Source organism: Gobio gobio (genome assembly GCF_949357685.1).
Source record: "Gobio gobio genome assembly, chromosome: 6".
Taxonomy (NCBI): Eukaryota; Metazoa; Chordata; class Actinopteri; order Cypriniformes; family Gobionidae; genus Gobio; species Gobio gobio.
The window spans coordinates 50937009-50994750 of NC_137102.1; the positions used below are offsets into that span (position 1 = coordinate 50937009).

Sequence of the window (57742 nt, forward strand, 5' to 3'; positions counted from 1 at the left end):
ATGGACGGACGGAGGGATGGATTGATTGATTGATGGAAAAAAATGTTGGATGGATTGATTGATTGATGGAAAAGATTGTTGGATGGATTGATGATAGATCGAACGGCTGGATAGATGGATGGATGGATGGATGGATGGATGGATGGATGGAAAAAATGATGGATGATGGAAAAAAATGATGGATGGATGGATGGAAAAAATGTTGGATGGATGGATGGATATTAAGTATGATGGATGGATGGATGGATGGATGGATATTAAGTATAATGGATGGATTGATGGATGGAATGACTGGATGGATGGATGGAAAAAAATGTTGGATGGATTGATGGATAGATCGAACGACTGTATAGATGGATGGATGGATGGATGGATGGATGGATGGATGGATGGATGGAGGGATTGATTGATGGAAAATAATGTTGGATGGATTGATGATGGATCGAACGACTGAATAGATGGATGGATAGAAAAAATGATGGATGGATGGATGGATGGATGGAAAAAAATGATGAATGGATGGATGGAAAAAATGTTGGATGGATGGATGGATGGATATTAAGTATGATGGATGGATTGATGGATGGAATGACTGGATGGAAAAAAAAAATGTTGGACGGATTGATGGATAGATCGAACAACTGTATGGATGGATGGAAAAAATGATGGCTGGATGGAAAAAATGATGGCTGGATGGAAAAAATGTTTGATGGATTGACGGATGGATATTAAGTATGATGGATGGATGGATAGAAACACATGTGGATAGATAGATAGATAGATAGATAGATAGATAGATAGATAGATAGATAGATAGATAGATAGATAGATAGATAGATAGATAGATAGATAGATAGATAGATAGATAGATAGATAGATAGATAGATAGATAGATAGATAGATAGATAGATAGATAGATATAGATAGATAGATAGATAGATAGATAGATAGATAGATAGATATGAATAAAATAGGAAAATCACGTTTCTACTCTTGCATGGATATATTTAGGCACATTTGAGGCTCTTTGACTGGATTCACTGGCTGCAAATCAGCCGACAAGCGAGAGAAGGGATTTCTATCAGAGCATCCACTGGGAGCTCGTGGTAAACATGTATCACTGCCAAACACATCATGATTCTCCCAGTTTCAATTTATGACTCATTCTCAGAAGCCTCTCACCCTCTCTAACAGCATGTATTATTTTGTATTTATGACGTGCACCTTCTGTTCCAATCAGACCTTAATGAATATTGTGGTATCCACAAATCATTTACTGTTCAATAAAACCCCATTATTAAAAACTCATGGGCATCAAACACAGCAAGTCAATACTGTGGACCACTGTCAGTGTCTCAGTCCTCCTCTCACTCGCCCTAAACACACACACACACACACACACACACACACACACACACACACACACACACACACACACACACACACACACACACACACACAGTGGGGTCCAAAAGTCTGAGAACATGTATGAACATACTTCCTTTTTTAAATTAAAAGTTATTTAATAACTGTTATTTTTACAATTGCATTATCAACATAATTTGAGTGAAAAGTTAATTTACAGTAGAATGAAGAATGAGAATGTCCAAGTATTTGGTTTGTCCTCTTTTATTTTAATAACAAATTTCATTTGCATTTACAATTATGATACTCACAGACTCATGGGGACTCGTGTCACTGTGGGGACCTAAACTGAGGTCCACATGAGGAAACAAGCTTATAACAGTTTTTTTAAATGTAAAAATGCAGTAAGTTTTGTGTGATGGGTAGGTTTAGGGGTAGGGTTAGTGTAAGCGGATAGAAGATACAGTTTGTACAGTATAAAAACCATGACGTCCATTGAGAGTCCCCACAAAGATAGTAAACCAGCCGTGTGTGTTTGTGTGTGAAAGTGAGAGACGGCAAACTGACTGTCAGGATGTGTTTGCTGTTCTCCATCTGTGACGCTGGCAGTGAAAGATGAAGAATGACAAATCAGAAGAAAAGCAATAAACAAAATAATCATCAGGGAAAGATGAGGGGAACCGTAGATTTACACAGACAAACAAATGCATCCATAAACACTGATCAGGCATAACATTATGACCAGGTGAAGTGAATAACTATGATCATCTCTTCATCACGGCACCTGTTAGTGGGTGGGATATATTAGGCAGCAAATGAACATTTTGTCCTCAAAGTTGATGTGTTTGAAGCAGGAAAAATGGGCGGCAGGCGTAAGGATTTGAGCGAGTTTGACAAGGGCCAAATTGTGATCGCTAGACAATTGGGTCAGAGCATCTCCAAAACTGCAGCTCTTGTGGGATGTTCCGGTCTGCAGTGGTCAGTATCTATCAAAAGTGCTCCAAGGAAGGAACAGTAGGGAACCGGCGATAGGGTCATGGGCGGCCAAGGCTCATTGATGCACGTGGCAGGCTGGCCCGTGTGGCCCGATCAAACAAACGAGCGACTGTAGCTCAAATTGCTCAAGAAGTTAATGCTGGTTCTGATAGAAAGGTGTGAGGATACACAGAATACACAGTGCATCGCAGTTTGTTGCGTATGGGGCTGCATAGCCGCAGACCAATCAGGGTGCCCATGCTGACCCCTGTCCACCACCGAAAGTGCCAACAGTGGGCATGTGAGCATCAGAACTGGACCACGGAGCAATGGAAAAAGGTGGCCTGGTCTGATGAATCACGTTTTCTTTTACATCATGTGGATGGCCGGGTGCATGTGTGTCACTTACCCAGGGAACACATGGCACCAGGATGCACTATGGGAAAAAGGCAAGCCGGCGAAGACAGTGTGATGCTTTGGGCAATGTTCTGCTGGGAAACCTTGGGTCCTGCCATCCATGTGGATGTTACTTTGACACATACCACCTACCTAAGCATTGTTGCAGACCATGCCACACCTTGCAACTTACAGGACTTAAAGGATCTGCTGCTAACATCTTGGTGCCAGATACCACTGGAGTCCATGCCTCGACGGGTCAGGGCTGTTTTGGCATCAAAAGGGAGACCAACTCAATATTAGGAATGTTATGCCTGATCGGTGTACATGCACTATGACAGATAACAGCACAGAGAAACGATATTGTTGGAATCACTTTCAGAACGATTTTTTCCAGCTGATGAACAACTAAAGCCAATCAGAATCCATCCTGCTATAACAAGCTCGAGCATTTAAAGTGACAGACAAGCACAAGCTTAGAATAAACAGAACGATATCGTCCGCTGGTGTGGACGCTAGTTCTCTGTCTGGGTGGGAAAGGGCCTTAAGACTGTGTTCTGTGTGAGTGATAAAGTGTGTGTGTGGTTCAGGTATACACTACATTATGGGGACAAAATGTACCCACAAAGATGGCAATATCTGAAATCCTTGTGGGGTTATTTTTGGACCCTCTGAGGAAAACGGCTTATAAATCACACTAAGTGATGTTTCTTGAAAATGTAAAAATGCAGAAAGTTTTCTGTGATGGGTAGGGTTAGTGTAAGAGGATAGAATATACGGTTTGTACAGTATATATGTCTATGAAAAGTCCCCATAAAACATGGAAACCCAATGTGTGTGTGTATGTGGTTAGAGATATTGATATGTCTGGTATATGAGTCATCACTGGGATATATTTATAGCCCCTCCACCAAGAGAGAGAGAGAGAGAGAAAGGAAGGGAGGGTGTCAGCGGGCAGCTCTGTGTACATGTGGGAAGGGAGGATCTAATGAGAAACTCACTGTGTGGTCAAACTCTGGCACTTTTAGCACTGTGACAGGGCTGTCACCCCTTTCCCTTATGTACAGGCCTCCTCTGGCGCTCTCTCTCTATCTGTGCAGATGTACAGCTGGATGATTTTAATGAACAGAGAGACTCCAACCGCGCTCGGCTATGCAACCAAAGGTCATTTTCCTGCGTTTTCTCCTCAGTGCTCAGTGTTTTTTCTCAGAATTATGATTCATTAAAGGTGTGAAAACTTTCTGTGCTCCTTTTCATGAAACCCCCGCACACACACACAATTAAAGCAGTCGCTTGGCTCATTTCTTGACTGTTTATAATCATAACCATATCTGCGATGTGCTCTATGAGGAATCTAATTCGCACAATCTGCCACAATAACAACAGTGTGCTCATGCTGGTTTCGCGTGGGCTAGAGGGAGTGTCGCAGACAGAGATTCACAAGAAACTCAATACGACAAATATACAGTATATCCACTTAACCAGTCTCTAACCTGCTGAAATGACCAGCAATACTGAAATTCCATGCTGGTTTCATTTACAACAAAGAAAGTCAACCTAGGAAAAACCTGCTTCTACCCCATTTTGGATCCAAAAACATACCAATTCTCAGCAAAATCCAGCTGAAACGAACACCAACAACATGTATTCCTTTTCACACAAATTATGATTATGTGGCAGATTATCGTTTCCTTGCACAATACTATGTTATGACCTCAAACACCATAGTGCATGATTTGTAAACTAATCCATTTTAATGTTTGCATCATATAACCAGCTCCATATGGCTCTTTTGAAATAAGCCCCGTCTCCACCGAAATTACCCGGAAAAATTTGTACCAGGAACTTTTTTTACAGGAACTTTTTTCCCCCACACCTGCTACTGTCTGAGTTTCCACTGCGTTCTAAAGTACCGTGAAGATTAGGCAAATTAGTCCGGTGATGTAGAACTGCGCGCGACTGTTCCTCCCAGTCAGACTGTTCCTTCCGACACTGTCTGCAACAATAACAAGTATGGAGGAGATTCAAGCAGCGCTGCTTTTGCTGGAATGTATTGGTTTACTTAAGAGGTCATTAACAAAAAGAGACGAGCACTGATGCTAAAGCGTATTCTGAAAGCTTGTAAAGCTAGATTTAAAATAAGACAACGCATGTTATTATCAGTTATTACGGACATTGACCGTGAGATGGCTGAGACGAACGCGCGCCATCGGACAGAAAGAGCAAACCTAGCAGAACGAACACTTACAAAAGACTTTTTAAAAAGCTGGTTGAAATAAATTGCTGCGTGAGCTCAACCAATCAGCATGTTCAGCGCCCAAGTCCCACCCCCGAAAGTTCCTGAACTTTGAAAAAGTACTACCTCGCGAGCAGGGACTTTTGGAGGGGGAAATATTTACCCAAAACTTCATTTAGACCCTGGTTCCTGCGGTCGAAACACACCAACTACCACCCCAAAGTTCCTAGTTCCTGGGGAAAGTTCCTGCGGTGGAAACGCGGCTATAGAAAACTTTGCTCAGTAGCTCACCTGAACAGTTGACAAGTCACAATAAAAAATACTTGATGCGTCAGCAAATGTTCTCTGTCTCATCGCTAACACTTTCGGTTAGGGTTTAGTGTAGCTGGTATGTTATTTTACCTTTTAGCATTACTCATTACATTGTGAGATTCAAATGAATCGGTTTCAGATAAAACTGAACACACCTTTAGCAGCATTCACTGGACATTTCACTTTGAAAGCGTCACAAAATATGCAATGTAATATTACGCAGAAATTATACTTTGATACTAAATGATACTAGAAAAGGCACGTTTTTCCAATAAGCCTGGGTTTTAGTATGGTACGAGAATATGTTTTTGGACACATTACCATAGTATTCTTACAGTACCATATACATGGAGCCTGACGTCGTCATACTCAGATTCTAGTCAGAATATGAGTCTGATACTACTCCATTGGGCTGTGATTATGGGGGGATTATGACCTCCGTTGATCTTCGGAACACAAATGAAGATATTTTAGTTGAAATCTGATGGCTCTGAAAGGCCTCCATTGGCACAATGCACGGTTCACTCTCAAGACCCTTACAAGGTACTAAAGACGTCGTTACAAAGTCCATCTCACTACAGTGGTTCTACAATAACTTTATGAATCGGCGAGAATAGTTTTTGTGCGCAAAAAAACCCTAAATAACGACTTCTATAGTGATGACGATTTCAAAACACGGCATCATGAAGCTTCGAAGCGTTATGAATCAGTGAGTCGAATCATGATTCGTATCGCGTGTCAAACCGCCAAACTGCTGAAATTTGGCAATCCAAACTGCTGAATCGACTCACTGATTCATAACGCTTCGAAGCTTCATGATGCCGTGTTTTGAAATCGTCATCACCATATAAGTCGTTATTTAGGGGTTTTTTGCGCACAAAAACTATTCTCGTCACTCCATAAAGTTATTGTAGAACCACTGTAGTGAGATGGACTTTGTAACGACGTCTTTAGTACCTTTTATGGGTCTTGAGAGTGTAAAGTGCCATTGTGCCAATGGAGGCCTTTCAGAGCCATCAGATTTCAACCAAAATATCTTCATTTGAGTTCCGAAGATGAACGGAGGTCTTACGGGTGTCGAACGACATGAGGGTAAGTAATTAATGACAGAATTTTCATTTTTGGGTGAACTAACCCTTTAAACTAACATTTAAGCCATTTGAGTGATTGCTTTAAAGATTGCTGTATGCAGTCTGAGAAACACCGTTGAAAGTGGATTGGACAGAGCACCACAACACACTTGTAGCCAATCAGCAATAGGGGGCGTGTCCACTCATGATGGGGGAGGAGAGAGAGTGAGCAAGAGGGAGATTTGAAGAAAAACTGTTGGAAGAGAGATGGCTGAGAGGCATTACAAAAGAGAAAAAGGTCAGAGGAATATCACTGGAAAAGGAAGGGTTATGATCAGGCAAGAGCTTTAGGACCTGCGTTAATATTAGAAAAGCTTTCCAGCACTGGAGAGACCTAAGCGGGAAGGGCTGAAAACAGATGCTGAGGTTCCATTGTTTCTGCTCCATACGTGAGTAACATTGGTTTTGCTGTGGTTGTAATGTAAGCTATAGTAACAGGACAGTTTTGAGTTTCATTAGCCGCGTTTCCACTGTCGGGCCAAAAGCGGGCGTGCTAGTTGCGTGTCCATTGTCACTTCTGGAGCTTGATCGGGCCTTGTCGGGGCTTCCTCGGGGCCAACGGCCAGAGTTTTATGGCTCGCCGAATACCTTGGTCCAAAGCGGGCCAGCTAGGGCTAGAGGAGTGGTTACAAACAAAGGCAGAGTTTATCTGAGTTTGGAGACGGCAGCGCCGGTGTGATTTCATATACCAGCTAACATCAGCATTAAAGACTTTTAAAATCATTTTAGCTAAAAACTCACTTTCAGACAGCAGCGAATGTTTGAAATATCTTCTGTTTGTGATCCGATGTGGATTCTAATCACCGTATAAGGCAGAAATAGTGATGCATACTATTTGCGTTAACCAATAGTAAACATGGTAAATACGACCGCTTGAAGAAATAAGACAAATCATATAGGCTATCGCAATCGTGTATTTATTTTATCTGTCAGTAGGTCTCGTCTCTTTATACCAGACTGTCTGATATCCGTATTTTGCACATTTTCTAGGCTATGTAATAAAATAAAGCAAGCAACTACAGTTTTTCGGGAGCTTTCTCTGTTTCTCTGACTGAAAATATAACTGTATTGGGACTGTCACTGGAGAGAGTGCTTAAGCTGCTCCGGTCGTATTTTATTGGAAAATTTGTAGAAATTATCATTCTTTCTAAATGTGATGAAAACACTGTCCTGTGAATACAAATAAAGAGAAACACGCGACTGAACAAGCACCCGTGTCATCTTTCTTAAGTGAATATACCACTTTATTGTTATGTGACTAATGTGCAATCTCGACACAATTCATTGTGATCAATGTATCGATTATTATTGTAAAACTGTGGTAAACTTGTGTGACGCTGTTCCAGAGAGGCGTGTAACGGGCGGGTTTTAGTGAAGTGCTGTGGAGCTTCTAGCCCGGCGGTGGAAACGCAGCGTGGTTTTGGCCTTGGTGCTACAGGTTCGAGGCTATTAGCCCAACCCGGCCCGTTGAAAGCCCTGGCTCGCACTGGCCCGACAGTGGAAACGCGGCTGCTGTTTGTCTGGAGCTGCTGTGCTGTATGTGACTAACCACCAACTCTTGCTTGTATTATTTTGCTTCGCTTCAGCTATGATAATGAGACATCTACTCTTGCATTGTGTGTTTGTGTATTTTGGGGGTGAAGCAATGAAGGGAGGGCTGTGTTTGTTTAGGCTGATTTCAAATATCAAAAGTGTTTCTCAGAAATCACATACGGCACCTTTAAATGAACCCATTCCATGACCAAGTCAATTGGTTGAAACATCAGCTTCTAAAACACAGCATACATATGCTGGTGACCAGCAACGCTACTTACTCTCAGTATCAGTGAGGCTTAAAGACTGTACCATCTGAAGATATCTTAAATACTATACCATCTGCTAGAATGCTCTGAAGTTTCCTAAATGCTTTAAAATTTTCCAGAATGCTGCTCAAAAAGCGAAGCAGATGGTGTTGGGCTTATCACAGCTGGCGAATGTGGCGGCTAACCTAACACATCTGACCACCGAACATGCTGGTAGTTCGACAAAAACACAAGGTCACCGTGGCCGTTTGGACATTTCAATGCTCCAAAGAGTTCTGAAAGGGACGGAGCAGAATTGAGAGTGGAGGAGACTGCAAGAGAGACGGAAAGACTAGGAGAAGCCGGCTGACGTCAATGTCCATTTCTCCTCATTAGGAATACTGATGTATTGTTAAAAGATAGAAAAATGAAAAGAGCCTCCGCTCCACACGTAAGAGAATACGTCATTCAGAGCCATGAGTCAGAGAGAGGTGAAGGAGTATGGAGGGAGGGGAGAGAAACTGAATGAATGAATGATGGCTAATAATAAGACTAAAGATGAGTTAGAGCAAAAGGAACAAGAAAACATCAATGGAAGATGGTTTTGGATCTTTATACTGGTGTATATTAATACAGTGCTTCTGAATTGGTGGGTCACAACCAAAAAATGGGTTCCAGATCTGTTTTTATTGGGTTGTGAATAGCAGGACAAAAATAATAAACTGATAATGAATGATAATAATACAATTATAAATGCAAATAATAGTAATAAATAAAACAATAATCTATGGAATTATAAACAATAATATTAATTGAAAAAAAAAACTATTTTGTATAAGTGCAAATAATACAATTATAAATAAAATGCAAAATAATAAAATTAAAATGAATATATTAATATATATATAAAAATGTATGTTTTTAATATTGTATTTAAATTAAATTATAATAAAATAAAAATATACAATTACTATGGTTTTAACATTTTATTTATAATTACAATATATAATAATATAATATAATACAAAATAATAAAAGTAAAAAAATAAAATGTATTAAAATAAGTACAAATAATACAATTATAAATAAAATAGACAATACAATATATATATATATTTATTAGGGCTGTCAAAAGATTAATCGCGATTAATCTCATCCAAAATAAAAGTTTGTGTTTACATAATATATGTGTGTGTACTGTGTATAATTATTATTTATATATAAAAACACACACAAGCATGTATATATTTAAGAAAAAAATTTTATATTTATATATAAAATATTTATATTTATTTATAATATAAATTATATAAATGTATATACAGTATATACATGCAAATATTTCTTAAATATATACATGAATGTGTTTGTATTTATATATATACATAATAATTATACAGAGTACACACACATATATTATGTAAACACAAACTTTTATTTTGGATGTGATTAATCGCGATTAATCTTTTGACAGCCCTAATATATATATATATATATATATATATATATATATATATATATATATATATATATATATATATATATATATATATATACATATATATATATATATATTATTTTATACTGTTATGGTGCCTCTGTGGAGATTAAAAACACCTCATCACTATATTCTGTTGTGGTATGATAAAAACATAACAAAATATCTTCTTTTATGATCAGTGTAAGAAAATCTGAAGAAATCAACCTGAGGGTGATCACCTGACATAAGTTAAAGCATGGCACTAACAACGCCAAGGTCATGGGTTCAACCCTTCCCGCCCCCTCCTGTTTGTAATTTGTGTAATTTGTTTTTTGTTTAAAAGTAACCCTTTTGTTTTAGCGCACTAAATCTGCCTTATTAGGCGAGCGAGAGAACAGGAGACAGATAGAAAGGACGAGAAATGTCAGATAAACGATAGTCTTCCCATCCCTATAACAACCCACCTGCCACACACATAGCCTCTCACTCCAACACTTACAGAACAAGTGAACAAGAGAGATGAGTGAAAGACGTAAAGCAGAAGATCACCATGGAGACAGGGAGTCAAGCAAGATGGAAAAAAGAGGGAGGGGGAGAAAGAGAGAGAGATTAAGGGGCAGAACTGGCCTTTGGATAACCAAAGAGACATTATAGTGCCTCCCAAAGACAAATCACAAATGAGATCTCCTCAAAGTCAACATGAAACCTACGGACGCTATTTGCTTTTTAAAGGCCTATATGTTCAAGGTCTTATGTAATACTTTGTTCCAGCTGAAGCAACCAGTATCCCTTATCTTACTGAGCAATATAAAATGGCCATTCTGCTGTAAAGTGTGGGTACACTAATGCATAAAAACAAACATCTATGATCTATGAGTCATTCCCACACACTTTAGTACCTGTTATATTCACTCCGTGACACACAGAGGCTGTTGGGTATCGAGGGCCACTGAAGTGCCTGTTGGTTTCTGTTGACTCTGGAATTACAAGCCTTGATTGAGATTCCAGGAACCACACAACGCCGCTGTCAATCTCCCCAGCAACCTCAGATACGGAGAGATGGGGGAAAGACAGAATAAACATAGAAAGAGACGAGGAGCAGCATAGGGGACATAGAAAGTAAAATAATTAATTGACTGATAGATTTCATCGCTTGTATTTATGAGAATGACAGCAGTGAGACGATGCAGCCCTCCCATTCTATTCTCATTGACATTCATCCTCTTCTCCCTCCCTCCCTCCCTCCGTCGCGCTGTCAGCCCATCCCAGCATACTGAACACAGCTCTGGGTAACTGATGCTTTCATTGAGCCGAATCAAATCAACAGCCTTCAGAACAGGCCAAGCATATAATCTTTACTCAAACTGTCAGTTTACAGAACAGAAAAAAAATCTGCTGTGTTCTCAAAGCTCTGCGCTGCTTCGGTTCAGCTACATTAACAGAAAGATTTGTTTTAGTATAGATAAAAGATAGCACTGATTTTAGCGATTTGAACAATCGGCAAGTGACAAATAACCTGCATTGTTTGTGCTACGAACATGATAGCTCAAATCATGAGACTTGTTGAATTGAGAAGTGCTTTTAATTCTGTAAGTGAATGAAATCATGCTTGGAATGATAAAATATAGCCCCAAAATGATGACTTCTTGACTTTGGGAGCGTCTCAAATTGCTCCCTAGCTTCTGAGGTCATCAAATTCTGGCACTGGTAAGGACCATGGCTCACTACACATTGGGACACTGATGAATCTATTTCCGACGATGTGAGAACGCCCTCATTCTACAACGTCACTACTGGTATATGAACAACAGCATAACTGATATCTTTCTGACATAATTTGCTAATGTTATTTAAAGTACATAATGATAAATACTTGCTGTTTACATATACGTGCAACATTTAAGCCACGAGTAAATTATAAATGTTAGCTAGACTATGTTCTTTACCTGTCTAGCAATGAATGTTTATGCTGAAATAGAATTAAATAATGTTTTTTTTGTATACAGGGCATACACCCCCTTCTGCTTAATCTCACGCCGCGTTTGGTGCCTCCGCTGTGGGCCAGATGCAGTACTGGGGGTCGGGGATGTTGAAGGCCGAGCTTCGGCGTGCGTGAGGTTTATCTCTAAAGATGTGGCTCTGCCGATGTTGAGCAGAAACTCCCGACTGTATGCACATTTAAGAACAGATAGACGCGACGAGGACGTACAAAAACACTGACTCACAAGATAGAAAACACCGTTCTGTCGGGAGAGAGAGAAGCCGCAGTGTGTGCACGAATAATAAATAATTAGCTACACATAAGAAATCACTGATCACAGATCAGAAGGATCACAGATCAGAAGGAACTGAAAAAAGACTTCTGTTTTCATTTGTACATCCAAACACTGAGAAACTGCCAGCATTCACTCGTTCACAAGCAATGATCTTTCGAGCGCTTGCATGGGCGTGCCAGATTCTCTGGGCGGAGGAAAGGGAGGTAACCGTTCCTGCTTGGACGTCAAACCAGGAGACTTCAGGATTGGCTCGTCTGGCCTGTCATTTTCTCAAAGGCAGAGAAAGACAGCCAGAACTCGGGTTTACACCGATCAACATTTCTATCCACTTGGGGACAATATTCAGGCTAGGGGAACTCATATTAATGTTGAAATACCTCATAAAATGAACATTTCCTGCCATGGGACCTTTAAGACCTGACACACGGATCCATTATACTGATTACACATTCGTTTTCTTTCTCAACTGTTTACATTCACTTAAAGGGTTAGTTCACCCAAAAATGAAAATTCTGTCATTAATTACTTACCCTCATGTCGTTCGACACCCGTAAGACCTCCGTTCATCTTAGGAACAGAAATGAAGATATTTTAGTTGAAATCTGATGGCTCTGAAAGTCCTTCATTGGCACAATGGCACTTTACACTCTCAAGACCCTTAAAAGGTACTAAAGACGTCGTTACAAAGTCCATCTCACTACAGTGGTTCTAAAATAACTTTATGAATCGGCGAGAATAGTTTTTGTGCGCAAAAAACCCCTAAATAACGACTTATATAGTGATGACGATTTCAAAACACGGCATCATGAAGCTTCGAAGCGTTATGAATCAGTGAGTCATGTCATTGGTTATGTTGACGGAAGTTTGCCTATTTTTTAGGCGCTGCGTAATATCATTGCGCCTGCTGCACCCATGGTGCGTCGGTCTTAGTACACAATATAACTACAGAAGAGTCAAGTTTTAAATAGGGAAAATATCTTTGGTCAGTTTTGAGCGAAATGCTAACGGTCTAATCAGATTCAATGATCTATGCTAAGCTATGCTAAGAGTGCTACCGTCAGACCCGGAGATCGGCTGAAAACGGTAAAACTCAACTGTTTAACTCTAGGGGAGTTGGAAAATGAGCTTATTTTTTTTGAAAAATGGCGTGTTCCTTTAAAGCTGAAGCTTGCAATATCTGCACCACTAGCAGCAACAAAACAAATTGTAATTGGTTTGAGACAAAACAGCATTCTAAAACAATTCTATGAGTTTAATGTTTGAACAATGCAAGATGGGAAAGTGTTTTAAATCGTCAATATTAAAAAAATATATTGCATGCAACTTTGCTTCTCAGGATAAAACATATACTTATTTTTTTAGCATGTTTAGATGTTTGTTGCTGATTAAGAATATGATTTATGAAGTGTATTTCACACATGTTGTTTAACATCTTATTTTAGCCACTCAGCTGGTAACAGGTAAAGAACTACAGTAAACAAGCGGTTTCATCTGAAAACATAAAAGCATTCCGTCTTGCATCTCATTAGATGTGACTAATGTGCAGAATCTTGCTTATACCAAGAGAATCCCTCGTCAACCCGCCTACACGTCTTTCAGCCTATCAGATCATCCGTCACAGTCCACGCACACATGACTGTAACCTCCTGCTCACACCTCCACAACGCCTATTTATAGCCAATTCCAGCAAGACGTGTTTCAGAGTCATCTCTTCAGCGTTATTTCCCCAATCCACTCTCTAGGTTCTGTTAGACTGATCGTCACAGCAACAGAAGAAAGCACTAATATGGTTAAGGGGAGAAAATCAAGAAATTCAATGAGTTGTGGATTGATTTCCTTGTAATCTTATTGAGGAAGCAGGGAGGAGTTTTTAGACAGCTTTTCAGGAGAACAGCTCTGCTGAAACCCAGCACTCCTCCTAATGGAAGTCAGTAGATATGTATTTTTTATGAATCAAGAAGCAGAAATAGAATGGATTGTTTGGTGTTACAGCCATGGAAACATCCCCCCTAACTAACGCGCACGCACACACACAGGCTTATGACTCATCTGATCATGTGACTGCTCCATTAACGTCAGGAGGGCCCGTCTCACCCCTCTTTCCCCAGAGAGCAGTCAGCTGACTGTGGGTTACGAGCCCAGAATCAGTATGTGCTAAAAACAAACTGCAGGGCGCTTTAATGAAGAAATATATGCACCATTCTGATTCTGGGCTTTCAGGGACTAATATGACTTTTTGCTGTTTATTATTCTCTAGAGATTAATAAAGATCTTGATGTTAAATTACAGGTTCTTCAGGTCAGCACACTCTTAAAAATAAAGGTTCCAAAAGGGGGGTTTGAAGTGATGCCATTGAAGAACCTTTTGATGTATTTCTTTTAAATAATTAAACAATCCCTGTTGAAAAAAAACAACAACTAAAACCAGCCTAGGTTGGTTGGCTGGTTTTAGCTGGTTGCCCAGGTTGGTTTTAGAGGGGTTTAGGCCACTTTTTTTTTTTTAGCAGGGATGTGTTGTAAATGTTGATATTGTGATTTTATATATGGTCAGTCACTTGCATGTGTCATTATATTATTAACATTTTACCACATCAAGCTCGAATGGAGTTATGAGTGAGGTTTTTGATCGGCGAATGTCAGACATATATGCTGTAATGGCAGCATATAATTTTCATCAACTTATTATTAAGTTATTACGTTTATTGTAGTGGACGCTCAGTGTTTTCTGTCATCTGACCAAAATCTCATGTTAGTTCACCTAAAAATGAAAATTCTGACACTAATTACTCACCCTCAAGACCTTCGTTCAGCTTCAGAACAAAAATAAAGATCTTTTTGATGAAATCCGAGAGCTCTCCGACCCCTCCATAGACATCTATTTAATTCCCACTTTCAAGGCTCAGAAAGGCAGTAAAGACATAGTTAAAATAGTCCATGTGAACAGTGGTTCAACCATAATTTTATAAAGCAACGAGAATACTTTTTTTGTGCGCAACAAACAAACAAAATATTCAATAATTTCTACTAGTCTGTCAGACTCTTACGTAAACAGTGCAGCGCTTCCAGAACTTACCATTGGCCAATGCTGTTCACTTGAGCACCACGACGCATGCGCACGAGTCTGCCATTGAACCGCTGCACAACACAGGCTACAAGAAATTGTTGAATAAAGTCATTATTTTGTTTGTTTTTTTACACACAAAAAAAGTATTCTTGTCGTTTCATAAAACTAAGGTTGAACCACTGGAATCACAAGGAATATTTTAAAGATGTCTTTCCTAGCTTTCTGGGACCTCTCGGATTTTATCAAAAATAACTTAATTTGTGTTCCAAAGATGAACGAAGGTCTTACGGGTTTGGAACGACACGAGGGTGAGTAATTTATGACAGAAATTTAATTTTAGGTGAAATTGCCATTTAAAGATGAAGTGCGTCACACAGGCTTTTTAAGAAGTATTAGCTATGACTCAACGAAATGCTAGACACACTTTTCCACTCCTCAAATACATAAAAAATTAGCCTTTATACATAGTGTGTGTCTTGAGTCAAGAAAACTCTGTACTTATTCAAACAACATGTTATTTATTTACCTTTTTGCATAGCAAACAAGCAGAGACGGTCCAAACTGTGTGTGGCACTTCATTCTCGAAAGAGGAGGGGCGGAGTTATGACTGAGGTTTGACTGACACTTTAAGGAGCCAATTGAGTTATGAGGTTAAGTCACAAGCTGTTTTTAATACGTTTCATTGGTTAAATAATTGCAAAACTTTTACAGACAGACTGTAATGGTGACTAAAAGTAATGATTTATGATAAAAATACGAGGACATCGTAAAATAATAATAATAATAATTGTATTCATTTATAAGGCAATTGTTTTTAGAATGAAATAACTTATTTAAAAAAATATATATATCTTCTTTGTAATTGGCCCCCCTGTACTTGCGAGTATAGGCATGCAAGTTACACTTGATTAACTGTTAAATAATAATAATAATAATAATAATAATAATAATAGCCTTTTAAGTGAATAATTTAACAGTATTCATATGTTTTATTTATAAGTGAAATATTTGACATTTAACACTTAATTTAACACAAGTACATTAAAGATAATTGAGAATAAATGTAGGGTATGTGCAAATGTGTGTATAAACTAAGCTATCAGGCTAATTGCTTATCTGTATGCTAGTATATAAGCTAACTAATACAGAGATAAATGGTCATTATAACATAGTTGAAACAGCATTTATCATAACATGATTTTGTAGGAATTGTAATTAGGCGCTAAAGAGTGCAGTGTGTAATATTTATGAGGATCTATTGACAGAAATGCAATATAACATACAATATAATATGTTTTCAGTGTATAATGACCTTACAAAATGAACTCTTATGTTTTTATTTCCTTAGAATGAGCCATTTCTATCTCCATACACCGCGGGTCCCCTTACAGTGACGTCGTCATTTTGCGCCGTCATATTTCTACAGTAGCCCTAAACGGACAAACTTCTCTACAGAGCGCTAGCTACTCTCTAATGTCTCAGACAATGACATCTTTGTCCTATGTCGGCCACCGTAGCTTCACTGTGCTTCGAAAAGGAAGGGGTGAGCGGTAGACGGTTGCAATTCGCAAACTCACCGCTAGATGCCGCTAAAATGTACACTGTGCACCAATGGGATCGCTTGGGGTCCTAAAGGAGAGGGGTGGGCGGCAATTTGTCACTTACTGGACCCTGTGAATGTTAAAGGTTCTTCATGGAACCATAAGCCAATAAAGAACTTTTATGTATATTGGTTTCTAGGTTCTTTAAAGCAGCATAGAATAGAGGAATACAAAGAATCAAAGACAGTTAAACAGTCTCATGCAGCATTATCTTTTTGGTTTCAAATAGGGTGTTTATTTTTAAGACTGCAGGACAATGCAAGGCTGTCTGGGTAAGCATGCCGAAAATAACTCTTTTTCTTTCCTTTTTGTACTTGGAAACTGCAGCTAAAAATACCAAAAATAATGTGACTGGGGGAGAAAAAAGGACAAAGCTTTCTCCGCAGAGACTTCTGTCTGTGTTCCAGGAAAAGTGATCAAGTACAGATGAGTGTCATCTTGGCACTAATGTCACTAGGGCACCTAATTCAGCTGCTGACAGGCCCCACCGCAGGATCTAATAGATGCTCGGGACTGTAGGTGCCTAGGGACGGTGGGAGAGATCCACAACCGGCAGCTGTATATTTATCAGAGGCCTTCCTCTCCCCAATGAGTCCCACAGTGTGCGTTTGTGCGTGTGTGTGACTCATCGCCTGACGGTTTAACTCTGTGATGCCTGTTCGTAAAGAAAGACAATGAAGAAACCAGTTTTTACATTGCACGGCTATGCATATCCTCATTCTTACTCAATACAACTAATAAGATGAAAAAAAAGGCACATGTATATCTGAAACAGAAATGTTTCATTTTTGGGCAAGTTTTAGCACATTTTAAGGTAATTGATGCAGTGCATTCATAGCCAATGACCCCTGTTAAAGCCAAAGTTATTAGCAATGGAGTGTAATCTGTTTTCACTGATCATTTGTTTAATGCTGTGCCTAAAATTTTATTAGACAGCTGGCAATAGTCAGGATAATGCACTTTATCTCGCTTTTTGTATTGTACACAATCATTGTTACCATTGTCATTCTTATGAGTCATAAGGGTAATAGATATTTTATCTTAATATGTATCCATAGAGAGAGAGAGAGCGTATTTAGGCCACGCACACTGGGGGGGAGACAATCAAACCGTCTCCATTGACTTTGCATCGCGTGAAGCGCCTCCTTGTCATTTCTGACTTATAACAAAAAAACAGAACAATGTCTAAAAGCTGATATGTGACAAGGTGTACAGCAAACAAGCTAAAAAACACAGAAATGAGTTGTTATAAGCTGTCGACCCCCCAAAAAACGAGCTTTTAAGGAGACAAAAGTGGATACAGGCGTGAAGCTTCAGCAGGAAGAATGGGTACATTTTGGGATCCTGACACTCAGTATGCCTATGTGTGCAGTAAACATTTTGTCACTGGTAAGTCAAATATCCAAATGTCAGTTTTATATATTATATTTCCTGTCGCTGATTACGTTCCCCTCCAGTGGGCGAGGTTCTCAGTGTAATGTCGCCTACTGTCTCGATTGCCTGCATCCACTTATTTGTCCTTAAACGCTCGTTTTTTTGGTCAACAGCTTATAAAAACTTCTGGGTATTTCGTTCTGGGTTGTTTAGCTTGTTTGCTGTACACCTGGTCACATATCAGCTTTTAGACATTGTTCTGTTTTTTTGTTATAAGTCAAAAATGACAAGGAGGCCGCTTCACTCAATACAAAGTCAATGGAGAGCGTTGGACTGTTTGTCCACCCCCCCACGGTGTGGGCGTGGCCTAAATACGCTCTGTCTCTATGGAGACGGTTTGATTGTTTCCCCCCCAGAGTGGGCGTGGTCTTCAGATTATGACGCGTGTGGCTCTACGACTTTTACGAATTTGTCTCCTGTTTAAGCATTACCTGTCCAGTCAAAGGAATATTTGGCTCTTATGCATTTGTGACCCTGGACCACATTTGGTATTTGTGGCAATAGCCAATAATACATTGTATGGGTCAAAATGATCGATTTTTCTTTTATACCAAAAATCATTAGGATATTAAGTAAAGATCATACATTTCCTACCGTAAATATATAAAAACTGCATTATTATTAGTAGTAATATGCATTGCTAAGGACTTCATTTGGACAACTTTAAAGACCTTTAAATATTCCTATAAAAGACCTATAAAATATTCAATATTCCGATTTTTTTGCACCCTCAGATTCCAGATTTTCAAATATTTGTATCTCGGCCAAATATTGTCCAATCCTAACAAACCATACATCAATGGAAAGCTTATTTATTCTTTCTGGTGATTTATACATCTCTAAATTGACCCTTATGACTGGTTTTGTGGTCCAGGGTCACGTTCGTCTTTCTACTGTTCTGTTGTTTTGTTATAGGTTATATTATTTTATATATCTTTTTTTCCCCCTCATTGTTGTCGTTGTTCTGTTTGTTCCGTGAAAAACCAAAAACACTAAAATAAATGTGTAAGAGAGAGAGAGAGAGAGAGAGAGAGAGAGAGAGATTTGATTTTGCAATTTAATCTATCTATCTATCTATATTAAATTAATATGAGATTATGAGGCAATTTACTTTTGATATCTTATTTCACCATTGGCAGCTGATAGCGTTTTTTTGCATTATGTTATTACTTAAAGTGTATTTTTTTTTGGCAGAAACGATGGTAAAATCCTAGAAGGATATGGTTTACTTATCGGTTATAAAAAAAAAAAAAGGACTACCCTCTTCATTAATAAAACACACACAGACCAAGCGTGTTAATATACGAGGTTGGTTCAGTTTCCCACTAGAGATGAACGGTGTGAATGGTTACCGTCGGTACGGATGCATGCATGCACAGTCTCGGTATTGCGTGAGCACCGGTGACGCATTGGTCAGGTGCCGCCTCATATAGCGCGAGGAGCTGTCCGGTGCTGAAACACAACCGAAGCGCATTGAGACAACACGGAGGACATGCTGTTCACGCTCATTCACATTCTCTGAGCTCTACACAAAAGGTACGACGGCACATTTAAAACATTTCTAATCACGAAATGATGCGGTGTGAAGATAGTTCACGTATGATTTAGTCTGCTTTGCGAGGGTTATTGAGGAGTAGAGCTTTTTTTTCCCCCTTTTCTTTTCTTTACGGCTTTGCTTGATTAGATACTATCACTCATCATCAGCAGCTCTCATCTCGAGCTTATCGGCTCCGCGGCAAAGATCAGTGAAATGTATTCCATCTAGACTGTTGTTTTTTTTTAAATCGAGATTTGTTCTTAGAATGTGTATATCAATAGATCTGTTCTTAAAGAATCGTATAGCCACAAGTGAAAGGTTACCTTGACAACAGGCGGTGACTCATCCTGGGCTGTTGTGGTTTAAAAACATGTTGTGTTCTGCCTGAGCTCATTGCTGCTCTGGCGCTCAGAGCCGCGCGTCTCTTCTGCTTGGTCTTGGAAACATTTTTGTGTTGTAAAACAACTCCAAGTAGTTTCTCACATAGGTAGTTTAAACTTTAAAAAGATTTTATCTACATTGCAGTCATTTTTTTTGCAACATAAATAAAAAGATTGCATGGGCTAACTAGTTTTATGCTTGTTTATCCCTAGGTGGTATGATGTTGTCACTACCGAAACTGTCCGCCAGAGGGGTGGCGGTCCTGCTCGCTACCCTCCTCCACACACTAACCGTGCAGGGCGCCTCAGTGCGCCACCATCGCCTGCGAGGCGGAGACCAGGGTGGCTTCCTCGCTCCCAGCTCTGATATGATCAAAGCCCTGGAGTACATCGAAAGCTTGAAGCAGAGAGCCGATGGACCGGAGAGCCCAACCGGGGACTATGACGAGGTGGACAAATTCCGATTTCTAGTGCAGCTCGCCTCCCTTCAGGACGAGAACGCGCCCACGCGTGAGGACGCCACCCATTGGCCCGACAACAAGGTGCCACAGTGGGTTCGATCTTTGCTGCGGATGCTCGAACAGACTGGAGAGAGCCCGGAAAGCCAGCCAGCGCCTGGAAACGAGCGCCGCCTTCACAAGAGCAGACGCCCAGAAACCGAGAGCCCCGTCGGAGACTACGGGGGCTTCGTGAAGCCGCACAAGAAGTACCCGTTGATGTTTGAGGATGAGGAGAACCGCAGGGACAACAAGCGGGCTACTGAGGATCTGGATGAGCAGTACACTCCTCAGAGCCTCGCCAACATGCGCTCCATCTTCGAAGAGCTCGGCAAACTGTCGGCCGCGCAGAAGCGAGAGAACCAGGATGACGAAGACGATGATGACCTCTACAGGGTTAGGAGCCTGGCGTACGAGGACGTGACTGGAGGGGAGGAATGGGTGCCATTAGAGGAGCAGCTCGAGACGGAGGAAGTAGTCAAAGGAAGCCACGAAGAATACGAACGAGGGCTGGGAGACAACGGCGAGCAGGGCGAGGCCATTGAGAGACGAGCAAGCCCCACAGAAGAGGACGATGAGAACCCTGAAGATGACACAAAACTCGTGGATTACTACCTGTTGAAGGTGTTGGAGATGACAGACCAAGCACAAAAACGGGACCTGATGGAAGGAAGGAGGCGGCTACTATCCAGACCCTCTCTAATGGACCCTAGGGCAATCAAGCAACTTCTGTCGGCCATTTCAATGAAGCTCCAGGTGCCTCCAGAGGACCTGGTTGGAATGCTCTTCATGGAGGAAACCAGGAAACAACAGCAACGCCTTCCTGAGAGCCAGCTCGTTAGGAAGCCCAGCCAACCTCGGTACAAGAGCCGGGTCATCAAGTACTACAACGGTCGTCAGCCTGAAGTCACAGTGAGCGATATCCCTCATGACGTCAAGACTGAGGATATCCTCAAAGTGCTCGGGTTAGGGAATCTGGCCAACAAGAATGCGAAATTTTCTTTGCTTCAGCAAAGGCCCTACAAAACAGCCATGGCAAAGTACTTCAACCCAAGCGGACGACGGGGAGGCTTGTTCCTGTCCGAGTTAAACAAAGCTCCGAGCAAAAGAAAAGACGATTACGACGACGATGCAGTAGATGAGGACGAAGAGTCAACCTTCCTCGCGGCCAAACTCCTGACTGAGTACCCCGATACCAGCTCGAGCGATCGCAAGAGAGCTATTGATTCCGCCGCAAACGGACAGTCGCCTTATGACATGTATGAGGAGGCCATGAAGGATTTCTTTGATCAGGTTGATAACGGGAAAAGCACGCTCACCAAAAGAGACACCCAGGGGAAAGAGGAGGCCGAGGTGCCCCAAAAGCCACCCACTCAAGATTCAGTACAGGAGACCGTAGACCAAACCGCACCAGTGTCTGGAACAGAAGAGGGCAAAGAGTATCATGGGAAAATGGTTGCAGGAATGTGAAGAGCCTGAGCGTGCATTCTTTTTTCCCCCTGCTCATATTCTGACAAGTCCCGCCCCTTGACCTTTTGATATGGTTGCCATGGCTACCCGAACGACTTCTGAACTGTCCAAATTGCAAACTGCTTGTAAGAAGCTCCGACTAGCCAGTCGTGCCACAGAAGGGACTTGGTATGAGTATGAACAGGGAGAAAAAGAAAAAAACGGTTACCTGTGGGACATGCCTATATCTCCTCAAAAGATATTAAAAAAATAAATAAAAAAAAGGTAAACAGTTTAAAGTGCTTTAGTTTTCATGGAATTCTATATGATGTAAATATATATATGGTATATCGATGTGTGGGAGTTCAAGTGTATTTTATCTGTCGTTTATGAATTGGTGGTCCTCGAAAATGTTTTCTTGTTCCTTTTGTTGGTATCAAGAGAATGTTCCTGTAGTCGTAGGACTCCGCTTGCTGCAATCTTTACATGCTGTTTCATTATCAAACCAATAAAGATGGACGTGATTCCCATTTATAAATCATTTTGTACGTGTTCCAAAGTGTGAGAAGCGAAACATGAATAAAGCATTACCGTATTATTTTTCCTCTCGCTGTATTGTGCTGCCTTATTACGGTTATGCATGACTCACCACAAAAACAACCCAATTATGTCTGGATTATGAAAAAGAAAAATACATATGAAAAAAAAAAATCACATAATATTTGCATTTGATGTCATGAAAAAGCCACGGCTGTGAAGATACAGGACCTAAAGTATAGTCTCATAATAAGAGACATTAATCAAATATGTCACTAAATTGAGGCAAAAACTTGACTGAGACGGAGTCATATCAAAAAGACAATTTTAATAAGACAATATCAACAAAGTGTGCTCACAAAGCAGCGTTAATATTCCTTCAAAAGAGTTGTTTTTCTTGAGCTAAATGTCTCCTGAGACATGCAACATGTTCAAGAACATGAAAAGGCACTTCAAATAAACCAAGCTTCAAGGTTATTGCAAATACATGATTATTATATAAAATGATTTTGGTATAAAAGTTGAAATTTAGTGCATCATCATCGAAGTTGACCAAACATAATTCTATTCAAAAATACCGCATTAACCCCGATTCAGTTTTATTAAAATTAAATGGAATGGATAAGGATGTATATACCAGCACTGGAAAAAAAAAACACACAATAAATAAGACAATTCTTATGCAGCCCTCATGAATAAAGTCTGTAACTTCTTGCAATGAAAAATTGCGCCTTGAGTGAAGGACACAACCTACACTGCGGAGGCTCTTTGTCACCTTGCATCGCGTCTGCTGCTGTCAGAAGGCTGGTTTGCTCATGTATTCCTCCATCGTCTGAAGAGGAGAAAACAGGCACATAACTGATTACCCTTTCGTGTAATGTGAAGTGACATTTGCAGCTTCCCTTGCCGTGCAGAGGTTAACTCTCCTTCAGATTTATGGACCATGCTTATCAGAATGACATATTGACGGCAAATGATTAGATGCTTTGTGGGTTTTAAAGGAACGGTTCAGGCAAAAATGTAAATGATCGTTTATTCCCCTTCATGTCATTTATACCCCTATGCTATTTTGTGCACAATTTGAGAGAGAGTAAATAATTATATTTTCATTTATGGGTGAACTATTCTTTTAATGTGGTCTCATTTATTTGAGACATGCTGGGAAAGCTGGCATTTAGTAGAGCCGAGAGCTGCTCTGTAAAACCACACTCTCGCACTGGCCATCCGTTTATTTCTCACTCTCTCTTGTTGTCAAATCAATAATGCTTTATGAAGGCGATGGCTTGGGCAGCACCTTTAAAACAGCTGTAGCAAAAAGTCATTTTTAGGGATTCAGCTATTTTTTAAATCCTATTTCAAAACCGTTAATTAGGGCTGGAACGATTTGTCCTAAAATCAAAATCTCGATTAATTGAACATTTTACCTCAATAACGATTAATGAAGGATTATATTGCTCTTCCTTTTTGCTTTCCTTTGTTTTGCCCTCATAGTTCACTGATAAGGTTTGTACTGTAAATATGCTCAACTATTAAAAGGTGGGATATTTTTTTCTAATGAAAAAGTGAATTTCTTTGTGATTTTAACCCTCTGGTGCTCTTCGGTCATTTCTGACCGGAAAATTTTCTGTTTTGAAATTTTAAAAATCACAGCTTCATCAGAATGATATGAAACTTTGTGACTTTTCTAGCATTAGGTATGTAAACACACACAAAATTCGAGGGCATAATTCGAGCATGCTAAGTGGTCATAAATACTCCCACTTGTGCTCTTCGGTCAAAAATGACCACCATAGGAAATGAATAGGAAATCTGCAAAAACACAAATTCACAGAAAAAAAATCTATATTTCTAACAAAACAAAAAATCTAAAACTTTATAATAAATAGTCTTTGAGATTTTTATATATATATATATATATATATATATATATATATATATATATATATATATATATATATATATATTTATATTTATTTATTTATTTATTTATTTATTTTTTTTTCAAATCCATCAACAACAACAAAAATCATTAAATGTGTTCAAAAGAGAACTTGGGAATTCTCAAGCCTCTCCATAGAGACCTCTAGTGATTACACCCATGGTTGCATGATTTCTTAAATAATTCCAAACGAGGGCGCTAATCTGCCTTCAAAAAAAATATTTTGAAGGCCTAGTCTCTATTTTAACCTGAAATACTGCAATAAAAATAAAAAATAAAAAATAAAAAATTACCAAAAAATGTTTTTGTATAATTTTCAATGGCAAAAACAGACCATAATTATTGCATAAATATAAAAAAATACCATCATCTCAAAATACAAAATAAAAAAATAAAACATATTATGGAAGAAAAATAAATTGCATTGGTTTTACTGGGGTGGAGGAAGTAAAATTTTTAGGTGTCCGGTCACTTATGACCGGGAAGACAACCAATGCAACCCCTAAACGAAGAGCACCAGAGGGTTAAAATACTTGAAGGAAACAGCTCACTTTCAGCAGTTAAAGTCTATGGGTCGTAACATTTCTTACAGATTTCTGTTTGTTGTACATCAGATACAGATAAATTAGCACATAGGCCTACATTAAATTTATTTGAATGCATTAATGAGTGATTGTGTGTGAATAAGTCACACCGTCTCTATTAATTATGAAGCTGTGGTTTGTAGTTACTTCAAAAAGGTAGACAAATATATGCTATAACGGTTGAGTTTCTAAGCTACTTTAGTGATAAATCACAGGACAGCGTTGACAATGAGTTTCTGCGCGCGATCTTCACGTGATGTGTGAGCTATTGTCAGTATGAGTGTTCGTGTGTCAATATATCAGGAATTAGTTCAACATAATACACATCCAATGGTCTAAAATGGCTTCAATGCTCAAAAGGGCAGGCCTTAAAGGTGCGCTATGTAACTTTTCCGTCCGCTAGAGGTCGCCTGTTCAAAACAAAGGCATAGTTTGATGACGCCACGTTTGAGCGCAGAACCTTGGGACATGTGGTCTTCTTCTGAGCCGAGTGTTGTGGGAGCGGAGCAAGGCCGCTGGAGCGATTGTTAATAAGATGAACGCAACACACGCCTCGCGAGCAGCGTGACTTTTATTATGCCACAGTCGCCAGTGACACTTCCGCTTTTCCGGTCATGAGTATGAGGTGACGCAGCTCTGTTTATCATATTAGATACATCTGAGTGTGTTGAAAATTATGTTATGACGTCGTGTTGTCAAAAATATCGATATTTCGATATGTAATGATACTGAAATATCTGAAACGATACAATACTCATTTTCTACAGTATCGATACCAGCTGCGCTCTTCTCTCCGACCGACAGCGAGTTGACACGCACCCGCCTCCTCTCATTCAGTCCGGTTAACCCTCTGAACATGGCGAACACGTGTTCTGCTGGATTTTCTTCATGACAGCGTGTTAGTATTGGTGTGACCGGTCTGAAGTACGCACAGGATTGAACGTAACGTTAATTCTGCTAATTCCCGCAGCTTTTGTGCTCGCATCTGAAGCGCACACACAAACACACAACGTAATAAAGCCACCTCTAATATTAAATTATATTAAAAATATCTATTTGACAGTATATGCAGCGTTTTTCCCCGTGGTATCGAAAATGGTATCGAATATCGATACTTTTTTAGGTATCGTATCGAAGTTAGAAATTCCAGTATCGTGACAACACTATTATGACGTTACTCTGTGCGTTCGCTCGGCGGCTGCTATGACACTTGTTGCACACTGCAGTGAGAGTACAGCGCTTCTGCAAAATAAAACCGGAAACCGAGGGTAACGCAGATATGACTCCATTGACAGGCGACTCCCTCACATGTCCCGGTTCCTTGGTTAAAATAGCAATTCTCTCACCATTTACAAATAGTTGGAAACATTTGGGATATTCTAAGTACTCAACTGAACAAAATATATAACACTGGCCTAGTAGTTTTTGGATATTTTACTGAAAAAATTGTACATAGTGCACCTTTAAAACATACAATTGACAAAGTTTAGTGAGGACGAAGTGAAAGTGATCTGGCTCCGGGGCTTGCGCACGCCGTCTGTGTGAGCGTGCATCAGCGCATATAAGAACGACGATTAACTTAACTGTATAAACTGTGTAAAACATGCAGTTACCATAGTAATTTTGAGCATCCAGATTGTACAAACAAAGATAACTGCTCCAGAATAACTGTTTCCGTGTGCCTGCATACTGCACTTGATGTGACTGACTGGGCGGAGTCACGTGACTAAAACTGAAATAACCGACGGTTAGAGGTTCTGAATTTCGGTTTTGATCAATCGTCCAGCCCTACCGTTAATCTTCATTTTGGCTTAATTTTTCAAACTGAATGCATATTAAATTTAGTGTCTCACCTCCTGCAGCATATCAGATGCCTCTACAGACTTCGCAATAGACTGTTTGGACGTCTCCTGGATCTCTCCACCCATCAGAAACTCATCCAGGATGAAATAAGCCTTCTCAAAGTTAAAGATGAGGTCCAGCTCACACACCTGCAAGACAATATGACACAGATAGAAATTGGTAAAAAGAAATAAGAGGGTTAAGAATAAAGTTCTGAGATGTAAGGAAAAATAAATGAATAAAAGAAGTCTCTTATGCTCATCAAGGCTGCATGTGTTTCATCAAAAATACAGTAAAAACATTAATATTGTGAAATATTATTACAAAATAAATGAACCGTTTTACATTTGAATATATTTTAAAATGTAATTTATTCCAGATGGCAAATTACTCCAGTCTTCAGTGTCACATGATCCTTCAGAAATCATTGTAATATGATGATTTGCTGCTCAGGTAACATTTCTTCTTCTTATAGGATTTTTAAAATGTATTAAAGTATTATATAATATAATATCTCACAATATAACCGTTTTTACTGAATTTTTGTTCAAATAAATGCAGCCTTGGAGAGCAGACTTCTTACAAAAACAAACGTTTAACTGTGTCTGTCTTTTATCAAATATATCAAATATTTGCTCTAAAGATGAGAAATAAAGAAACTGGATATATTTACATTGCCAAAGTATTTGTCGAGTAGCTCCACATAACGGTGCAGAATCTCTAAAGCCAGAAGTTCATTATCCTGGTTCTCCAAACCACAGCAGAAATACAGACTGGCGTACCTACAAACAAGCGGGGAAACATTTATACAAAGGGTACACCCAACATAACATGGACAGCAGCAGTTGCGTTTAGAGTTAATTTGAAAAAAAGTCTACAGTCCCTGCTATACAAGTGCTGGCATTGCAAATCTCCATATTTATAAAGGTCACACTGGGAGAACAACAGGAATGAACAGAGAGACAGGTTAAAAGGTGTGAAATACAGATCTGAACCAGGCGAGTGTGAGTAACAGGCGTGTGCGAGTAACAGGCTCTCAGGAACACAAGTGTGAAGACTCGCTCTCAGAAACGACAGCTCCAGTGCCTGACAGAAGGATTTGATGCAGCATAAAAATCTGGGCTGTGACAGAGAATATAGCCAGGTTCTGAAGCATTCAGGTTTAGAAGCTAAATTAAACATATTTGCTCAAGAATACATCCTCGACAAAAGTTAATCAATGTTATTTTTGCATCTTATATCCAGAAAATAAATGTTCTACTATATGAGGTTGACTATATGGTTCTTTATCGTTTAAACATGTTTCCATATTATAACTTCCATTCAGGAATGTAACACTCACTTTTTATGATCAAACCGATTCCCTGTCCTGTTTTACTTAGACGGTCACAGTGAAATGGATTGTTAAAAAAATTTTATGTACACTTTAACAGTGTGTAATGTTCAGAAGTGGCATAAAAATGCTTCTAAGTTAAATCAACTTCAATAGCTCTTTATACAATACAGATTGGTTCAAAGCAGATTTAGAGTGATAAAAGGAAATTATTCAATGATGCAAACAGTTCATTTCAGCTGTACAGCAGCTCTAAAAGAAAATATTAGTATATCTAACGGAATTATTATAATAAATTAAAGCAAAGCACAAAAATGTCCAAGTTTGAGTATATTTGGTCCACTTTCAGACACCATTGTGTGCTAATAGGGGGCCATTGTGTAGGAAGCAGACACTAGTTTTCACTGGAAAACAAGGAGGACTTAGATAGTGGCATGTCATCAGTTAATGACATCAGTAATAGCAGGAGAACCGGACTGAACTGGTTTAAAAACTACAACAAAGGATAAAGTCTATTTGGGCCATACCGGCGTGATGAATCAATCTTCAAGCAAAAAGAACTGGATGAATGTTGGAATGCTACCGATCTGAATTCTAACGTGATGCTGCTTGAATCATAATCACACCTCGTTCGTTCATTGGCCAGAGAAGAAATTGTGCCCAGACTGCCTGGTTTCTCCATTCTATCACCTGATGGAGTTCAGGTTCCTTGCCACCGTCGCCTCTGGCTTGCTTAGTTGCGGACACTTAATATTCAACAATATTATTGATCTGACTGCACTGACGCTGTTGTATGGGAACTGAACTGAGCTGGACGATGACATCATTTTTGGCTTAATTTAATGAATTAACATTAACATTACAGTGTCATCACTGTAAAGCTGATCTGTATTGTATAAAGCTCTAAATAAAGGTGACTTGACTTTGGTTATCTGCTCACACCTAGGTGATGATTAATGACCAAACATGAGAGCCTTAATTAATGCTGAATATAAAGTATTTTGTTTGAAATCAGCATGCTCATTCAAGAAACGCATGCGAGGAACATGTTTTCCAGAATGTATTCCAACCTTTGGCCCGGGTTGAATGCTCACCTCTTATAGACAATTTTCAGGTCCCTCCAGTGCATGAAGTTGCATGTGCGTGGTTTCCGTGCCAACACCATAGTAGTCATGTCCTTCACAATCTTCTTCCTCTCTCTCTCCGGGAGGGGCAGGAACCATTTCTGCAGACGTAACTTCCCCTGACGACTGAACAGCAACAGGAAATGCATCTGTTGGAAAACCATCCAATTAAAATGCATATTCGGGTTAATGATGGTTTCATTCTTCCTTCATTTGGAATGGGTTTGGCTTAGTGGTTAATGATCCAGGTTGGTTACCCAAAGTTGTAGGTTCAAACCCCAGAGGTTAATGAGTTACCAACACTGTGCCTTTGAGCACACCCATGAGAAATGTGCCTGCATGAAAATACAAAAACACTCTGGAAAAGTGGCATTGCTGAATTAAACATGAACAATCCTTTACTTTGCTTTTTGTATTGGTCTGTATTAAATATATGATTAATACACCGATCAGATATAACGTTATGACCACTGACAGGGGAAGTGAATAACACTGATTATCTCTTCATCACGGCACCTGTTAGTGGGCGGGTCAGGGCTTTTTTGGCAGCAAAAGGGGGACCAACACAATATTAGGTCATAATGTTATGCCTGATCAGTGTACATCACAGATACTTTATTCAGGGGTTTTCTGCAGATGCTTCTGGGAAGCAGATGGTAGAAAGAAATTCTGCAACACTGCAGGTGAACTAAGGGCTTTCACACCAAAGTCAAGGCCAAAAATATTCAAGTGAGTGGACTTCATTCCGTGCCTACTCTGTAAATTCATAGTGAATATTACAAACTGTACCGGTTTCTTTAGTCTTTACTTGCCATCAGCAACTTTCTCACATGCACACCATAAAAAGTACCACATCTACTATTCACACATGCAAAAAAAACTCTGCTGACAATTACATTTGAACAGCTGTGATGGAAATACAGCAGAAACTTAAAATAATCTTTTACAGCAATCTTGAGAGAAGCTCTTTCATTTCAGCATCTGTATCTGCATCAGTGAGATAGATAGTCAGGTTTTGACTGCCACATCTCAGGATTACAACTGCATGGAGTAATCGCAACAGCTTCTTCAAAACTCGTGGTTGGACTTCATGCTTCAGAGCTTATTCAACTTTTACATGCTCAATCTGTGAATCAAAACCTGTCTGGCAGCGTTAAAACTTTGAGTCGAGTTGATAATAATCTTTAAAGCCAAAATATGTAATTTTTCACAGCTAGAGATAACTTATTCAAAACAAAGGTGTTGCTTGATGACGCCTTGATTTCACTGATACATTGGAGTGTTTTGAAAGTTATGTAATAATGCAACTCTGTGCATTCGCTCGGTCTTATTAAACAATAAGACTAACTGTGTTGAGCTATTTAACAATGATTAGTTTTCTGTCAAAGAATGTCTCCAAACAGTTGCTCACCTGTCTAATAAAACTAGTGCCGTGAATCGATTAAATCGCGATGAAAAAACATGAGTTTTTAATATTGTAATAATTTCAGTTACTCTCCAAATTAATGAAGAAACTATTTAAAAGACAGCATATTTGAAATATTTGTTGTAATGGCATCTTTTTATGAATGAAGGCCAGTATCACTGATGTCACATTAATGATGTTACATTACAGTAGGGCTGCCACTAACGACTATTTTTATATTGATTAATCAATCGACTAATTTATCACAATTTTCTAAAATTTTACTTAAAAACATTTAAAGGGGTGGTTCCGTGGTTTTTTTTCTAGGCTTGGTTGTGTTTATGGGGCGCAGTATAACATGTCTTAATTAGGGCTGTCAAAAGATTAATCGCGATTAATCGCATCCAAAATAAAAGTTTGTGTTTACATAATATGTGTGTGTACTCTGCCAATTATTATTTATATATAAAATACACACACAAGCATGTATATATTTAGGAAAAAATATATTTTTTTATATATATAAAACATTTATATTTATATATATTATAGATTATATAAATGTATATACAGTATATACATGCAAATATTTCTTAAATATATACATGAATGTGTGTGTATTTATATATAAATAATAATTAACAGAGTAAACACACATATATTATGTAAACACAAACTTTTATTTTGGATGCGATTAATCGCGAATAATCTTTTGACAGCCCTAGTCTTAATACTTCTTTTTTTTTTTTAAACGCTGTATTTTTCTTATATTTTACCTTTATTCCACACCGCTGTCTCCACTGTCCTTTGAACGGCTCGTTTGCTTCCTGCTTCTATGAAGCCCATCCCTCCGAAAAACGCAATGGTCTTAGATTGGTTAGATGGCCAAATGTAGTTTGTAGTTCTGCAACGGCTCTCTCTCTTTCGTAATGACTGCGACGTGTCCATGCCCAATTTTTTGCGTGTTCGTGGGGGCAGTGTTTATGTTAATAGCAAGGGTTTATGATGTCACCAACCCGGGAAGAAGCTTGTTGTAGTCCAAACCGGCCGTTTTTGTAGGCAATAAACTGCCACAACTTTAAAAGACAATATCTCCGTTTACATTGAACTTTCAGCGCTGTAACTTTGCGGATACCGTTTATGCTCAAGCAGCAACATTACACACTAACTAAAGTTAAAAAAAGTGAAATCGCATGCAACCACCCCTTTTTTTTCCATGCAAAAAAACCCTAAACTCACTTGGCCGGCATGTTCCTGCCCTGCCCTGCCCTGCTTCACACAGAATATTAGGTCCGGCCCTTTAAAAGCTGCACGGACGAAATTCATTGTAACACCCGATTTCTCATTCAACTCTGTATACGTTCACTAAAGACATATCCGACAGCGTTTACCCGAATGCTCGCCATGACGTGCATTTTTACATACTGTATTTTTGACCACTCAAACCCAATAATTCATGAAACTGGCGTCGCGATCTGTCTTAGTGAAAGACGGCTGTGCACGCTTCAGGTCAGAGTCCGGCAGCACGAGCACGTCCCGGCCGCGCCACGCTTTTCTGTTGCTTTATTTTTCCTGAGCTGCGCCTATATATTTGACTGTTCTGCTTCCATTGTTTAGTGAACGGAGAAATAGCAGAGCTATTTCAACATTTATTAGGCTTTAAAAAATAACAACTTTTAACTTAAGTGAACTTAAAACAATCTTTACATAAACCAATTATAATAAATGTTATATTTACCCGTGGCCTTCCCTGTTAGACAGTCTACACAGAAATTGAATAAAGTTATCAACACCTTTCTTAACTGCATAAATAATAAATGAAATATAGATGAATCATCATTAAACCCACAATTTTCTCTGTTCCCATTGTTCTTTGATGAACGTTAATGACATCATTAGTGCTGCTGTCACTTTAAGATCGGCCACTATTTAACTCATTTAAGACTCCTATATGAGAATCCTCAACAAAACTGGCATTTTGGCAAACTTCTGTGTTGTTGTTATTGTATGTTCAAGAGCGAAAGAGAACTCAAGGTGTGCACGAGACTGGCGAGTGTATATCGTGTACATGAATGTGGCCGACTCCCTGATCAGTGCCCTGACTACTGAACTAGGGAGCAGATTGAGACGCACCCACACAGACAGGACATTGACATACAGCGCGTTCTCCATTCTCTGTCGCGCTTAGACTGTTTAAAAGCATTTACATGAATAAGAGTGTGATCATAATGTAACGCTAAGCAAAAATGGATATAAAAAAACGGACGCTGCGTTAATTGCGTTAAATATTTTTAATGCGTTAAACTGAAAAAAATTCATTGTCCGCGTTAAAGCAGCACTAGGTAGGTTTTGCTCTCGGGGTCCCCCTACAGTTGGGAAACAGTATTGTCCTCTACTACTGTCGTAAACTCTGTCATTCTACATCAGGGGATGCATCACACGTGCATTTGTTGACATGACAACCATGATAGCCCTGAACACTGCAGGAGTTCACATGCAGGTGTTCTGCTTGCGTCGCGTGTGAAATGTCTTCCTCCCAGGTACAGTGGCATATGTTTCAGAATGTCATATGAATATAATTTCATGGGTTTTATTTTTTTTTTTCAAACGCCAAATGATCGCGATGCTCGCGTTTACAAGCCAGCGTCATTATAGTAGCCTAGTCTATTAGTTCCCGTTTTACAGAATCTATCATGATACTTCAATTCAATGTTTGAGTGGTAGGTAATAACATACATCGTCAATATTATAATATCAAGCTACCCTAGATGAATCTGCAAATTTGAAAAATCGATTCGCATTATAGCTTGAGGCAAGACAAATAAACAAATATCACAGACATGTTAGGTATCCTAAAATATGATTTTGTACGTCTTATGCATTTACTTGCAAGAATGTAGCCCCTCCTCCTTCAGGTCACGCCAACGCGCAAACGCTGGCCCAATGTTGATCCTCGTCCTGCCTTTAATCCGATCACTTTCTCGTTTCCTCCTTTTGCTTTCCTCCGACAAAACCTTTGCTTTCTTATTTTTCTGTGCTGCTTCTGCCATGACTATCACATTCGGCAAACAAATGATAGTTGGGCTCGCACGTCCGAATTTAAGGAAGTGGGGGTGGTGGTGGAAGTGACCTATATGCCGTAAAGCGGTCGAATTTTGTAGTTCTTTTTGTTCTCGGGTTACTACCCGAAACCCGATGTTTAAAAGTACGATTAAAAACTATACAGACCCCGTCAGGCTATGGCAGACGTGTCATTCAACCTGTTGTAAGTCGATGTATCATCACAAGAGTCTTGAAAATATATTATAAAGGTTGAAAAGTTACCAAATGCTGCTTTAACGTGCTAATTTGCCCAGCACTAAATAAAACACATAATATATTGCTAATATATAACGTCTGTGCTGTTTCCATGGTTTCTTTTTGGTTTCGGAAATTGAAGGTAACGCGGGTATGATGTCATTAATAGGTGACGCAGTGGCATGGTCCGTGTCCTGGTTAAAATTGCTTAATTCTCTGGATTTAAACATTCTTGGAAACATTTGGGATAATGTAAGGACACAAGTCAACAAAATATATAACAATGTTCAAGTGGGTTCTGGATATTTTCAATAAATAAAAAATCTTACATATTGCCTTTAAAATATTTTTGCTAGTGCACATGTATGTTGAGCTGTGGTGCTCATGTGAGAGACGCAGGTTCACATCTGGCCTGCATTGTGTTCTGATCGCATTTCCATAATGTCCTGTCTTGCTGTGTCTGTAACTAAAGTTACAAAAAGCCCACTGATAAAATTTAGGAACCATGAAATAGAAAGTGAGAGACAAACTGCATTTCAGACAGAGAACTATGGCTAACCTCTCCCCTGTCACACAAACCAAATCGATGCAAGACTCAATATCCGTGAGACAAAGAGCCAGTGTCAACCACTGGATTGACTTCTACGTCAATCTTTTCCACACAAGAACTAATCAGCTCAATGCAATGATACGGAGAACAAAATCTCAGGGAACGCATCCTAATTTGACCTCCCCCTCTCATTTTGCACAAAAATCTGGCAACGCTTGAAAAGGCCTTGTCTTCTCACATAGACTAACGTCACGACTGGGCAGAGAATATGCGAGTCTCATTGTGAGTCACACAAACCTGCAATAAGCTGCTTTTTTCACTGACTTATCAGGTCACAGCCAGGTCACACCGAAAACTATTACACAGAAACCTGAGTCACACTTCTGAAACAAGATTAAAAAACACACCAGTTCTAGTTGTTGTTCACTTTTATTGCTGGAAAAGGATCACAAGAGAAGCTTCACAGAAATGAGTAACGACATGCAATAAAGCAGCATGCAATACAGAGACCTTCATAACAATTGGGTAAATACTGAAATAGTATTCGTTCTTTAGATGACAGCTGTGCAACAACCATTAAATAAATATATACATCGATCAGGCATACAATTATGCAGGTGAAATAAATAACACTGATTATCTCTTCATCACGGCACCTGTTAGTGGGTGGGATATATTAGGCAGCAAGTGAACATTTTGTCCTCAAAAGCCCTATTCGCACGGGATTAGTATTATCTGGGGACCTCAGGTGATTAAGAAATTACTCGTCCACATCTGAATTTTGCGTGGCAAATTCGCAAGGGATAAGCAAGCCTATGATTTTACTGACTATCTCCCGGATATGATGTCAAGAAATTATAAACAGTCGTATCGATATCATTTTGATTGTTTTATAGTAATAAAAATAATTTAGTTCAGTTAGAGAACAGATGCTACAATTAAAAACTGAACTGAGCAATAATGACAATATACGACGGAAGATTCAGTTTCAAACCTAAATGTAAAAGCGCCCATTTAAGCGAGTTTGTCATTGTCCTTTTCTGTTTTTGTGTTTTTCATTAAGAATAATATTAAACACACCATTCAAGCAATTTACTCCCAAATTGGTGCTCATTCTAAAGTGAAAGTATAATCCGCGCGGGAATTCATAACGGTGCGCATTTTATGCAGCCTACACTCTGAAAAAAAAAAGAAGGTTCTATATGGCACCAAAAATGTTTCTTGGCTCGTAATCATAGGGGAACCTTTTTAGTGCTATAAAGCACCTTAGTCAAAGAACCGGGGAAGAACCTCTGAAGAACCATTGAAGCACCAAAATTGGTGCTATATAGCACTAAAAAAGGTTCCCCTATGATTACAAGCCAAGAACCATTTTTGGTGCCATATAGAACCTTTTTTTTTTTGAGTGTAGCTCCATTCTTCGTGAAAGATAAAGATAAAAATGCGCACAGGAAACGAAAACCTTGCAAAAATTATATAGCCTACGATCCGCCTAATCCCGGCCAAATCACAGAGATGCCGATTCGCACGGGACTAATATTATCACAGGACCTCGGTGTTTGGCGAAATATGGTAGGTAATTTGCGGGGGAATTTTTACTTTACATATTACAGACATGGCCGATTCGCACGGGATTAAGATCACAGACATTCTCTGCAATTATTACAAATCACCAGAGGTCCCCAGATAATACTAATCCCGTGCGAATAGGGCTATAGTTGATGAGTTAGAAGCAGGAAAAATTGGCGTAAGCGAGTTTGACAAGGGCCAAATTGTGATGGCTAGACGACCGGGTCAGAGCATCTCCAAAACTGCAGCTCTTGTGGGATGTTCCCGGTCTGCAGTGGTCAGAATCTATCAAAAGTACTCCAAGGAAGGAACAGTGGTGAACCGGCGATAGGGTCATGGGCGGCCAAGGCTCATTGATGCACATGGGGAGTGAAGGCTGGCCCGTGTGGTCCCATCAAACAAACGAGCGACTGTAGCTCAAATTGCTCAAGAAGTTAATGCTGGTTCTGATAGAAAGGTGTGAGAATACACAGAATACACAGTGCATCTCAGTTTGTTGCGTATGGGGCTGCATAGCCACAGACCAGTCAGGGTGCCCATGCTGACCCCTGTCCACCACCGAAAGTGCCAACAGTGGGCATGTGAGCATCAGAACTGGACCACGGAGCAATGGAAGAAGGTGGCCTGGTCTGATGAATCACGTTTTCTTTTACATCATGTGGATGGCCTGGTGTGTGTGCGTCGCTTACCTGGGGAACACATGGCACCAGGATGCACTATGGGAAGAAGGCATGCCAGTGGAGGCAGTGTGATGCTTTGGGCAATGTTCTGCTGGGAAACCTTGGGTTCTGCCGGGAAACCTTGGGTTCTGCCATCCATGTGGATGTTACTTTGGCTCGCTGATTCATAACGCTTCGAAGCTTCATGATGCCGTGTTTTGAAATCGTCATCACTATGTAAGTCGTTATTTAGGGTTTTTTTGCGCACAAAAACTATTATCGCCGATTCATAAAGTTATTTTAGAACCACTGTAGTGAGATGGACTTTGTAACGACGTCTTTAGTACCTTTTAAGGGTCTTGAGAGTGAACCGTGCATTGTGCCAATGGAGGCCTTTCAGAGCCATCAGATTTCAACTAAAATATCTTCATTTCTGTTCCGAAGATGAACGGAGGTCTGACGGGTGTCGAACGACATGAGGGTAAGTAATTAATGACAGAATTTTCATTTTTGGGTGAACTAACCCTTTAAAACGTCGTTACAAAGTGGGGTTAAAGTGTGCATTTCATGGATTCCCGAACGCTGGCACTACGTCATATTCGCACGCATGCGTCGTGGAGGCACACACGGAAGACAATAACAAGTTGGATAAAGGTGTTATTTTGTTTTTTTTTTGCGCACAAAAACTATTGTCGTCGCATCGTAAGATTATTGTAGAGTCACTGTGGTGAGATGGACTTTGTAACGACGTTTTAAGTGCCTTTTATGGGTCTTGGGAGTGTAAATGTACTGAATGCCAATGGAGGCCTATCTGAAGCCTTTCTCAGCCATCAGCTTTCAACTAAAATATCTTCATTTGTGTTCCGAATATGAACGGAGGTCTTACGGGTGTCGAACGACATGCGGGTGAGTAATTAATGACAGAATTTTAATTTTTGGGTGAACTAACCCTTTAAATCTTTTATTGACAGCTGGCTCATCAAATGATCGATCTGCGAATGTGCTTCCCTGTGACGTCAGAGTGCAGTGAAACGCCGCCTTAACGGAAGAAGACAAACGCCTTATTCTGTATCCCCGCCCACCGATTCGTACCTGGCATGTTAGATAAATAACAGGCCTTCCAAGCAATAAAATAAAGTTAAACCATGCATTTTGGAATCCAAAGGAAGCTTATGGCATGTCTGAAACAACAATGAATCTGATGCTGCAAGCAACTCAAACACACATGCAAACAGATGCGGAAACACCAGGTGGGGAAATTGAACCGTCAGCTGCTTCATTGTTACGAGCGAAGCACGCTGGCAAAGAGTATGTTTGCTTCCTCAGAAAATCCTGATGAGGGGCGAAAGATGAAAACACAAGGAAAAAACAAGGAAACAGAAGTATGCACTTCGTCAGGTGTCCTATTGTGCTCCGGAGGAAAAAACGATTCTCTGAAGCTTTTCTTCAGCGTGGCACACCCATCACACGACAAGAGGAAAAGAAATGAGAAAGGAAAAAGTGCACTACAGCTATTAAGTTACACGCATCTTTTTACTACATTCCTTACACACACCCCTATCTTTCCCACACACATATTTTCACTGGGGGAAGGTTTGAATGAAGCGCCGAGCTTCCTCTTGACTTCCTGCTTTGATTCAGTTCTCTGATGATCTGATTTCATGTTCCTTCTATTGTTGGCGTCAATGTAGCTGCGAGCGGCTGCAGCACACAGGAGAACATGCTTACAAACACACTCGCTAGCTTTACTGCTGAGATTTAAATTAGATTCTGCAGTGTGTTATCACTTCGAAATTAAAAGGGCCACTTCTGCATCACTTGTAATTACTCTGATGCACACAGACAGTATAAGACGGTGCATTGTCAGAGGAGCTGTACAATATTAATCCAAAGAGGTTGTGCAAACACTTACCAGATTTAAATCAAATTAAACGAAAAGCTAAAAAAAGTTGTTTAATTTAATGTTCAATACTTTTTATTATTATAAACGTAGCTATATGAGAGTGTGCAGATACTTTTTTTTTTTTAAATGTACCTATTAATATTAAAACAGCTATAAAACGTTAAATAATAGTAATATATATTATTATTGTTCAATTTTAAATAAAATGCTTCAGTATTAACAAATACTACTACATTTGTAGTACAATATAGTAATTGGCTTGTACAGTAGCCTACTCATTACTCCTTCATTCTTGCACACATTAACCAGAACATTGACTTTACAGAGGAACAGTTCCTCGGTCACACACACAACACACAGTGGCCCTATTTGAAGTTTGAACAACTGATCAACCATAAGGTTTATAACCATTAAACAAAGACTTTGCATAGGCTAAAAGTTGTCTGCACACAAAAGGCTTCTTCAGAGTGTCAAAATCCGACCGACCGTTCAATATCAAGGAAAACAAACCAACCAACCGGTTTATCCAGACAGATGAGGTGACATCACAGAAACGACACCATTAAATCCCTCAGCATTTAAAGACAGCCGAGCCATTTGCTCAGACTTTGAATAAAACAACTTTAGGTGAATTACAGCAGCTTTAAATGACACCGTTTTATTTAGTCAGTGATAAACAAGCAGCTCATGAAGGAAGGAAGTTTTAAAGTCGGCAGGTGCACTCGGGTATACGTCCGGACAGGTGCACGAGCACAACCTGTGGAATAAATTACCTGTCACCCAACACAAACGGGATCTAAAATAGTGCTTTTAGCGAGTCAACGGAAAGTGCTGTCTAACTTACCATCTTGAAGTAAGAAATTAGGTAGGTGTGTCGAAATCCACTAAATTCCAACTCGCTTCCCGGCTGGTCAAGGCCGGAATCATCGCTGCCCTTCCCAAACTGTGGGGGAGAGGAAAGCTGCGCATGCGCGGGTACGTAGCTGAGCTCACGGCTCCGTTTTCGCCTCCTCTATCTGAGCTCTGATTGGTCGAAGGACTGCACCTGGCGTGGAAAGGGGCGGGGAAACACCCTACTTACATATTTTCCTCAACGCCTTGTGTAAAATGCTGACTTGACATTTATGAATAAAGACATGACTTGAATTACTATGTTGTTAGATAAACCACTTAAAGACACAAATAAGAATAAAATAATTAAAACTATATTAATATAAATAAATATATAAATAATAGTAAATTATAAAGTATTGTTTGTTATTATCAATATTATTATATTATATCATCATCTTAGAGCAGGGGTTTTCAAAAAGGGGTCTGTGGAAAAGTCTAGAAAAAAACTGTAAAATAATAATAATAATAATAATAATAATAATAATAATAATAATAATAATAATAATAATAATAATAATAATAATAATTGGGAGTAATTTAATAAATTATATCTAAATAAATAAATAAAAATGTGATTAAAAAATATGTAGTTATTAATCTATTAAATAAATTAAATTAGATTAAAATTAAAAAATGATTAATATAAATAAATAAAAATTAGATTAAAATTAAATACATAAACAAGCAATAAATAAATAATACCATAGACTGTAAAAAATATGTATTATTTATTTATTGCTTATTTATTAAATTTTAATCAAATTTGTATTTATTTATTTATATTAATCATTTTTTATTTTAATCTCATTTAATTTATAACTAACTATTTTTTCAAATCACTTTTTTTTAGATCTAATTTATTGCACTCTAATTATTATTATTATTATTATTTTAATTCTACTTTGAGTAGAACAAAATATATAATAATACAACTGAAACAAATTTTAGATTTATAATAATTTAATAAATAAAAAATTCTGTGTATAAATTGAGTGTTTATAAAATGCCTTATATTTTAGGATGGGGGTCCCTCACACATGGATGATCCTATGTGGGGGTCCTTGGCATCTAAAAGATCGAAAACCCTTGCCTTAGAGACTCAAGAATTGCCATTGATGATGAATCTTACTTTATTTTTCCATGAACGTGTTTTAAGAAGGTCAGACTTATAAAACAACAACAACAACAACAACAAAAAGACTCAAAATGTATGTAGGTTGACAGGTGATATTTGGGGGGGGGGGATTATGCTGCCTTCACGTGCTCTCGGAATTATCGTAAATACGAGTTTCCTAGGTAAACATTGAACATGAACGCCCTCACATATTGAAACTTGAATGCAATGAGCTCGTAATCACGACTTCAGAAGTCGGAATTATCAAACTTCCGATAGCACGTGAAGGCAGCATTAGAAACAAACTTACAGTTCAAATACTTACATTGGTTCCAAAGTTACAAGCTACAGTGGGTCTTGGAGGGTTTTTTTGTGGGGCGAGGTTAAATAATGGAAAACGCAATCTATAGGCCTAGCAAAAACCTGATTTGCATGACCCTGTTGGTGTGTAATTGATTATCCATCACCTGACACTAGAGGGAGCCCTCTGGAACTACAGTAGTCACATGAAACTGTCAGCTGTCATATCACTTCAGTCCAGTTGAGAGGAAGCAACAGAGCAACAAATGTCTCTCTACAGGAATATAGTGTGGTTTATCAAAGGAATGAGGGAGTATACAAGGTAAAGTTTTTTTTTGTATTTATTGCTGAATTCTTCAGTTTTTGTATTGTTGTGGTCACTGGGTTGCTTTGTTGCTGATAACTTTTGAGTCTCTGAAAGTCTGTTGCACTGCTTTTAATTCATGTGTTATTGTTTTTAATCGGAATAAGAGGGTTTTGTTGATGTGAACATTTCATCATTTTACACAAAATGATTCTGGCCTGAACATTAATTTAGTTATTGGCTACAAACCACAGCCTTAAACGGTGTCCTGACAAGCCAAATGTTGTTAGATCGATGCACAAATGTTGTTTTTGTAGTTCCCCAAGTCATCTCCTCTGACATGCATTCATCCAATCCCTCAGTTTAAGGTCAGTCATCATTGCATCACAATGGGCCCTATTGAGCCCCTGCCGTTCTCTCTCAAGTGCCCTGTCATCCCACACAGAAGCTCCTTTGGCCCCTGATCTTAGGAGCACTGTCTCAGATGACTAGAGGTCACATAACAATTCAAGAATTGTGTTGAAAACACACTTTGAGGGATAACAGCGCAGCTCCTGAGGTTTCATGTTGGTCATGTTTCTGATTTGCTTCATTTGTTTGATGTCGTCAGCAGGTCTGGATTTGAGTATGCGTCTAAGAGCTTTGTAGAAAAGGACCTGGATGTGTCGATGGTGGGGCGTTCCTTCATGATCACTGGAGCCAACAGCGGAATAGGGAAGGCGACAGCCATGACCATAGCAAAAAAAGGTTCATTTCACAGTTACATAAACACATTTTTTAGATTTCAGTATTGTTTTCCCAACCACTAATCTATGCTAATCAGTGTTGCCATGTATACATGTTAGTCTAATGTACTTTAAGGTACTGTACAAAACTTTTGGGATGGCTTTTGGGACAGCTATAACAGCTTCAACTCTTCTGGGAAGGCTTTCCACAAGGTTTAGGAGTGTGTTTATTGGAATATTAGACCATTCTTCTTGAAGCGCATTTGTGAGGTCAGGCACTGATGTGGGACGAGAACGCCTGGCTCTCAGTTTCTGCTCTAATTCATGCCAAAGGTGTTCTATCAGGTTAAGGTCAGGTGCCAGTCAAGTTCCTCCACACCAAACTTGCTCATCCATGTTTTTATGGACCTTGCTTTGTGCACTGGTGCGCAGTCATGTTGGAACAGGAAGGGGCCATCCCCAAACTGTTCCCACAAAGTTGGGAGCAAGAAATTGTACAAAATGTCTTGGTATGCTGAAGCATTAAGAGTTCCTTTCACTGGAACTAAGGGGCCAAGAACAACCCCTGAAAAACAACCCCACACCATAATCCCCCCTCCACCAAACTTTACACTTAGCACAATGCAGTCAGGCAAGTACCGTTCTCTTGTTAACCCCCAAACCCAGACTTGTCCATCGGATTGCCAGAAAGAAAAGCGCGACTAGAGTCCAGTGGTGGCGTGCTTTACACCACTGCATCCAACGCTTTGCATTGCACTTGGTGATGTAAGGCTTGGATGCAGCTGCTCGGCCATGGAAACCCATTCCATGAAGCCTTACGCACTGTTCTTGAGCTAATCTGAAGGCTGCATGAATTTTGGAGGTCTGTAGCTATTGACTATTGGCAGAAAGTTGGCGACTTCTGAGCACTGTGCGCCTCAGCATGTGCTGACCCCGCTCTGTGATTTTACGTGACCTACCACTTGCTTCCACTTTGTTATAATACAACTAACAGTTGACTGTGGAATATTTAGTAGTGAGGACATTTCACGAATGGACTTATTGCACAGGTGTTCAACCTATCACGGTACCACGCTTGAATTCACTGAGCTCCTGAGAGCGACCCATCCTTTCACAAATATTTTAAAGAAGCAGTCTGCATGCCTAGGTGCTTGATTTTATACACCATGGAAGTGATTGGCACCTGAATTCAATGATTTGGAGGGGTGTCCCAATACTTTTGGCAAATATAGTGTATATTGAAACAATATACTGTACACTACCGTTCAAAAGTTTGGGGACAGTCATTTTTCATATTTTGAAAGAAATTAATAATTTTATTCAGCAAGGATGTGTTAAATTGATAAAAAAGGGATAGTAAAGATGTATAATGTTAGAAAATATTTGAATAAATGCTGTTGTTTTTAAATTTGCATTCATTAATGAATCCTGAAAAATGTATCACAGTTTCCCAAAAAATATTAAGCAGCACAACTGTTTCCAACCTTGATAATAAATCAGCATATTAGAATGATTTCTGAAGGACCATGTGACACGGAAGACTGTATTTTTGATCAAATAAATGCAGGTTTAATGAACATAAGAGACTTCTTTTTTTTAAAAACATTAAAAATAGTAATGTTTTTAAACTTTTTGTCATGTATGTTGTATATGTATATATATACAGTATATCTGAATAAAGGTTTAAAAAATCCTACTGTCCCAAAACTTTTAAACAATGTAACAATAAGCATTTTAGCCCACTTGGAGTGCACTGATAAGTAATCTTCCTTGCATAGTTTACCCATTGCCAAGTTGAGCAATTTGCATTCCTCTGTGGTTTTCTGCCATGTTTAAGAAAGAAAATAATAACTAGATTTTTACATTTTCTGAAGGATGTGTGAGTGCTGCTGCCCATGCAAAACTCATTGTTATTATACTAGGGGGTTGGTTGAGTGTTCAGTGTTCTACATTCATGCATTTGCAATTGTTCGGAGTGTATTTTAGCGTGTTGCAATGCATTTGCAAGGGTGTTCCCACATGGAAAGAACCTATATAAACATATGTTTTAATATAGGTTTTGATATAGGTTTTTAATATATGTGACATATATAAAATTGGCAGTTTTCCTATATTATATGTACATATATGCACATATATGTACATATATGTGTACATATATATACGTGCATACATATACCTATATAGGTACATATAGGTGCATATATGCACCTATATGTTCACCTATATGTGCACCTATATGTGCACCTATATGTTCATCTAGAAACTGCATTAAGACCATACAGAAAACTTTGCATTGCATTTGGTGGATGTAACGGTGAATGTGTGGATGTGGATGAGCTGTAATGTGAATCTGGAAGAAACTTTAAATTGGAAAAAAGGCTTGATTGACAAAATAAAAAAAACACTAACCATTTTGTTATACATTTCCTTCTTTTCCTCTATCTTCATACGAGAAAAAGCTTTCCATCTCCTCTCACTTAATTGCCATAGTTAAATTCCATAACATGCCAATTACATGGGATACCAATTTCACGTGTTCGCACATCCATAAGTTCTTGCATAATATTTTTTTTAGTTAGTTCTTAGTTATTGCATTGATAATAGATAATATGAGCTAGGCATCATGTATGACAGTTGCCAAAGTGAGATATGAGCTACAAAATGACCAGATCCTGCCATGAGCTATATAGGAGACATATCTTGTATGTGTAGGGCTTATATGCGGATATAAAGAAGCAATACAGGAGACCTATATGGCCTGTATATGCACATATATGCACCTCAATTTTGCCTATATGGGGCATATATACGCATATATGCAGCATATATATTATCATATATGTGCATATATGCTGTATATATGCATCATATATGTGCATATAAACGGCATATAGGTTTCAAATATGTGCATATATCCTCATATAGGTTCTTTCCATGTGGGTTCAAATAGTTGCTATGGAATTGCTAGGTTGTTGTTTACGGGCCCAAATCTTTATATAATTATAAATCAGAATGCATGTAAAAATACTGTAAAATCAGACATCTCTTCAACAAGCCACGTCATTTAACATTGAAAAATATGGTACCTTCATTCATTCATTTTTTTAATCTTTTTCCTCCTATCCAAGGTGGCACTGTCCATATTGTCTGCAGAAACAAAGAGCGAGCTGAGAGAGCCAGAGAAGAAATCATCTCAGCAAGTGCAAATACCGTGAGTGTCATTAAAGTGATAGATCAGATCACCCTTAAAATAAAACAATGCCATTATTTACTCACCCTCAAGTTGTTCCAAGCCGGTATGAGCTTCTTTATTCTGCTGAACATGAGAGAATATATTTTAAAGAATGTTGGTAACACTTGACCGTAGTCACAGACTTCCGTAGTAGGAAAAAAAATACCTTGGAAGTCAACGGCTACTGTCAAGTGTTACCAACATTCTTTAAAATAATATTCTTTTGTGTCCAGCAGAAGAAACTCATGATGCATCAGTGTTTAACTTAAAATGAGATACTATTTATAATATTGTATTGTTTTTGACTGTTTTGAATTGTTTCATGCACTGTGTGATGTGCATCTACGGTAGGAGGTTTACGTCCACGTGTTGGACCTCTCTGAGACGAGAAAAGTGTGGGAGTTTGCAGAGGCCTTTAAGAAGGAGCACTCGTCTCTCAATGTTTTGGTATGAGTGTCAGAGAGCTCCTTTTGGAGATTCCCATCATACCTCAGTATATTAAAGAAAATACCAGCATTCAGCTGAAGGTTACAGGTGCAGGTAAGATGAAGAAATATCCTCTCCTCTGTCTCCAACACTAATCCCTATCAGATCAATAATGCCGGATGTATGGTGAACCAGAGGGAAATTAACTCTGAAGGACTGGAGAAAAACTTTGTGACCAATACTCTTGGTAAGACATGATGCACTGCGTTGCATTGCATATCAACATTTTTAATGTTAAAATCTGTTATGCTGACCAAGGCTGCATTTATTAGATCAAAAATCCAGTAAAAACTACGGAGCCCCATACATGACGTGGACAAAAAAATAGAATTTAGGAGACCGCTCACTCACTTTAGTAAACTGTGGCTGATTTACTAATTCATTTTCTCGTATGGCAAGCCGTGTTAACATTTAATCCTTAAAACGTACTAGTAACGATTTTCATGCTACTACTTATTTTTTAGGTACTAGTATCTATTCTATTAGGTACTAATACTTATTAATTTGCTACTAGTTTTTTTTAGTACCTTTTTTTAACTAGTACTAATTATTTAGATACTAGTTCTTATTTATTTATTATTTAATTATAATTTAGAAAAAAGTATTAAAAGTAGTAAAATTTGTAGTTACTAGTAATTTAGACCAAAGATATCCTGAACATGAACAAAGCTTGAAAATAGATACTAGTACGTTTTAAGGATTAAATTAAAATTGCTTGCCACACACTTGTAAATCGTGGACACTTTGAACTTTAGTTTTGATATAACTAAAATAACATGGCCATAATTTAGTAAATCGAGGGAACAAATTATTATATTGTGCGCACGATTTACTTAAAATGAGGGAACGAATTAGTAAATGGTGCTGATGTATAAAGAACTTGTGGGAACGAATTGTTAGTTCAGGGCCATGATAAACATATATATTTATATATATATCATATGCAGGGCTCTGTAATAAACAGTAATATGTTGAAACATTATTACAATTTAAAATAACAGTTCTTATATTTTAAAGATTTTAAAATGCAAAGCTGAATTTTCAGCATCATTACTCCAGTCTCCAGTCATCACATGATCCTTCAGAAATCATTTTAATATGCTGATTTGCTGCTCAAGAAACATTTATTATTAGTATTGATACTGAACCTATGGAAGCCCGTTTCCTCCACTAAATAAAAAAAATAAAAAGAGTAATTGTTACTTTTTATATCTCAGAATTCTGACTTCATAACATCGCAATTGTGAGAGAAAAAAGTCAGAATTCTGAGATAAAAAGTCACAATTACTCTTTTTATTTTTTTTATTTAGTGGAGGAAACGGGCTTCCATAGTAAACTGTTCTGCTGCTTAATATATTTGTGGAAGCCATGATTCTTTTCTTTCAGGATTCTTTGAAGAATAGAAAGTTGAAAAGAACAGCTTGTACACTTTTGATCAATTTATTGCTCGATAAAATATTTTTTTCTTCTTAAAAAAAATCCTACTGACTGATATATATATATACAGTAAATATACTGTATATATATATATATATATATATATATATATATATATATATATATATATATATATATATATATATATATATATATATATATATATATATATATATATATATATATATATATATATATATATATATATATATATATATATATATATATATATATATATATATATATATATATATATATATATATATATTCTGTTTTAGAATAGAATATGTTGCATGTAATATTTAAATATTTAATAGAATTAATTTGTGTTGTCCTCTGCAGGTGTTTACATTCTCACTACATGTCTGATCCCATTGCTGGAGAAGAGCAGGGACCCCCGAATTGTGAGTAAAAACAACACTGAAGTCTTGATTTATTAAAAACTGAGTCTGCCTGAGACTGCATTCTTTCACAATGCATATGTGAAGGCATAGTTATTGTGATTTTTGACAAAGCCTATGATAAATGTGTTTATATTTTCATAACAGTAATGTGTGCAGATCCACAGAGGCTTCTATTTCTCTCTCATTATGTGCCAAGTTTGTCAGTTCATTGTGTCATGATGATGATAATAATGTCTCTGGTAGATCACAGTGTCATCGGGAGGGATGCTGGTACAGAAACTAAACACAGACGATCTGCAGACCGAGAGAGCTCAGTTTGATGCTACCATGGTATATGCACAGAACAAGGTATTTAGACAATTTTGCCTCTTAATTGTTTTTTTAATTTTTTATTACCGAATCATTGCTATTTTATTGCTCATACTTTACATTTGCATTTATTAATTTAGCAGACTTTAGGGTTAGCAACACCCTGGCAACCACCCATAAATATTTTGCACAAACACACCGCTGAGATTTTCTTTTTTTAAACTGTAAAACCTAGTGTTTAAAAATGTAAACTTTAAACTTAAATTTTAAAATATAATGTCAAATTAAGCTTAAATGTAAGCTTTTTACAGTTGTCTCCCGACAAAAAAGTGCAATGTTAGTACCACAAAAGTATAAAATTCACGTTGTACAACACGTACCATGTTTTTGGCCCCTACCAGGGTGGTAATACTATTTTTTTTTTTAAGTACCATGGTATATAAATATGGTAATCAGACAGTACAATGTAATATATCAAAGTATTACCATCTGAGACTGAACTATGAGACTTTTTTCAGTCAAGTGTAGGCAGATGTTTCCTTATGGAATTCATTTACAAGGATAACATGTAAAAAGGATTATTGATTAAATTATGTCTTTCATGAAAAGCGACTAAAAGTCATGAACAGTTTCTATTAAACTGAGACGAGCGGGGTTACCTTTCTCCCAGCTGTTGCCAAGCAACAGGTGACACAGAGTGCCAGCAGTGGTGTCTCCATTAAACAATTTCTGATGCAGTAATGATGATGACCTTTTACTAATCACTCGTTATGTGCACCTTAGACTGTGTGTGTGTGTGTGTGTGTGTGTGTGTGTGTGTGTGTGTGTGTGTGTGTGTCCACAGAGGCAGCAGGTAGTGATGACAGAGGTTTGGGCAAAATCAAATCCCAAAATTAATTTCTCTGTGATGCACCCTGGGTGGGCTGACACACCAGGTATTGTTCATTTTATAAGGCAACAAGCTAAATGTGCATGCTTTAATTATGCTAGCTTGGCATGATGATTTTGCTTACTTACACTTTTTAAGTTTAATTATCTGCCCCCAAGTGTTGACTTGTAGCCTCTCAACTGTAAAAGAGCAACACGTTTTCAGTGTATTATATTATATTTATACTACAGGGCTGTTGAATGCTTAAATCTGATTGGTTGACGAATGTTCTAAGGTGTGCAATTATTTTCAGGGTAACGCACGGCTAAAGTAGTTCCAGGCAGGTCTTGACTGAATTTCCTGCCTATATCACCTCGCCAAATTTCAGTTATTTCAAATGTCTTTACAGCCGACAACAGCTAAAGCCAAAACCCACAACAACACTGACCAAGCAAATAAATATAGTAAACAATAGGATAAAAACAACTAATTATTCCATAAATGAACGGAAAGCAGTGTTGGGAACGAATTACAAGTAACTTGAGTTACGTACTCAGATTACTTTCAAGTAACTAGTAAAGTAACGCATTACTTTTAAAATGTACAACAAAATGGCGAAGTTACTTTTTCAAATAAGTAACGCAAGCTCTCCTGTCCCAATGTTGAGATGTGCAATCAAGTGCAGAGGCGTTTTGTGTGTAAACGTTGGTTATTGTAGTTCTAGACTAAATGCGAGCATGTATTTACTAATGTCACTTGCACAAAAAATTATTCAGTATTCCTCAAAATGAATAAAATCAGTCAAATGCACAATTAGAATACTATGCAAATCTCCAATAATTAAGTATGTTAAACAAAACAAATATTTGTATGCATTTAATCTCACTTTAGAGCAATGTACTTGCTGCTGAGCTTGGATGATTCAGTTAAATCATAAGCAAAAATGACTATAGATTTTTTGTTTTTATTGGTGAAGTGTCAAACTTATTCTTCCGCTATCCAGTATAGCAGTACAGCTGAATGGTTTGTTTGAGCTGCGCCTGTACTGTACAAAGGATGTGAAAGTGTCTTTACATTTGCCAAAAAATATAACTTTTTTGTTATGAAAACAAAAACAAGTAACGCAAAAGCCACGCAACACATTACTTTTCTTAAAAAGTAACTAAGTACCACAATTAGTTACTTTTTAAGGGAGTAACGCAAAATTGTAATGCATTACTTTTAAAAGTAACTTTCCCCAACACTGACAGAAAGCACTTACTCTCTTTCTCTCGTGGTCTCTCCCACTCAAACACACACACATATACAGTACGGACGTAAACGCGCACAGAAACGTGTTGTCAGCTCTGCTCTGACGATTTTATCAGTAAAATAGTTTAGCAACTTAAAAGCTACATGACATTTCTCACTAGGTAGGTAGGTAGGTAATAACGCCGCTGTTCTTGAAGCAGATAAACTTACAGTTTCACTATTATTAGAGACACTGGTGATAAGCATTGAGAGACGCACAGGGTAATCCACATACGCTCTCTCGCTCTCTCTCTCTCTCTCTCTCTCTCTCTCTCTCTCTCTCTCTCTCTCTCTCTCTCTCTCTCTCTCTCTCTCTTTAATAGCTGCATTAGTCTGCTATCAGTGGCTCACGCAACGGAAGCTTGGGATGAGATGCATAAGAAATTATTCCAACACACAAGAGCGTTTAAGGAAAAAAAACCCTGACAAATGCATTAAATTACAACATCTGAACAATGTCTTGATGCCTAGGGTTGGGTACCGAACTTTGTACTTTTAAGGGCACAGACCGAATTATGTCGGTACTACCGAGTACCGATTCACACATTAAATCAAACCAAATTTCGGTACCTGAGAACGCATCTGGTGATATAGACTAGTGTCTGTGAATATTAAACCGTAAAAACACTATTTAAATTTGAATCCTGCATGTCTCTGTGCGAATGAACGCCGCACGAACGTCATCTCCAGAGCCACTGAGAGTCACTTTATGAGCATTTTACCGTTTTATTTGGGAAAAACTACTGTCATATCATAAACACAGAAACTCAAAGGTCTTCACGGCAACACGTCAAAATAAAAGTCTGGTTTATCTTGCCAAATACATCACTGTTGTACAGTAGAATAAGATACGTCTCAATAATACTGACACTAATGAAATAATAATAATCAAAACTTTATTTTTTAAGTAATGAATTACAATTTTTCTGTTTTAATTTTTTAATTGTAACCTTATAAAGCTCAGTTGTGCAGCACTTTGTTTGACAAAAAAAGTTAAAATTAAATTAAAAGATAAATTAAGTGAATGTCTTATGTCTTCATTTGATTACCAGAAAATACACAACACATAATTTTTGGGAAATCTTTTAATGGAAATTAAATTAAATTAAAAAGAAAAAAAATAATATGGTTGTTTTTATTAATTAAATGTAAGTACCTAGTAGCCTACTATTTACTATTAAATATTACAGTATACAAACATCACAGACAATGGCAGACAGGGCAGCTCTGGCATAATGTCAATAACACTTCTATAAATTACTTACAGGTTATTTATAGTTATTGATGTAAACATCCCTAAAGTACCGAAAAAAGTTACCGTTGGGTACCGGTACCGGTTAAAATGTGAACGGTACCCAACCCTAGTAATAACCTTAGTATACCGGTAAGCGGAATAATTGACTTCAGTCCGGTGAATTATTAGAAAATAATGCTGTAGGTGATTTTACAGTTAAACACCCAAGGACCAGATATGATGAAGGAAGACCCAGAGTCAGAGCTTAAATCAATTGGATACATTTTTTTCTGAAGAATAGTTTGCAAAGATTAATAAATACTGTAAGAAATGTGTGAATATTAGTTAATGCATTAACTAACGCTAAGTAATTGGTAAAGTGTTATAAAGTATTGGTAAAGTATTGGTAAAGTATATATATATATATATATATATATATATATATATATATATATATATATATATATATATATATATATAATAGTTATATCAAAATATAACTTAAATTGCATAAGCCCCAATTCAGTAACATGCTAACATAATTCATAGTGTATATGCTGCATAACCATTTTGGCTTCCATTATAGCACTTTTTTACAAGCTTGTCAGTCCAGCTCATCAATTGTAGCCTAATCTCTGGCTCTGGTTGTGCTCAGCGGTTGCCAAGGCGATGCCTCAGTTCCATCAGATGATGCGTGATCGTCTGCGTACGGCGGAGCAGGGAGCCGACACGGTCATCTGGCTCGCTGTGTCACGCGCCTCCACTGCATTTCCCAGCGGCCTTTTCTTCCAAGGTGTGCATGTTGGTTTAAAATGATCACGTTTGCTTTCATGAGTCTGGATTTGTTTGATAGCACTCAGAAAACCTCATAACAGGTTGTTTGTTTCAGATCGACAGTTGGCTTCGGTCCACTTGCCCCTCGCGTGGACGCACAGCTCTCGACAGGAAGTCAAAGCGTTCATGGGCCGTTTGGAGACTTTGTCGATGGCTGTCAAACCCTCAGAGTGAGAATTTAAACAACATGTTAGATATTATACATATATAATAATGATAATAACATATTAAATAAATGAGACGTTTTACAGTATGTAGAACTCAAACGAAACTCATGCTATGTGGAACGGATAACCATGATATGAAATCTGAGGCTTTTTTTCAGTAACAACTAACTACAGAGACTAAAGAAAGTCTCAAATCAACATGAAATATTTCTGCGTAAAATAGGATATTTAATGCTGTAAAACCTAACATATGCAATAATAGTCAGAAAGATCAAGTTTTTTGAAATTGAACAGTTTATTGAACCTTTAGACAAAATCTAAAAAACAAGTTTTGTTTAGTACCATATTTGATAAATCAGGGTTTTATGGCTCATGTATGATATATGACAATATGGAGTTCATACTCGAGGAGGGAAAAAAACACCTCAATTGAATTAGAAATATGCAATTTGGTGCAGATATTGTATTGTATATGGCCAGAAAGATAAAATGCTGATAGCTTGTAATGTAATTCAATGAGATCTTTACAGTACAGTATAGCAGACTACTTGCACAAAATGTATCTGTTGTCATTCTACACTGTAAAAAGTGAACTTGTACTTGGTATTTCTGCTTTCCTAATTGTAATTGATAATTGTACACTCTTTCAACTTGAACGCATAGAAATTCAGAGATACTCAAATATCTCACTTTCACCCAAAGTATAATTTCCCTTTAAAATGAATTAATGTTAATAAATATTTCTAAAGCAATTTGAGTCTTGTGTGTTTGACCCAGAGAAATTATGTTGATAAAATGCAGAAAACGTAATTTTCTTACATGTTACCAATTGAAGTAATTTTTTTAAGTTGATCCAACTGTTGGAAAAATGAATACATTTAAGTTGGAATGCAGTGAAATCAAGTTAGACTAATGTAAATAATAGGATTGAATGAACTCTAATAATATGTGTGATTGACCTAGTGAAATGAAGTTGAGAAAACGTAATAATTTAAGTTGAGAAACCCATTTTTTTTAGGTGTTACCAATTGAAGAATTTTTTTTAAAGTTGATCCAACTGTTCGCGTTTTACTGTGTATATCTCCCAATTATAATTAAATTCTTAGATTTATGATATGATAAGCTCTGTCGTTTTTATTGAAGGGAGGCAAAACATATAATGCAACGCAATATAAGATTTGAAAGATGTACAAGTAAACATTCCTCAAAAGCCTGATCATATTTGATACATTTCAACATGATTTTTCTAAACAAAAAAAATATGGATAATTAAAACTTAAGTTGCTTCAGTCTAGTAAGTGTTCATCTTGAAATATTACTTACAATTAAATGTTTCTTACATTTACTTAATAATAATCAAAAGCAAAAAGACATGGACAATGACCTGAAGAGGGACGGAATAGAATTAAACTAAAATGCCTTTTTACCTGCTAAATTTTTTTAAACTATCAATCAGATGACAGAAGGCATGTAGAGGATTGTGTTCAACAGGTTTATAATAATGAGGATTTAGAAATATGTGGTTAATGAAACAAAATAGTTTGGGGAATGATTTTATCCATGCACAACTGATTGTAGGGTGAAAAGCGGTCTCCATTAAAGGACCAGTTCACCCAAAAATGAAAATGTGCAGTTAATTTACTCACCCTCAGGCCATCCAAGAAGTAGGCGTCTTTTTGTCTTCAGCTGAACAGTAAAGAAGACTTTTAGCTGAAACTGATCCTTGGTGATTCAGTCTACAGCTACCATCACTTTGAGAGTCAAAAAAACATATACAAGAGGGGTGTAACAGTACCCAGAAGTCACGGTTCGGTACGTATCTTGGTTTTGGGGTCAGGGTTTGATACGAGTTCAGTACAACAGGAAAATGCTCGGTTTCATTGAATGTATTTAGTAGGCTACATTGAATATATACGTTGCGCGTGACGATTAGAGCAAGAAGAACATTTGTGGTTAAAAAGTGTATTTTTTAGAAAATTATCGATCACTAGATAAGACACTTATTCCTTGTGAAAAAGACGTATGTAGTGATGTTTGTCCGTGTGGGAAGAAGGAGGCGGGAACCGGCGAACATTTAACAATAATCGGCGGCAGCCCCTCACGGACGACTGCCACCTACGTACAAAACAAACATAAACAAAACACCACATAAAACTCCAGGCGTCCGTTTCAGAAAGGAGGTTAAGTGAAAACTCTGAGTATGTTAACCCTGAAATAAGGGAAACTCTCGGTTTTCTGTTTCAGAATGGGAGGTATGTCAAACCCGAGAAAGCAGGGTAAGTCAAGCCCGTTTCTAAAAGAGAGGTAACTTATACTCGGAGTCAGTTACCAGGGTAACTTACTCTGTGAACCTAACAGAGCAGGTTTTCTTTGGTAAAACCAGAGTTTCTTTCGGTTTCCTCACCCTTTTTAAAGCGCCAGCGGTGTTTAAAAACTTAATTCATTCATTCAAACGCCACAAATGCTTTTCTTACTGAGTATTTTGGTCGTATTCCAAGTACAAATATCAAAAAATTTTATCTAAAGTAAGCGAAGTTTATATGCCACTTGACAAAAATACATAGTAAGAAAAGCATTCTTTGCAGTGGAGGTACATTCATTCATTGCTTATATTTTCATCATGAGGACACTGTCAAAGTGACAAAAATGGCATGTCCTTTTATACAGGATCCTGACATTCACTTGATAAACCTCTAGAAGTAACCTTATAATTAGAATTTCCTTTAGGATTTCCAGTGGTTGGACGCATTGATGACACTCATATTCCCATCATCACACTTTTTGAAAATGGATTAGTGTATGGAATGGAAGGATGCTCTGCCAGATGGTAGTACAAGATATATAACCACCACCACAGCTGTTAAATACAAATATTTTAAATTTTTATTACCTACAAATACTCCATTATTTTTCCTGTTGGATGTTAATATTCTTCCTCCATCTCCTCTTCATCTGTCAGTGTTGCTGGTGTTTGGCTGGCCTGAGTAGAAGTCAAATGTTAATGTCATTACCATAATTAATAAATGTAACAGGTGGGATTAGCCCAGCAGGCACACAACATCATAAGACGTTCAGATTTGGTTACATTTTGGTTGCGATGTCAGGTGACCAAAATTCAACGTTAGCTCAACGTCTAATGCGAACGTTAATTTGACGTTCAATACCAACGTCAGCTGATGTTGATATTTAGTTGTTTTTAGGTTGTGTTGTAAAGTAACCAAAATCCAACTTCGAGCCAACGTCTCAAGCCAACATCATATTGACGTCAGATTCTAACATCATTAGACGTTGATCCTTTGTTGGTTTTAGGTTGTGGTATTAACGAACCAAAATCTAACGTTGTACCAACGTCTCAAGCCAACATCATACTGCCGTCAGATTCTAACATCATTAGACGTTGATCCTTTGTTGGTTTTAGGATGTGGTATTAACTAACCAAAATCTAACGTTGAGCCAACGTCTCAAGCCAACATCATATTGACGTCAGATTCTAACATCATTAGACGTTGATCCTTTGTTGGTTTTAGGTTGTGGTATTAACGAACCAAAATCTAACGTTGTACCAACGTCTCAAGCCAACATCATACTGCCGTCAGATTCTAACATCATTAGACGTTGATCCTTTGTTGGTTTTAGGATGTGGTATTAACTAACCAAAATCTAACGTTGAGCCAACGTCTCAAGCCAACATCATTTTGATGTCAGATTCTATCATCATTAGACGCTGATATTTTGTTGGTTTTAACACATTTGTATTGGAGTAGACTTCCCGAAACTACTAGTGTTGAGGAGCGGGCGTGTTACGGAAATGTGGCGTTGTCAGACGCGGCACGCAGTAGGCGGTCTGTTTAGTATTGTCACCTTTTCCGTTCTACATGGAGCTCACGCGTCCATTGTTTTTTAGTTTTTTTGTTTTTTTATAAGTACTCATTTTTTATATAAGGATTTTTTTCTACTTGCCCTGCCAAAATTTTCACTAGCCCCACCACAAAAAAAGTAATAAATAAAATAAAATAAGCCCAGTATTTTTTTTTTTGTGGTTTTTTATCCATGTAACCTTAATAAATGTTTATGACTCCAAAAACTACTAGCCTAACTAATATATATTGTAAATATTGTTAAAGACAATCAGTAATAATAAGATAAAATAATCAAAAAAATAAGAACAAATAATCAAATTACGAGCAACAGCAGAACAAACATACAAATTATGTAGGTTAATATAGGTCTAGCAATGACAACGATTACAGACTGGTGATATCACTGAATTCATAGTGTGAAATATCCTAAACCATTGCTTTTGGTTCCATCTAATATTTGCTCAGTCAGTTGTTTGTTGTTTCTTCTCTTTTTTTTTTTTTACATATTCACAACAGACCTAAGTAAATGTTTAGAGACTTTTAGGTTTTAGATTTTGGAATTGCATGTTATCCCTTGTGTTGCCAGAAGATAAAAACCTGGCATGGGTGAGCCCATGACCTTCCATCTAGCACCAGAGTAGAACCAGTGTGACATCTGCATTAGAAATGACGAACCTGACAAAAACTATGATAACCGGTTCATAATGTGTTATGTATTATTAATTATTTGGACATTTAAATCCTTTTCTTTTTATATCCACAGGCTGATGACATATGAGATAATGGCCAGTTTCAATATGAATGTAATGTCTGTTCAACGTTGGAGGTTGATGTCAATCTGGTGTTGTGTTTAGAACCCTACATCAGATTGACGTCAGAACCCAACGTCAGATTGATGTCAACATCTAACGTTGGACGGACGTTGCATTTTGGTTGAAAATGAAAATCGGGTTGATGTCAGAACCCAACGTCAGATTGACGTCAACATCTAACGTTGGACGGACGTTGCATTTTGGTTGAAAATGAAAATCGCGTTGACGTCAGAACCCTACGTCAGATTGACGTCAGAACCCAACGTCAGATTGATGTCAACATTCAACGTTGGACAGACGTTGCATTTTGGTTGAAAATGAAAATCGCGTTGACGTCAGAACCCTACGTCAATCTGATGTTATGTTCTGACGTCAACCCGATTTTCATTTTCAACCAAAATGCAACGTCTGTCCGACGTTGGGGTCCAACGTCATTCTGACGTCATATTGACGTCCGGTACCTGCTGGGAGAGAACATTTCATTATGTGAAAAGAGCATAGACCCTTTTCACATTTCTGGGTTTCCGAAGCTCAAGTCGTCATAGTTGGGCTAACTTTTATAGCGGTGAATGAAAGAATACATTAAATATATTTTTGTTTGTGCCCATTTGCTCAAATAGCAAAAGAAAAACTCCACAATAGTGATTTCACAACTTTCAAAAAGAGAGAAAAAATAGAGTGAGATTGATAACGGCAGTCAAAAGAGAGAAATATGTAAATTTTTTACCATCACTCCCATAGACGCTGTATTAGAAACACCCTCACAGCAGCGGCAACTTGTTTTTTGTAATTTGATGCAAAAGTAATATAATACA

General features: G+C 38.0%; 3 protein-coding genes across 4 annotated transcripts; 2 read left to right on the forward strand and 1 right to left on the reverse strand.

Moving 5' to 3' along the window:
* The first annotated feature begins 19354 nt into the window (after positions 1 to 19354).
* scg2b (secretogranin II b) lies at positions 19355 to 22517 on the forward strand. Of its 2 annotated transcripts, none has more exons than XM_079819072.1 (2): positions 19355 to 19585; positions 20180 to 22517. In XM_079819072.1, the coding sequence occupies exon 2, from the start codon at positions 20185 to 20187 to the stop codon at positions 21931 to 21933; it is 1749 nt and encodes a 582-aa protein (XP_079675198.1). In that variant the 5' UTR covers positions 19355 to 19585; positions 20180 to 20184; the 3' UTR covers positions 21934 to 22517. The 2 variants fall into 2 exon arrangements, with proteins under 2 accessions (XP_079675198.1, XP_079675197.1); XM_079819071.1 differs by lacking the exon at positions 19355 to 19585 and adding an exon at positions 19988 to 20073 and having other exon boundaries at positions 20180 to 22511.
* A 241-nt stretch (positions 22518 to 22758) lies between these two features.
* On the reverse strand, positions 22759 to 39622 carry ap1s3b (adaptor related protein complex 1 subunit sigma 3b). Its single transcript, XM_079819148.1, has 5 exons — positions 39499 to 39622; positions 29242 to 29420; positions 27488 to 27596; positions 26826 to 26963; positions 22759 to 23281 (listed from the first exon to the last, which is right to left on the reverse strand). Exons 1-5 carry the CDS (start codon positions 39499 to 39501, stop codon positions 23246 to 23248), a joined length of 465 nt encoding a protein of 154 aa, XP_079675274.1. The 5' UTR covers positions 39502 to 39622; the 3' UTR covers positions 22759 to 23245.
* Positions 39183 to 53005, forward strand: dhrs12lb (dehydrogenase/reductase (SDR family) member 12-like b). Its single transcript, XM_079819147.1, has 11 exons — positions 39183 to 39629; positions 41140 to 41284; positions 41880 to 42013; positions 45123 to 45205; positions 45578 to 45673; positions 45818 to 45899; positions 47492 to 47553; positions 47797 to 47901; positions 48707 to 48797; positions 51910 to 52047; positions 52144 to 53005. The coding sequence occupies exons 2-11, from the start codon at positions 41229 to 41231 to the stop codon at positions 52260 to 52262; spliced, it is 966 nt and encodes a 321-aa protein (XP_079675273.1). The 5' UTR covers positions 39183 to 39629; positions 41140 to 41228; the 3' UTR covers positions 52263 to 53005.
* The last annotated feature ends 4737 nt before the right edge of the window (positions 53006 to 57742 follow it).

Bases quoted from the DNA above. Each gene is read 5' to 3' on its own strand.
- ap1s3b (XM_079819148.1), bottom strand. The intron at 26,964-27,487 runs GTAAATATATCC...ATTGTCTTGCAG, and splicing joins TCGACAAATACTTTGGCAAT to GTGTGTGAGCTGGACCTCAT. The intron at 23,282-26,825 runs GTGAGACACTAA...TCTCCTCTTCAG, and splicing joins CATCTGATATGCTGCAGGAG to ACGATGGAGGAATACATGAG.
- dhrs12lb (XM_079819147.1), top strand. From the start codon at position 41,229: ATGTCTCTCTACAGGAATATAGTGTGGTTTATCAAAGGAATGAGGGAG. The intron at 41,285-41,879 runs GTAAAGTTTTTT...TGTCGTCAGCAG, and splicing joins GGAATGAGGGAGTATACAAG to GTCTGGATTTGAGTATGCGT. The intron at 45,900-47,491 runs GTAAGACATGAT...TGTCCTCTGCAG, and splicing joins CTTTGTGACCAATACTCTTG to GTGTTTACATTCTCACTACA.
- scg2b (XM_079819072.1), top strand. From the start codon at position 20,185: ATGATGTTGTCACTACCGAAACTGTCCGCCAGAGGGGTGGCGGTCCTG.